At 37.6% G+C, this 68,237-nt stretch overlaps 10 protein-coding genes across 16 annotated transcripts; 8 read left to right on the forward strand and 2 right to left on the reverse strand.

Annotated features, from left to right (window-relative positions):
• Positions 1-3,444: 3,444 nt before the first annotated feature.
• LOC121783609 (stem-specific protein TSJT1-like) lies at positions 3,445-5,978 on the forward strand. Its single transcript, XM_042181738.1, has 5 exons — positions 3,445-3,742; positions 4,845-5,085; positions 5,177-5,297; positions 5,396-5,505; positions 5,691-5,978. Exons 1-5 carry the CDS (start codon positions 3,540-3,542, stop codon positions 5,724-5,726), a joined length of 711 nt encoding a protein of 236 aa, XP_042037672.1. The 5' UTR covers positions 3,445-3,539; the 3' UTR covers positions 5,727-5,978.
• A 3,366-nt stretch (positions 5,979-9,344) lies between these two features.
• LOC121783617 (nuclear transcription factor Y subunit C-9-like) lies at positions 9,345-12,482 on the forward strand. Of its 2 annotated transcripts, none has more exons than XM_042181748.1 (3): positions 9,345-9,505; positions 11,169-11,977; positions 12,260-12,482. In XM_042181748.1, the coding sequence occupies exon 2, from the start codon at positions 11,210-11,212 to the stop codon at positions 11,969-11,971; it is 762 nt and encodes a 253-aa protein (XP_042037682.1). In that variant the 5' UTR covers positions 9,345-9,505; positions 11,169-11,209; the 3' UTR covers positions 11,972-11,977; positions 12,260-12,482. The 2 variants fall into 2 exon arrangements, with proteins under 2 accessions (XP_042037682.1, XP_042037690.1); XM_042181756.1 differs by having other exon boundaries at positions 12,263-12,482.
• Positions 12,483-14,658: 2,176 nt separating this feature from the next.
• Positions 14,659-17,524, forward strand: LOC121762438 (protein trichome birefringence-like 11). Its single transcript, XM_042158320.1, has 4 exons — positions 14,659-15,447; positions 16,175-16,564; positions 16,641-16,799; positions 16,875-17,524. The coding sequence occupies exons 1-4, from the start codon at positions 15,014-15,016 to the stop codon at positions 17,239-17,241; spliced, it is 1,350 nt and encodes a 449-aa protein (XP_042014254.1). The 5' UTR covers positions 14,659-15,013; the 3' UTR covers positions 17,242-17,524.
• A 436-nt stretch (positions 17,525-17,960) lies between these two features.
• On the forward strand, positions 17,961-22,047 carry LOC121783630 (NEDD8-activating enzyme E1 catalytic subunit-like). Of its 2 annotated transcripts, XM_042181767.1 has the most exons (9): positions 17,961-18,141; positions 18,383-18,546; positions 19,700-19,902; positions 20,342-20,574; positions 20,666-20,728; positions 20,823-20,879; positions 21,093-21,214; positions 21,318-21,435; positions 21,531-22,047. In XM_042181767.1, exons 1-9 carry the CDS (start codon positions 18,046-18,048, stop codon positions 21,816-21,818), a joined length of 1,344 nt encoding a protein of 447 aa, XP_042037701.1. In that variant the 5' UTR covers positions 17,961-18,045; the 3' UTR covers positions 21,819-22,047. The 2 variants fall into 2 exon arrangements, with proteins under 2 accessions (XP_042037701.1, XP_042037708.1); XM_042181774.1 differs by lacking the exon at positions 17,961-18,141 and having other exon boundaries at positions 18,424-18,546; positions 19,352-19,902.
• Positions 22,048-22,181: 134 nt separating this feature from the next.
• LOC121783645 lies at positions 22,182-24,168 on the forward strand. The gene is made up of 2 exons (XM_042181787.1): positions 22,182-23,730; positions 23,811-24,168. The coding sequence occupies exons 1-2, from the start codon at positions 23,608-23,610 to the stop codon at positions 24,075-24,077; spliced, it is 390 nt and encodes a 129-aa protein (XP_042037721.1). The 5' UTR covers positions 22,182-23,607; the 3' UTR covers positions 24,078-24,168.
• A 2,065-nt stretch (positions 24,169-26,233) lies between these two features.
• LOC121783668 (3-dehydrosphinganine reductase TSC10A-like) lies at positions 26,234-28,690 on the forward strand. Its single transcript, XM_042181816.1, has 3 exons — positions 26,234-26,857; positions 27,291-27,438; positions 28,047-28,690. Exons 1-3 carry the CDS (start codon positions 26,324-26,326, stop codon positions 28,334-28,336), a joined length of 972 nt encoding a protein of 323 aa, XP_042037750.1. The 5' UTR covers positions 26,234-26,323; the 3' UTR covers positions 28,337-28,690.
• A 200-nt stretch (positions 28,691-28,890) lies between these two features.
• LOC121783653 (glucose-1-phosphate adenylyltransferase large subunit 1, chloroplastic-like) lies at positions 28,891-31,990 on the reverse strand. Of its 2 annotated transcripts, none has more exons than XM_042181799.1 (15): positions 31,713-31,990; positions 31,530-31,643; positions 31,294-31,467; positions 31,122-31,214; positions 30,927-31,010; positions 30,792-30,847; positions 30,454-30,547; positions 30,270-30,382; positions 30,108-30,180; positions 29,952-30,032; positions 29,730-29,816; positions 29,519-29,623; positions 29,337-29,443; positions 29,197-29,257; positions 28,891-29,118 (listed from the first exon to the last, which is right to left on the reverse strand). In XM_042181799.1, exons 1-15 carry the CDS (start codon positions 31,899-31,901, stop codon positions 29,017-29,019), a joined length of 1,533 nt encoding a protein of 510 aa, XP_042037733.1. In that variant the 5' UTR covers positions 31,902-31,990; the 3' UTR covers positions 28,891-29,016. The 2 variants fall into 2 exon arrangements, with proteins under 2 accessions (XP_042037733.1, XP_042037740.1); XM_042181806.1 differs by having other exon boundaries at positions 31,724-31,906.
• Positions 31,991-48,147: 16,157 nt separating this feature from the next.
• Positions 48,148-48,447, forward strand: LOC121758901 (uncharacterized GPI-anchored protein At5g19250-like). The gene has a single exon (XM_042154342.1). It carries the CDS (start codon positions 48,148-48,150, stop codon positions 48,445-48,447), a length of 300 nt encoding a protein of 99 aa, XP_042010276.1.
• Positions 48,448-48,727: 280 nt separating this feature from the next.
• On the reverse strand, positions 48,728-51,874 carry LOC121759454 (peroxisomal adenine nucleotide carrier 1-like). 4 transcript variants are annotated; one of them, XM_042155058.1, is made up of 7 exons: positions 51,761-51,874; positions 51,483-51,647; positions 50,705-50,936; positions 50,265-50,411; positions 50,026-50,186; positions 49,540-49,851; positions 48,728-49,059 (listed from the first exon to the last, which is right to left on the reverse strand). In XM_042155058.1, exons 2-6 carry the CDS (start codon positions 51,617-51,619, stop codon positions 49,575-49,577), a joined length of 954 nt encoding a protein of 317 aa, XP_042010992.1. In that variant the 5' UTR covers positions 51,620-51,647; positions 51,761-51,874; the 3' UTR covers positions 48,728-49,059; positions 49,540-49,574. The 4 variants fall into 4 exon arrangements, with proteins under 4 accessions (XP_042010992.1, XP_042010984.1, XP_042010969.1 ...); XM_042155050.1 differs by having other exon boundaries at positions 48,728-49,043; positions 51,477-51,647; XM_042155035.1 differs by having other exon boundaries at positions 51,477-51,647.
• Positions 51,875-53,877: 2,003 nt separating this feature from the next.
• On the forward strand, positions 53,878-60,255 carry LOC121783677 (mitogen-activated protein kinase kinase kinase NPK1-like). The gene is made up of 17 exons (XM_042181828.1): positions 53,878-54,438; positions 54,543-54,581; positions 55,573-55,638; positions 55,722-55,832; positions 56,114-56,194; positions 56,274-56,351; positions 56,437-56,519; positions 56,816-56,897; positions 56,994-57,094; positions 57,282-57,321; positions 57,506-57,565; positions 57,652-57,701; positions 57,784-58,009; positions 58,128-58,358; positions 58,585-58,898; positions 58,981-59,048; positions 59,753-60,255. Exons 1-17 carry the CDS (start codon positions 54,001-54,003, stop codon positions 59,851-59,853), a joined length of 2,169 nt encoding a protein of 722 aa, XP_042037762.1. The 5' UTR covers positions 53,878-54,000; the 3' UTR covers positions 59,854-60,255.
• The last annotated feature ends 7,982 nt before the right edge of the window (positions 60,256-68,237 follow it).

The following is a 68,237-nucleotide window of genomic DNA, read 5'->3' on the forward strand; positions in this document are numbered from 1 at the left end:
AATCGGATTTTAGTTGTTTTTATTGTTCATTTCTCAATAATGTTGGCTAGCAAGTCAAATCAAATAAAATGATAATGCTTATAATCTTATTAATTGTTGAAAGCTATCAAATTTAGTTTAATATGAAATTTTTCATCAAATCTATTAATTTTAGAAACTTATATCTTGAAAATATGATCGACTCCAATGGTGAGAAAATATTACTACTACCTAGTAGAAGTAGTATTTTTTTTCTTATTGGTAACAAACTAAAAAAGGTTAAATATTGTAAAAGAAAAAAATTATTTCATTTGCAATCAACATTTAAGAATTATTATCGTTAAACTATTTATTGTTGTATACTCCGTAGTTGCATTAGTGAAAGTGATAATTTAGATATAGTAAGAAAACATAGTAGTGGTTTTATAGGTATTAATCAGAATTTTTAGTTGATTATTATTGTTCTATTTTCATCTCAATCTATGTTGCTTTGGTTTGTATATATTTTTTATTTAAAAAAGATGAGTGATGGTTGTCTATTTATATAATGGTGATTCAAATTTTTGATCTATTAACTAGAGAAGAATCTTATCATCTGAGTTGTGTTTCATCATTATTTTGTGTATATGATGTCGTTAAATTGTAATGAATAATTACATTTGTTTTACACATGGCGAATGTAAGCCTCTTTTATTTAAGACTCAATTTCTTAGTAATGCGTCTAGAAAGTCAATAAAACACTTTAGTAAAATAATGTGGTGTTCGGTTTTTTAGATAAAATAATAAAAACATTTGAATTATGAGATTATTTTAGTCATAGGGGGTTAGCTATAACTAATATCTCATGATTATCCATCCAGGAGTGAGTTGCGGGATTGAATCTCATGAACCAAACACACTATATATTTAATTACATGATACAATCTTGCAAACCGAACACCCCCAATAATACGGCATATATATAGTTTAAACTTGAATCTATCGAATTGGAGCTGTCCATCTATGTTATTCATGGATTTTCGATTCATTATTATTATAAATAATTTATAAGTCACATATTTTATTTACTCATTCAACTCACATTTCATTCAAAACTAATGAGAGTCATATTCCACTTTTCTTAACCATTCTTCAAATCTGAACAAAAGTGAAATGAGATTCTTATTTGCAAGACGGAGAGAGTACCAATTGTGATGCAATCTCGTCCCATGCATTGCAGGTTATGGTAAAGTAGCCTGGACCCATCCATTGGTGAGAGACCGGCCCTATGTAACGGTTCAACCTGCCCATGACTGCGTTACTTGATGCTAAATTAAAATGCAAATTGTTTTTAAATAAAAATTAATACTCCATCCGTCACAACTAAATTAAGTCGTATTTCTTTTTAGAATCCTCTTACTAAGCTAAGTCATTTCCTCGTTTTACAAAAAAATAAAACATTCAATCACTTTTATTTTATTTTATCATATAATTTACGCTCTCTTTATATTTTCTACTTTACTCTTCTCTCTTACTTTTCAATACAATTCTTAATCTAGATGTCCGAAAATTTTGATTCAACTTAATTATAACGAAATTTTATACTCCCTCTGTCCCCTAATAGGAGTCGCTCTTTGACCGGGCACGAGTTTTAAGAAATGTAGAGAAAAGTTTGTTGAAAAAGTTAGTGGAATGTGAGACCCACATTTTTATATTGATTTTATAATAAAATGTGAGTGGAGAGTGAGTTAGTGGAATATGGGCTTACTACCATTTATGGTAAAAATGAAGAGTGACTCTTAATGGGGGACGACCCAAAATGAAAATTAGCGACTCTTATTCGGGGACGGAGGGAGTATTTCTTATAAAAAAATTCCTCTATAAATGCCACACGAAACAATTAATAAATAATAGTAGTACAAAAATAAAATGTGATAATGAGATATAGTATCAAATATTAAAGGCAAAATCAAGGAGAAAATCAGGATAGGTGGCGGAATCTGCGTCGTCGTGTAGAATCTAGAATGCACCCGACGCTACACCCGATTAGCTCTCCCCTAGACCTTTTTTCACCTCTAGTGCGTGTCACTTAACACACAAAAATCCAAAACCTCCGTTGCTGGGTCCTACAAAATGCCCCCAACGGGAATCATCGCCAACCCCCTTCTGTGGACCCCACTTCGTACCGATATTTCTCGGTGCTCCAATTCTTACGTCTAATATCAATTCTGCCTCAAAGTTGCTTCTTTTTTTCCTTTTCGTACCACTAAAAGTTGAAATGACTTCATAACCCTTGAATTTTGGCTTTAGAGTATAATTTGCCGTGTCAATCAACTTTTTGAAAAATACTCCTTGTTGTAATTGGTGAGATAAAGTGATCCAGAAGATAATCCTTATGATATAAAGTGATATCTATAATTTTTAATACACTCCTAGGTTCTTAGCTCTTTTTTAGTCCATAACTCTTACATTTTGAAAAATAGTATATACTAAGTGTTAGCTGTACTAAGTATGCACAATATTGATTGAAAAGTTAAAGGAGTAGCTATTTAGCAAGTGTTAGGTATGAGAAAACCGAAAATATTAAATTGAATGAATTAGCTTTTGTTTTTAAAGGGACATTTTAGCTCTTGTTTTAAAATTGATACTTTTAGTTTTACTATTTTTTATAAATTAATAACTCTTCTATTCACTCATTTCATTACATACTATCGCATAACTATAATCTGTATTCCAATAAGATTTTACACTTTTTTTTGTCAAATACTCCCTCCATCCCTGACTACTTGCACTTATTTCCTTTCTGGGCGTCCCAAGTTATTTGCACTCTTTTCATTTTTAGTAAAAATTATCACCTACAGCCGCAATTGTTGACTTTGCTATACACTCATTCCTTAATCTCCGTGCCGAAAAGGAAATGTGCGAGTAGTCCGGGACGGAGGGAGTATAAAATATCATATTTCTATTTTTTTTAAAAGTATATCACCATATATACGTTCTCAACTGCATTGTTCTCTCCATTATTAATTCAGTTGTATTTTTGTCTTTATTAATAAATTCAACTCTATTAACTCTCTATTTAGTAATAGTAGTACTACTAAAAGATATTCCACCGATTAAATGCAACATCTTCTCTAAAACATATGAAATACTAATATAAAAGTAGAATATGCATTCTAATATTTTCAATTACATTCTTATTCGACTCATTATACATTCAATTATTTTATTAAAAATCATGCCAAATCAAATTAAGACTATGGTTATTCTCATCATATATTTGTAACAAACTTTATCCCAATCTTACGCAATTTTCAGTAAAAATAGGGAGTAAAGTGTAAGAAGGCATTATCCGGGGGAGGTAAGATTCAAGTTGTCTAATTCTCCAAATTATTCAAAACACTAAAATAAAGGATTCAGCGATAAATTTACGAAAATACCCTCGCATTTCTCTCTATAAATCCAAATGGTCCCTCGCTATATTTCCTTTCCATTCCATTTTCATCCCCTTTACCCACTGTAATTGAAGCATACATCCGTATTCTGTGTGTATATCCATTTGTAGAGAGAGGAGAGAGAAAATGTTGGGAATATTCAGCAGTTCGATCATGCCGCCGCCGGACGAGCTGGTGGCAGCAGGGAGCCGGACGCCGTCGCCTAAAGTTACGGCGGACAAGCTGCTGGCGCGATTCCTCGACGCCAATTCTTCGGCGATTTCCGTTAAGGTTGGCGATGATGTCCAGCTTGCATACTCTCACCGCAATCAGTCTGCTCTGCTGCCGAGGTAGTGAATCAGTGATCATCTAATTGATTATATTTAAGTTTGATTTGATTGCATCGTATATTATGCCGAGATTATGGTTATTAACAGCACGTTACGATTTTTTATATGTTTTTGGAGGTTCGAGTGTGTTTATTGGCTGCATTATTATGTTGAAATTGATTAGCTATGGTTTAATTTGGATTATGCAAGTTATTTCTAAGATAATTAGATGATATCATGATATAGTAAAATATTTCGTTGTTTAGCAATTTTGTTAACCGTTTAATAATAAATTTGTCAAATACTTATGATTCAACTGAGCTGATGGAGGAGAAGTGGAGAACGAGATGGAAATCATTTTGTGAATTTTCGCTCGCCACTTTTAGTAGCCTTGTTGATCACGATCGCAGTCATCAGACGTTTAAAGGAGCTGATTAGAAAATTAATAATCCTGTTTTTATTTTTTATTTTTTATTTTTTATTTTTTATTTTTATAAATGGAGTAGGTCATAGGTGTTATTGAAATTTACTGTATTATTTATTGTATCGAGGTGTGTAATGTGCCTAACAGAATACGAAGATGATGCCGAATGACTTCTAGGCAAGACTAGAAGATGTGTGCACCAATAGCCATAGGAAAAGTAGATCCATAAAGAAAGATAAGATTAGTTGACTTTTTTTTTATTCCAGAAATTTCTAACAGATTGGAACTCCTTGTGCTACTTATGTTTAGTTATATTTAGGTTATCGTTTTAAGTTTGATTCATCTAACAGAGCCATTGCCATGAGCTGAAGAGTTTAATTCATCCATATCTGACTTTATAGATGAGAAATAAGATTTAGTTTGGTCTACTTTTCTCTCTGCTATGGAGTGATACAAAGCTTCAGGATAAATATTGACAGATAGGTGGTTGGGATATAAATGAAAACTTAAAGTTACCCCATGATGTTTGATGGCCCATGTCTATTTTCTGTGTTAGGTAGATCACTGCTGACTTCTAGAGTGTCTATGATTGTGAAAAATAATTGGCTCCAATCCTTGTCTATCGACTATATTTATGCTTAGTTTATCGATTGACTGTGTGATACTTGAATGAACCTGATTTTAGATGAAAACTTGCAGATCTTTTGCAGTGAAGGATGAAATATTCTGCTTGTTTGAAGGTGCACTGGACAACTTGGGGAGCCTGAAGCAGCAATACGGGCTTGCAAAATCTGCAAATGAGGTTCTTTTGATGATCGAGGCATACAAGACGCTCCGTGACAGGGCACCTTATCCTCCAAATCATGTTGTTGGACATCTTGAAGGGAACTTTGCTTTCATAGTGTTTGACAAGTCCACTTCGACTTTATTTGTGGCCACGGTGAGTGACCGTGACTGAACTTACATTTACCTAACTGGATAGTATTATCGATCTATTGGCTATAAGTCTGAGTTGGTGGGTATTGTGACAGGACCCAAATGCTAAGGTTCCTCTCTACTGGGGAATCACTGCTGATGGATATGTTGCATTTGCTGATGATGCCGACTTGCTCAAGGGTGCTTGTGGGAAGTCACTTGCTTCTTTCCCACAAGGTAAAGATACTTCTTATCTTTCTAGCCTGTGGTATTCATTATGCGATAAACAAACACACACTCATATTTAACCGTGACTCCGTTGCTCCATATGCCAGGGTGCTTCTTCTCCACAGCAATTGGTGAGCTTAGAAGCTACGAGAATCCGAAAAATAAGATTACAGCTGTCCCTGCTCAGGAGGAAGAGATCTGGGGAGCTAAATTCATGGTATGTGATCTAGTGATCTATCTCCCCCCCTACCCCATGAGACAACTCCTTTTGATATATGCAAGAGAATCTATTGGGTGAGATCCGAATAATTGTGATTTGTTGAAATTTGAGGTATGAAAATGTACTAAAAGTAAGCCGTAGCAGCCACATCTTATTGTGTGTGTGGTGATGTGATATTTCAGGTGGAAGGGCCAAGCATTGTTGCAGCCACAAAATAGACAAGGCTTTGAACTCTATGAGTTGGCACTTGAGATGATAAGTGAAGAAAGGGAGAGAGAGAGCAGTGTAAATAAATGGAAGAGTTTGGTGTCAAGAAAGTAGGGGCAATTTAGCTTTTACGTGGTATCTCCAAACAAAAGTTGGTGTTATTTCAAGGTCTTGTTTGTTCTTTCACAGTGCTGTGACCAATCCTGTGTGTATTTTGTACAGCCTTGTCTTAGTTGTGTAATAATATGGTTTGTGAGTGGCAATTCATCTAGTAATCAAAACTGAACTTATATAACATCATCATTGACATGATTACAAGATAAATTGCATAGCATCAACAAACAATTATATTATTGCAAATATCCATAATGTTGAGTTATGGCCTTATGGATGACTACAATGAATCAACTTCAATGGGAAACAATATCATTCCCTTTGTACTTTGTAGAGTGATAATGTTCTATTGGTGAGATGGGGCATGGGACAATCAGTGTGGTGGGTTCCTATTAATTTAATTAACTGTTTGCAGCATGTTATGAAATTTGCTTTCTTTATATGATCTCGTTTCTTTGTGTTTATAACATATCTTACTAATCTAGGTACAGAACTTCACTTGGATCAATTTCAATATAAATTTAGCAATGGACGTTTGTAATTTTTATGTCATTGACTCATTGTTTGGTTATTACCTAAAACGTGAAAATTCAAGATTTTTTTGTTAAATTTATATGAAGTCTTGTGGTCAACAAAATTCCTGAATATAATAAGATTATTATTTAGAGAAGCTTTGTATACCAACTTTATTAAACCCTACATTTTTTGTTAATTGAGACAGTTTCTTTTCGGCATAGAGATTAAGATTAGTGTGTTAAGTGGATGGTGAATAAAGTAGTAAGAGAGATTAAAAGAGAATAAAGTAAGAGACATGATTACTTTTTGTTTAAAATAAAAATGACTCAACTAATTTGAAACTTTCCAAAATAATAAGATGACTCAATTGGGAATACTATTTTATATTCCCCCGTGAGGCCGTAACACTGCCTAGTGATATTTATTTTTTTATTTTATAGTACTCTTATTGGGTCATTTGTATACTTGGTACATAATTGTTCTATCCACGTTGTTGTCCATTTATGGTGATCTAATTGGGCTCAATGGGCTAAGCAGGCCAAATTTAGTTTATTTTTGCGATTCGTGAAATATTAGTGTTATGCCTTGTGCCAAATTTTATTTATCTATGTTATAGCTATATGTTTCTGATTATTTGTATCTTAGCATACCGGCAGACAATTTATAAATGAAAAGAATATAATTAATAACTAAACATATAATTCGATCAAAACATACAAATATTCCAAATGAAAAAAAACACAATTCATTATCCTTAATATTATCAAACATGTAAATTTTGGGAAAAAAAAGGAATACGCATGGAAGTAATTGTTCAATATTCTCTCCTCTATCTTCTCTTCTTCTAGATTTTTTTAGCTTTCTCTCCCGAAAACTAGAATTGACTAACTCTATCTTTTAGTAATTTATAATACATCAATAATATAAATTGTTTAATGGGTACAAAGTATTTTGAAAATCAAGAGCATATAATTAATAGAAAATAGAATGCAGAAAATAAATTACTGGAATAATAAAAAATGTGTATCGTGCTCATGGAGGTGTGATCAATTGTTAACTATTTAAGTTGCCAACTCTCTAACTCATCAATGCAGTGTATTAAAAATGCCAACACGATGACATTAAAATGTCAACATATAATTTTGTTGAACTTCAATATACTGTGTTGATATTATGTGTTGACATTTTAATGTCACCGTGTTGATATTTTTAATACACTGCATTAGTGAGTTAGCAACTTAAAATGTTAGCAATATAACGCACCCATATGCTCATGTTTATCAACTCTCATACATCTAACTCTTTATATATTAACTGAAAGTATATAATCTATTTATGACTTTTAAAATGTCAACACATAGTTTTGTTGAACTTCAATATACTGTGTTGATATTACATTTTTGATACACTGCATTGATGAGTTAGCATAGTTAGCAACTTAAATAGTTAGCAATATAACGCACCCTTATACTCATGTTTATTAACTCTCATACATGTAACTCTTTCTATAGAGTTCAGACTATATATTAATTATGAAAGTATATAATCTATTTATGACTCTATTATCTTTAATAAATCTAAATTAATTTATTCTTTTCTTGACTATACTCTAATTGTAGTTTTGATTATTTCACTCAATCATACATAGAGTATTCTCTTTATTCCAACAACAATGTTTGGGGTTGTACCATGATTCTTGATCGAAGTGTAAAAAACATATTTACTCGACTAAACCAATGTTTTTTGGAAAAGCATATTTAAAATTGATTTGTTGTTGAGTTGTTACATTGAACCGACTTTCGCCTTAAAATAGTAAATTAATTGGCATATTGTGATTTTTGTTTGGTATGTGTGAGTTTTTAAGAGATGTTTGAATCGACTTTAGCCTATTTTGGGTGAGTGATGCATGTGGAAAACATTTGAGATAATGAAATAAACACTTTGCTCGTCCAAAAATTTGGTTTTAATTAGAAATGTCGATCTGTGTATTATTATAGTAACATATAACTAGTATTCATTATTACCAAAAATATGCATTATTGTACATAATAAAACCAAATAATTTGACAAGAAAATTGAGTTATAATTAGCTTTTTCTTCCTTCTGTTTTTATTTCTTGATTGATGAAAACCAGGCTTTTTACCAATATGAACTAAACAATACTATTATTTCATTCGTTTTCTAAAAATAAAAACTCTTTTATTTTTTATCCATTTCCTAAAAATAGAAACACTGAATTTTAGGAAAGTTCTTTCTCTTTATGAGAACCCATTTTCCACTAACACAATTTTTCTTTTTATTTTTTTCTTACTTTATCAATTTTAGCAATTGACTATATTTTTTCATCCCCCATAGAAATAGTCCATATGGATTTATGACAACATTTTTCTCATTCTCTTTTATTTTACTTCCTCCATTTTTTAAAAATAGCAATATTTTCATTTTGAGTCGTTCCTTAAAAATAGAAACTTTAGAATATTTATATGTTAGAACAAGGACCCCACAATCCACTAACTTTACTTTCATTACTTTTTGTCTCTCTCTTACTTTACTCATTTTTTTTTTCATCTATCTTACTTTACCAATTTTTCTCATTAACTTTACCAATTGTGCATTAAAACCCGTGTCTTTTCAAATGTTTCTATTATTTAAAATACAAAGAGAGTATCATTTATAGGCCCCATCAACCACATAGAACAACATTTATAGGCCCCACCAACCACATAGAACAATTTAAACTACTTACTTTTTCACCCTATCTCTTATTTTACCAAAACCCATGACAATTCTCTTTTTTTGGGACAAAGGGAATATAATAAACTCCTATTTGTGTTATTTACTACTCAATCAAAATTATTTTTATTATGACTAAAACTAAAAGGTAAAACGAATAATTGGGTAGGGTCAGTTTGGGTAGAGCAAAATTATGGAGTTTGGCCAACCAATGTTACACCTAGACATATATATATATACATACATCGCATATGTACGTATATATATGTGTGTGACTGTACACATGCCATCATAATTATTCACTGAATTGATCGGTGACGAAATTTGTATGGACTCTACATAAAATTAATTTTCCCCCAATAAACCTAGTTTTGTTGCTTTCACCTTCTGCTCAGATTCCTTCTCCGCTTTCAACTGCATCCCAAAGGTATGCAACTAACTAAACTCGCCGTTTTGTGATTTCATTTGTTAAATTCGCTTTGCTATTTTGCTCTCTTGTTTTTGCTTCAAAGTTGAAGTTGTGCCTCAACTCGTAACGATTTTAGGTACCGTTTTGTAAGAGGTATTGACTCCGTGTATGTGTGCTGCTTTTACTGTTTTATTTTATTTCTTTATTTCTTTGAGGTATATGTGCTGGTACTGGCTAATTGTTTGCCTCTTATGTATGGTTCGTGATTGGTAGGAGATGAATTTTGTATGAGCTTGTGTATGATTTGGTAGATTCATGGTTTAAATCGGTGGATGAAAGGTTAAGGAGCAATTTCAGACATTTTTTTTAGTAATTTGAAGGTAGGAGGAGGCAAAGGTGGAAGTAGGTTTCAGTTGCTGTATTTTTTTTTTACTAATTTTAGGTTTGGGATAAGTAATACATATGCCATGATTAGTTTCTAAAGTTTGATCTTATTTGTGTTGGAGAACATATGGTAAAATAAACACTAGTTATATTTATTAATGATATTTAGCCTATACTTTCATGGGATCTCTTGAGGAACTTAATTTTGAGTCATGTAAGCATAGGTATAACATGAAAAAATTTAGTTAGCATTTTATGACTCAAACCCTAGATTGATTGTGAATCAAAGAGTAGAATGCCTTTTGGGGTTGACGTGGTATTCTTTATGATTTGGCTGTTTTGCGTAGCTCGCTATTTATTGGTTCCGCGAAGTTAGGCTTGTTGGAAAGCGACAAAACGAAGATATGCAGAGTAACCGAACTGCTGACGTTGTTGATGAAAAACACAACAAATCATTATTAAACTAAAAGTGCAATAACATTATAACACTCTGTTATTTACTTTCTTGTTTTCCACATAAGTTATTGCAATGACATGGTGTCTTTTATGAGATCTTTTGAGGAACTTATTTTAAGCCCCCTAAGCGAAGTTATAACATTGAAAGGCTCCTGCAGTCTTAGGTAACATTTGACAATTCAAACTGTAGATTGATGAATCAGCCATGTCTGTATCAAAAGATTGGCGGTACATTTGGATTTATAATGATTCTTTTATTCTCTTTTCATTTATGGCTGTTATTGTACGTGGCGAGCTGTCATTCGTTGATCATAGGTCCGTTGGTTATCAAGTGATACGTGGCTGTGTTAGTGTACGTTGTAGAGCTGCTAATGAAACTTCCCTTTATTCCTCCGCTCTTAGCTGTAATAAACTTTTGAGTAGATTGATAACTGGTGTCGTAAGTCACGTGACATAACCGTGGATCATTGAATTGTGGATTCATCAAGTTCTAGTTGTGAGTTGGATTTGTTCATTTTGTTTATTTTAACATCCAAGTTCATACTAAATATCAATGATCCTTTTTCTATACAAGTAGCAATAGTTGGGTTTAATACTTATATGTCATGTGATTATTTTCTTTCCTTTTCTCCCCCTCTTTTCTTCCTACTTTTTATAGAACAAACTTTCCACATGGATTCACCCTTACTATATCAGTTAAGGCTCATTAAATTTGTAGAAAACGTCTCTAATTAAACTATGCACATATTATCAGACCTGTCTGTGATTTTTGTTGACTCCTTCGTGTCATTTTGTCATCTGGATTTTGATGTTGTTCCTGTTTTCGTTATCTGTCACTCAGTCAGTCCAAAACCTAAACTTTCCTGAAAGAGCTCGTAAGTCATGGACCAGCAAGGAAATGGTCAGGCTCAAGGTATGGGAAGCTCTGCTCAGATGCCGTATCCTGTGAATCCGTATCAAGCTAACCAAATGACGGGAGCCTCTTCTCCTGCTGCTTCGTCTCAATCTCCCCGAGCTGCCGGTCTCTCTGCATCTCCGGCTCAGATGGCGCAACACCAACTTGCATATCAGCACATACAGCAGCAGCAACAGCAGCAACTGCAACAACAACTCCAGAACTTCTGGGCCACCCAGTATGAAGAAATCGATCAGGCGACAGATTTTAAGAACCATAGCCTGCCGTTAGCCAGGATCAAGAAGATAATGAAAGCAGACGAAGACGTTAGGATGATCTCAGCAGAAGCACCCGTTATCTTTGCACGAGCCTGTGAAATGTTCATTCTTGAGCTGACTTTACGTGCGTGGAACCACACTGAAGAGAACAAAAGGAGGACGCTCCAGAAGAATGACATTGCAGCTGCTATAACAAGGACGGACATATTCGATTTCTTGGTCGATATCGTCCCCAGGGAGGATCTGAAAGATGAGGTGCTTGCCTCAATGCCCCGAGGACCCCTTCCGGTCGGAGCTCCTTCTGAGGGGCTTCCATACTATTACATGCCACAACAACCTACTCCTCCTGTTGGAGCTCCTGCAATGTACGTGGGAAAGCCTGTGGATCCAGGCATGTATGGTCAACAGTCGCGCCCATATATGGCTCAGCAGATGTGGCCACAGCAGCCACCACCGCCTTCGGATTCTTAAGCACAGGTTAGGCACCCTAAATTTTACAGCTTACCTATTCGGAAAAAAAACGTGTGCATTTGAACGTTACGAAATGTATGGCGCATCCACCTCAACTGAATACAATTAGGGTTCATTCCCCTCCCCCCCCCCCACACACATTAGAATTTAATTACCGTCCATCGGATGAACCAAAAGGAGCATCTGTGTTGTTTTGGGTATTTGATGATTTTCTCTCTTATGATACGCCAACTTAATGCATATGTTTTGATTAATTGTGAGCAATATTTAATGAAATTGCATTTACAGAAGTTATCAAAGGGATCCTGTGTTGTGGACTTTGTTGTAACAAGGGGAATACATGAAGATCTCAAGTTATATGAAATATCTATCCTAGTGTAATGCAACAACCGTAGATTGAATTGCACTTTTTTTTTGGAAGCTGTTGCTTTTGTTATGCATAACTAAAATCCAGATTATCGACTTTAAACTTTGTGATTTATATTATTATGCTATGTACGTTATAATTTAACATTATAGCCTCTACCTTTTAATCATACAGCTTTAGTTATCACCGCTATTTAGCATAGATGCCACAGGATTGAAAAAGAGGAGACTTAGATTGCTTATTTCATCTAGGATTTTTAAAGGAGGCAAATGAGAGACAGCGTCACAGCGAATTCGAACCTGGACTTTAGCCTTGGACAATTATCATACTAGATCAGGTTAACTTGCACACCACTTGCAAGAACTCTTTATTTCAGATCTTCTTCGTTTCTCAATTTTTTTTAGGTATTTATTTTGAATCGTGTTGTTTCAATTCTCTGGTGCACAATTATATAGTGTGGAGTATTTTATTTAACACAAAGGTATCATCGAGATTTTTACAACAGCTCAATGGACCAAAAATCCCGAACTGTTAACTAATGATATTTAGATACAAACTAAATTTGGAAAGTTTAAAAGCCAAAAAAAGTATACTCCATGATAATAATTGGTTAAAAATAAACATTTGGGTTTAGCTTGTATATTAGAGAGCATTAATCCTGACGGATATTGATAAAATAAAGAATTCATGAACTTACGTAAAGGCGTTATCCGTATCCAACAAAGAATAGTGGCTTTATGCGCAGATGTAAACATATAATTAGAGATTTGGGTAATAAACTCAAAACAATTACCCAGTGTCACCTGTCCTGTCCAAGCATAAAATGCAGACCACATACGTGTTACACAAACATAAATGTGGTTTAATAAAGATACACATAAAATTAAAGACTTTAGGGTTAAGGGCAGGAGGAAGCGCCTTAGAAGTCGTACTAGTGTCCCGTGCAACCTATTTTATCAACTCACGAGCACGAGCGCGAGCACGAGCACGAGCACGGGGCACACCCTTTTTTTACCTGTTTCGCCATTGCTAATGAAATCAGATCCACCCTTCCTCAAAACGGTCACACCTCCTATTCTGGTCGACAAGATTATTTCAGTGATTAGGGTGTTACAACACCATTAATCTCACTGAACCAGAACATTATCATTATTTCAGAAAGCTAGACCACAAATGCAGGCGACCACACTCTTATGATTCTCTTAAATGGCTAATATGTTAGAATACTTTTCCAATATTAAATGAATAGTTTTTAATGAAGTGTAAACTGTAGTAAACAGTGAATGCAAGTAGAGAACCTAAGTGAAATATACAAAGATTTTACCCTTTTGCAAGCGAAAGTAGTTGCTGAGTTCCATCTTGATCATTTACTTCACATTGTGAAACCTTTTGCACGAGTCGCTTATACTCATTGACATTGGGCGTTAGGACAGCCCGGGGATAACCGCTTATCAAATCAAGAGAACGTTGACGTCGTTGTTCTCTCCGGTCTTATTTTATATAATTAATAAAATTATGTTAACAATGAAACATCAACTATAAAACTAAGAAAATAAACCATACTACACATAATTATATATAGTCTTTTATAGTAACTTAACTATAAAAAATAATTTAAAAGTAACGAAGATAAAACATGAATAAATTGTACTTTAAGTTAATATCTTATGTACTGAAGTTATAGAATATGAATAAATATGAAGCTTGTGCATAATTTCCGTATGTATATATGGTTGTATACATAGTACTATTAGGGGGTGTTCGGTTGGCAAGATTAAATCTCATGATTAAATATGTATCATGTTTGGTTCATAAGATTAAACCTTTCAACTTAATCCTAGATGGATAGTCTCATGATAATTAGTCATAGTCTCCCCCTCCAACTAAAGTAATCCCACAACTTGAATAGTCTCATGATATTAGTTATGACAACCGAACGCCACCTTAGTATATGAGAATTATAAAAATTTCCATAAATAATCACACTTTTTCCTTTAAAATCTATTTGGCCATGTATGCTCCAGCTGGAAGTGGGACCTAATACAATTCCATTTGCCAAAGAAACATTGGTGAGACACACCAAGTCAGATTGTCACTTGGTATACTAGGACCACTGAATTTTTTTCTCACTAATGTGGCGTTGGAAATCTTAAACCGCAAATTTAGAGTTGATTGAAACCGTAGTTTCAAACTCTAATAAATTTCCCCTCGGATTAATTAAATATAATTTCATCATATTTTAATTTAGGGGGTTACTCCTGTTTTGTTCCAAAATCAATAATGGCTAATAACTGTAATTAAAATTTGAAATCCACTCCCCTCGCCACCTTCCCCACTTTCACCATCATTACCTTCACCACTCTCTCTCTAAATTCTTCCATTCTTGCTACCTTGCTTTCCAGACAGACACCCCTCTCTCCCTTACTCCCACATTTCTAACTAATCACAATACTTAATTGCCCCCCATTACTCTTCCAACAAGTAAACACACACACGCACACACAGTCCATGAACACTCTCAGACCTAACTTGCTATGATTGCTCAGTTGTTGTTGTTGTTGTTATCTTGCTTGAACCAGACTCTTCACTGATTCCTCTTTCCCTCCTTATTTAAACACTTTGAAAAGAAAATCCACCCACAAAATAAAAATCGAATCTTTATTCACAAATTCAAAATGTGCAACGCCCCATCTGCTGAAGCCTCGGAGGCGATGAAATTTGTCGATTTCTGCAAGAAAATGAAGCGTTTCCGGCCGTTCGAGCCGTCGGTTGGGGTTCTGGGCTTGGCGGTTGGCGTTATTTTCTGCTTCTTTCTGTTGGATTACAGAACCGTGAGTAAAGGGGCGAGATTTGCTTCTCAGAATGAGAGGTTTCTGTGGCTGAGGAACGACGGCGGCGTTGTGGGTCGGAAAAAGATTGATTTTTTGAGTGAGGGTGGTGGTGGGTGCGACGTGTTTGATGGTGATTGGGTGTGGGATGAGAGCTACCCGTTGTATCAGTCGAGGGATTGCAGATTCTTGGATGATGGATTCAGGTGCTCTGAAAATGGACGGCTGGATTTGTTCTACATGAAATGGAGGTGGCAGCCTAAAGATTGCAATTTGCCCAGGTTTCATTTGTTTCTCAGAATTGATTGGATTGGATTGGATTGGATTATGTTATGTTGTCTTGATTCCAAGTTGAATGAATGTGAATTATGTTGAATCAATCTGATTGTGTTTCTGTGGTGCTTTGATTTATTGACTAGATTTGTAGAATAAGTTCATGTTTACCTATGCTATGTTCTTGGATATTGTTTGCTTGTTTAGAATGGATGGGAATTTGGGAAATGGCAATAAATGTCTTTTCCTTTTGTTACTAAGTTACAGTTTTTTAAGTGTTGGAGAATGTAGATGCATCTGTCATAGATTCTTCTTGCATCAGCATTTACCAACTTTTTTTTTTATACTTTTCCCTATTTGAGAAGTTTCATTTTTATCTGCAATTTTCCTAATTCAAATGGTCTTTTTCATCCCTATCCTGGATCCTTATAGTTTGACCTTTTCATCTATCTTTTCCAATTTCAAGTGGTCATTTTCATCGTATGACTAAGTTGTCATTTACTTGTGTTTTGTGGTAAATATAGCATCCGCCATGGATTCATTAATTATGTGTTTATATGCATTTACTACCATGAACCATCACTATGTAACTTATAAAAGAAGTTCAAGCACCTCCATTTTCAACTCTAGTTGATTTACACATTCAATCAATGATGTTTACTGATTAGGGATATAGATTCTGATGAATTTGGCCTTTGAAGAGTTAAGTATTGAATCTTACATATGGTAAAACAGATTTGATGCAAGGATGATGCTAGAGAAACTGCGAAACAAACGAGTTGTGTTTGCAGGAGACTCGATTGGAAGAAACCAGTGGGAGTCTCTGCTATGCATGCTGTCTTCGGTGGTTCTTGACAAGACCGCAGTGTATGAAGTAAACGGAAACCCCATCACGAAACACAAGGGCTTCCTCGTTTTCAAGTTTGCAGACTACAACTGCACGGTGGAGTACTACAGAGCCCCGTTTCTTGTATTGCAAAGCCGGCCTCCTCCCAGAGCCCCACCGGTGGTCAAGACTACTCTCAAACTAGGTGAAATGGATTGGATGTCTTCCAAATGGAGAGACGCGGACGTCCTCATCTTCAACACTGGGCACTGGTGGAACTATGAGAAGACTGTCAGAGGGTAAAAACTCTCTTGCTTGGCGTTTGCTCGTTCGCCATTTTAATTATGTTACTGAACATTTTGCGTGGATGATCAGTGGCTGTTATTTTCAAGAAGGACCGGACGTGAAGATGGATATGGAAGTCGACAGCGCGTACCAGAAAGCCTTGGAGACCGTCACCAGATGGATTCATCGCGAAGTGAATACCACCAAGTCACAAGTCTTCTTCCGCTCGTACGCCCCTGTCCACTTCAGGTTTGCCCTAAACACGCGTTTCTATCACCCTATCCATGAATGCAACGAAGGTGGTAAGCATACGTTTCTTTTCAGGGGCGGTGACTGGAGAACCGGGGGAAACTGCCACCAGGAGACGCTGCCAGAGCTTGGAGCTTCACTCGTGCCATCTCACACATGGACTAAATACACCATTTTCTCCCAAGTCATAGCGAATTCATCCGAGCTCAGAGAAGTTGATGTGCTACATGTGACTCGTATGACGTCGAGGAGGAAAGATGGACACTCTTCTTTGTACTACTTGGGGCCGAAGGGTGGCCCCGCGCCAATTCACAGGCAAGACTGCAGCCATTGGTGTCTGCCGGGGGTGCCTGATACGTGGAACGAGCTGCTGTACGCCCTCCTCATGAAGCGCGAAGTGACTAAAGCATCGAACGTGTCGCGTTTTCACGCACAGGCATGATCAAGCATGGCTTGTGTAAATAGTATATAGAGAGAGAGAGTTGTCTATGGTGCAAGAAGAGGGGATCAGTTTTGGGTTAAAGAAGTGGCAAAGCCATGATCATCTGACATAGGAATAGCTGAATCATAGGTACATGTTTTTTAATGTATTTATTTGGTTTTGATGATTTCATTACTATAGATCTCAAGTTTATTGGTAAGTTAGCAAGATGGAGACAGTAATTATTCCTTACTTTTAAATATTTTTATTTGGGGGTTTTTTGGCCCCTCTTGTTATTGCAAAAGTAGTTGTAGATGGTAAATTCTATGATTATTTTAATATTATTGAAATATTGAGCTTTATGAGATTAGTTTTAGTTACCTATCAATATTTAAGATTTTTGTGTAATTGTAAATGTCTAAAACATAACATAGAATGCTCAAATTTTGTCCCACTGCAAAATAAACCTAAATTATTGATTAATAGAATGCTCAAATTTTGTCCAATTTCAATTATTAAATCACAGTTTCAATTCAATTCGTCATACAGTACATTTTGAATAGATGAATAAAATTTTTGTATATACACATTTTTCATAATTATATAAAGTTAAATCGGATGAAATCGTTTATTCTGAACTAGTAATGCTTCAGCGTAATATTGAAGCTATTTGCCAAAACTAAAGTCGCTTTGGTTGGAATAAAAAGTATAAAATAAACATAATAACTGCACGCAGAGTATAAGAAATCACTGCAGAGGGTATATTTGAAGAACTTTGTTTACAATTTGGCGAAGAGCAGAAATAATTAAGGAAGCTCTGCAACAATGGCGGTGCCTCAGCCCAGCAGATCAAGAGACCTCGATAAGCTTCTCCTCCGCCCCGGTCACCTCGTTGGCCCGAATTTCGAGCCCGGCCAAGAAGTAAACCCTTCTCTCTCTGTATATATATTATATTCATATTCGCGAAACTTGCCACATTGCAATACTTGTTTGGCTGTTGACACTTATCTTCATGTTAAAGGAGGAAAATTGGGCCTAGGCACTGGCGGATTTCTCTTTAATTTTGCTTTGTCTTAGCTTAGCAGTTTCTTCAAACAGGTGGAGTGCGTTATTTTTCAACCTTTTGAAGTATTACTGATGGTCAAATTTCTGACTGTTGCAGCTGAGAGAGGATATAAAAGAGTATGTGAAGGTGTTGGTGGTGGGGGCAGGTGGGCTGGGCTGCGAATTGCTCAAGGACTTGGCTCTAACTGGCTTTCGGAATCTTGATGTAATCGATATGGACCGGATTGAGGTTACCAACCTTAATCGTCAGTTCCTCTTCAGGTGTGTTTGATGCTTCTTGTTTATTGGAACAGTTTTGTGCTTGTATTGTTGTTACACATCAGTGGCCATAATTGATCAAGCGCGGCAGTAAAATCTTGATAATTACCTCCCTTGATGATTTAATTCGTCACTTTCTTTGTAATTGTTAGAATTGTATAGGTAATCTATCGGCTTTCCTAGTTCAGTTAGGACTCTAATGTATGTATAGGTGCTTTGTTCAGTAGATAAATATAGTGAAAAGTTTTGCCAACATGTTTTCACCCTTTGAATTAACAGAGTTTCATGTTGCCTAGTGTGGAACATGTGTTTTGTCTGATTTTTGTATTGCTACAAATGTGGCGACGAAGCCGAACTCCTCATCATGGATTTTGAAACGTAACACTAGGATTTAATCACTGCATCGGGTATCCTTTACTTTTTTAATTGTTGCTTGAACTCATGTAACTCAATGTGAATGCAAAACTTTTACATAATATAGACCTTTTCTTTGATTTATAAATGCTAGTTTTTGACATTTAAATTCTTTCAAATGCATACAAATACTGTTTTACTATGATTTGGAAATCAAAGTGAGGTTTTTTGTACAATGATTTGGAGAATTTTGTTTGTTCTTCAGGTGAGGTTATCTTAACTAGCTTTAGGTGGTTAGAACTGGTTATGTGACATTGAGTGCCTGCTCCTCCTGTTTAGTTCATTTTGCAGCTTAGATTGAATAATCTATTGGCAGATAGAAAGGACTCAACTTTTAGTAGATTGTTATGCTTACCTAGTAATGCATGCACTAGCTGAATCTCTTGGAAAACAGATGTTACAAGCTAAAGAGTTGGTTGGTCTTTGCTCTTCCCAGTTACTAAACTCTAGCTGATTTCAGTTGCTCGAGCTAAGTGATATGCTAGTCATAAAGATCTTCACAGACATAGCGAAGTTTATCTGGATTTTGACCTCCAGATTGGGTATCAACTGTCAGTTGACATGATCTAAAGGGCTCATTTTTATTTTTTTATATGACACAAAGTAAAAAAAAATTCATTTGTTATATATTTTTGCTATTTTCCCATCTGTCTCCATTCACAATATCTTCTATTCACAATTGTTTCTATATACTCCATTTTTTTAATGCTGAAAAGTTATCCTGCCTGCATCCTCTGTGTAGACTTGAAGATGTAGGAAAGCCAAAGGCTGAAGTAGCTGCTAAACGAGTTATGGAAAGAGTTAATGGTGTAAATATTACACCACATTTCTGCCGCATCGAAGACAAACCATTGGACTTTTATAGTGATTTCAGCATAATTGTCCTTGGGCTTGATTCTATTGAGGCTCGGAGCTACATAAATGAAGTAGCTTGTGGCTTTCTAGGTAAGTTTTCCACGCAATATTGAGGACCTGGAATAAGTTGACCCAAAGTTTTCTCTTCATTTCCTTAGTTGGAGGAGGCTATTTTATCCATTTCATCTAATACCTGTACCTACTTATATGTAGCTACCTTATCTATTTCACTGCCGGGTCATCCTTTACAAATTGTATTTTGCAGTCGGTTGTTTGGGTTTTGCTATATTGTTGAATCTTATTCAGAATCAGAAGTGCTAAGTATCACGCATACAAACTGATATAATGAACTTAATTTGCTATATATTAGTTCCCATTCAATATAAGCCAATCTTTTAACCCTGAAATACAGATGCACATTGAAAAACATAATTTTATGTAGTCTTCTGGCATTGAATATGATCAGAGTATCCTCTTGTCTATTTGCAATTCTGATGTACTTAAGTTTGTGTTCTTTCTCTTTAACTAGAGTATGATTCTGACGATAATCCTCGAGAAGAAACTGTCAAACCTATGGTGGATGGTGGAACTGAAGGATTCAAGGGCCATGCCAGGATTATAATTCCAGGAACAACCCCATGTTTTCAGTGTACCATTTGGCTGTTCCCTCCGCAAGTAAAATTCCCTCTTTGTACTTTGGCAGAAACTCCAAGGAATGCTGCTCATTGTATTGAATATGCCCATTTGATTAAATGGAATGAGGTAAGCATATATCTTAATAAGTATTTGTCTATATTTTCCTGCTTGGTGGTGCCTTTGCTTTATGTTTTTCCTCCGGATAATATTTTGTCAGGTCCATGGTCGCAAAAGCTTTGATCCAGATAATCCTGAAGGCATGCAATGGGTTTATTCAGAGGTAATAAACAATATGAATCTATCTTTCAATTGAACAAATTGGAATTACTGTTTTTCTTATTTCTCCTGATTTCGTTTCATCTGTTTCTCAAAAGGCCGTCCAGAGAGCTGAACTTTTTGGAATTCCTGGAGTTACATATTCTTTGACCCAGGTGAGAAAGTTTCTTTCGGTTTTAACCTTTGAGCTGAGTATTTTTGTGTAGCTTGGTACATCTTTTTGGCTAGCAATAGCTTTCGTGTTGTTTAGTGAAAGGTTGCACCGTCAACCCATCAACTGTAATATGACTATCCATGTTTGTGCAAATAGTTTACGTTAGATGCTTATGACCATATTGTTAATGAAATAACACTTTGCTTTCTTTCAGGGTGTGGTAAAAAATATTATCCCCGCTATAGCTTCCACGAATGCTATTATCTCAGCTGCTTGTGCTTTGGAGACCTTGAAAATTGTTTCTGGATGCAGCAAGTCACTGTCTAACTATTTAACGTATATCTCTGACTTCTAGATTTTGTTACGTGCAAATGGTCTCACAGATATTTCTAATTCCTTCCTTCTATCTTTACTAATGTAACCGCAATTCCGTTCACAGGTATAATGGAGTGGAAGGTCTTCATATTAAAGTTACAAAGTTTGTGAAGGATGCAGATTGCCTTGTTTGTGGTCCCGGTGTTCTAATCGAGTTGGAGAAGTTTGTTACTTTAAAAAAGGTGCTTCAACACGTATTCTTATAACCTGGATTGCTTTTGTATCAGTAATTTTAACTGCTGTCAGATACTGATTTTTTAATCTTGCCCTGCAACAGTTTATCAATCAACTGGAAGATCACCCTCGTCTACTCCTGACTAGAGTGAGCGTCTCATACAGGGGGGAAAAGTTATACATGCAGGCACCTCCAGAATTAGAAAAGGAGACTCGATCTAACCTGGATATTCCCTTATTTGATCTAATGAATGGAGTATCGAGGGATATTGTTAATGTTAATGGCATGGCAGGCAAGGGTGACAAGAAGCAGTCTTGTATGAGGAAGTTATGCATTGCATTCAAGGGGGTTGACGGGGTTGCAGATATTGATATGGCCGGTGGGGCATAACCTCACATTTCCACTTTCAGGCATTCCATCAAGAGGTATCGAAATCGTTCATCCAGTTGCATAGTAGTAGCATAAATGTCCCTTTTTCGATCTCATAATTTGTAGTGGTCAATATATGAAGAATTCATGAAAAGCAGGATGCTGATTGCTTAGCATCCTCTCATTTTTCCTATACCGTGAACTTACTTCATCAAATGATACATCAATGAAAATTGAGATTTTGCTTCGATTTGTGCAAGTGATATGAGCACGTAATCTGGCTCCCTTCTTTTGATCTTGTAGTACCTAGCTGTGCTGTGAGCCTGTGATTGTCCTTTTGAGTATAAGTTTGTGGCCAATATAAGTTATGGCCACAAAATTTCCACACATCAGACCAACTCCGGAGATGAAAGTCACTAAGTTGGTCTGGTAATTAGCTGTGGTCTTTGTGGCTAGAAATTATTGCAACTGGAATTTTTGTTGTTATATTTGATATACACAGTTCTTCTGTATAAAACAATGTCTTTATAAATATTTTGGACAGAACCAATGTGACACTGGACCACTGGTTATCTTCATACTATCTATGGAAATGATAAGTTATACAATATTTGTGAATAGAGGAGTTTTATTTGGCTGTTTTTCGGATTAGAAACTTTCGCCCTTAGCCCTCCTTTTCCATCTATCGGAATCAAATCTGTCGATTTTGATCTGGATTGATACTTGTACTTCGTTTGTACGCAATCTTAGCTGGACAAAGGGGGCCATAAATTAGCATATGGCCTAAGATGCATCATTAGTCAATTATGAAGATCTTAGTGGGTTGATGTTAATTGCTCATTTCCTAATCTTAGGTTTGGAGAGTATGATGGAATTACAATCATCAGAAATCAAGAATGTGGGGACTAATTCTAGTAAAAAGTTAGATACATACAATCATAATCTCAGTTGTCAAAAAATAGATGATTCCATTTCTTTTCTTTTTTTAAGTGTGGGGTTTCGATTGATTTTTCTAGTGTCCATGTTGAATCAATGCATATCTAGATTTACTTTGAGTCGATAAGGAAATGGAGTATAAAACAGTTGTTTATGACTTACTAGTGTGATGCAACTTAAAATATTTATTTTGTTCCCAAAGAACAAGATGTGAAATGTAAGAAGTGGATGAGAGGAAAAAGTGTTTGTACAATCACAACCAAGTATATATGGCCCTCATCACATTCAAGCCTATATCTGGATCAGATAATCTGGTTTGTGTGGCTTTATCTATCCCACAACTGGATAATATCATATCACTCACACAGTAGTATTAATAATTATACGATATAGCCTATTGGTAAAATGGTTAATGTCTGAAGTCGAAGGTCGTCTTAGAGTCAGGGTTGAGCGCTATTGGTAAAATGGTTAATGTCTGAAGTCAAAGGTCGTCTTAGAGTCAGGGTTGAGCGCTATTGGTAAAATGGTTAATGTCTGAAGTCGAAGGTCTTAGAGTCAGGGTTGAGCACGATGATCTGATGGTCGAAATTAAAATAATTGGTTTTTTTTACTGGTAGGGTAAAATTGTTTATTTGCCTACCTCTAGAGATATAAATATAGATATTGTGTGGTGAGACCCTACCAATTCACATGCCCCATCTCATAAACCCTCTACTAGGATCCCATCATTCATTTGCCTTTTTTCCAATTTCTCTCCCTATTTAATATCAACTCAGTATCTGATTCAACTGGAGAAAAGGAAAGAAAAAAAGTTCTCAGAATTCAAGAAAATAAAGTGAAAAAAAACACACACACAACACATACTAACTCAGACATGGAAGCAGCTCTTGAGTTGGAGGATGATGTCTTCTACAAAGACTTGAGCAAGCAAGTCTCTCTCCTCATCATGGATGATGATGATCTCTCCCTCTCACACACTCCACCCCTAAATCTTCAGGTATTCAATCTACAATTAACTAACAAATTCAAGTTCAAACTTGTATATACTAAATTCATATTCTTGATTCTTTTTTGAAGGCTTTGAGTACTCAAGCAAACAATCCAGCATCATTTTTCAGCTATGATCATCCACACCAAAGTAGCAAGAGGGAGAGCAAAGGCACCGGGGTTTTCATCCCTCGTTCGACGTCGAATTCGAGACGAAAGAGTGTGAGGCAAGCAAGATTCATGGGGAACAAATTTCAGAGCCCTTCTAATGATCATGGCTCAAGAGGGCTGCAGCCTCATGACACCATGATCATTAATCCTTTGTATGATCATTCATTTAATTTTACAAGATTTTGATCTTGATTTTATATTAATGTGGTGATGTTTCAAGAAATGTGATGCATAATCCAAATAAATAAGAGGTTGTGGAATTTGTTGATAGATGAAAGATGCATAGTATTTTTTGGTTACTGTTTCAGTAAGTCTAGAGGAAAAGTAATTTTTTTTAGTTTCATTGTCTTTTTTAGGATTTTCGAATTGTATGTACTGGCTAAATAACTTTGTCTAGTAGCCTGTGAACTGTATTATACAGTACATAGCTTATATATGTAATAATTAATGAAACTGACCTACAAACTACAATAATTCATTAATACTATACATTCTTAAAAAGGAGTACTGTATATAATATAGTAGAATTGTAAACCAACTTTTATGTACTCTTTTTAAAGAAAAATATGAAGTTGGATAGTATGATTGAGCCCATGAATTTATTTTGGGATATTTTTGAATTGTGGCAGGAATCTAAATTTAGTGAAAAAGTTAATTGAGAATTTCCAGCCAGCATTGGGCTCACTTGGTGGCATATGCTGCTACTTTACCAGTCATTACATAAAGCAATTAGAAAATCATGTTATTAATCGATTTATTCAAAATGCTTTTCGGTTTATTTTACACAAATTTCACCAAACAAGAATTGATAATTAGCGTGTTTGTTGTAATTTATTCTAGTCAATTTTCTTAAATCATATAATTGGATCTATGGCGATGAAGAAATCTACCACATTTTATATATGTAAAATTATTTAAATTCAAAATTGGGAATTGTTTTGGTTAAAGAAAAAGAACAACACTTGAATGACATCTTGATCTAATCCAAAGAAATATGATGTTGATGTAAGTGAGAGCCACTAACTTAAACAAAAACGTAGATCCAAGATTTGAAAATTGGACAATAAAGCATATAATAAATGCAATTCGAATAAAATAATTCATCCCCATAACATGACAACCTCTTTTACATTTCATATTTGGCTGGTTGAGTAAAAGGTCGCAAATAGTTTTAGTGCCAAAAAGATGCTATGGGTTCCACAATTTGAATTTGTAGAAGTGAGTTGAACTCCAACCCCACTATTAAGATTAAACATGTTTAAAGTAATGTCAATTTTGTGGCGCACTATGCCAATAACTAGAACTACGGAATTCGAGAGATCAGATATAGTGAAGAACAGTGGCGTATCTAGGATTTTTGATATTGGAGTGCGAAAAATAGTTATAACGATTTAAAGTTTCAAATTTTAGTAAATCCTTTTAGTTCTATTTGTTTTGTTTTCACAATTTTTCTGTTTTTAAAAATATTCTCTTTATTTTTTCATAAAAAAAAACTCTTTTAAAAAAATGAATTATGTACATAAATACTTTGTTAGTTAAGACTATAGCATTATATAAAAGTTAATTGTATAAATTATTAAGAACAAAGTAAATATCAAATATTAAATATAGATGAATAAAATAAAATTTGACCAGAGTATGTCAAAGTGTATTGAATTAATACAAAATTTTAGGAGAAGTTGTTAGCGAAAATGTAGAGAATATCTATTAACAATGAATAATAAACGAAAACAAAATAAGAATTAAACACATTGAGTTGAAAATTATTCCTTTGAAATAAATAGGAATTAAACAAATTGAGTTGGAAACCATTGCTTTGAATACATACAAAGTCTTGGAAGAAGTTAAAAGGAAAAGAAATTTTGTTTCTCACCACTAGGCTAGTACTGAATGTTGGTTTTATCTCTAAATATAATATTATTAACAATAAATTTTGGGGTACAACTGTACCCCTTGTTCCTAAGTAGATACGCCGCTGATGAAGAAGGTCGTTGCTAGACGGTGTAAAAACAATGGATAATGAAAGCAAACCTCAATTCTGAAGGGTTAATGGAGTTGCGGCACCATACAATCCGCAATAATTCTAAAAATCAAATTTAATAAGTAGAGTTTTTGAACTCACGTGGGGCAAAAACTTACTAGATCCACCATTGTGTATGTAAAGATCATATCCACAAATTCATCATATAACTGAGACATTTTTTTTCCGAGAACAACTTGAGTTGGACAGTTTCACAAACTAACCCAAAACAATATAAAATGGAGTACAAATCAAGAAATACAATATAAAAAATAAAAATTCTTTCTATTTTAATCCCTTACTTAAAAGAAATATAATTTTTCCATTTTAATTTCTCTCAGTGAAACCAAGCACAAATCAAGCAGTCGAAAAAGGAAGTTTGATTTCGAACCATTTTCACCCAAACTCACCAATGGCGGAAGTGTACTTGTCCTTGTTCTCACTCCTCTTCATTCCACTCTTCATCCTCCTCATCCTCTTCCTCATCGTCCGCCCCAAGCCCGTCCGCGTCCCAATCAAGAACCGCCACGTCTTCATCACGGGCGGCTCCAGCGGCATCGGCCTTGCCCTCGCGCGCCTCTGCGCCCAGGGCGGCGCCGACGTCACCATTCTCGCTCGCAACGCCGCCCGCCTCGAGGAGGCGCAGCACTCCATCAGGCTCGCCACCGGCCGCGATGTCAGGGCCTTCAGCGCCGACGTCAGGGACTACGGCGCCGTCAAGCGCGCGGTGGAGGAGGCCGGCCCCATCGACGTGCTCGTGTGCAATCACGGGGTGTACGTGCCGCAGGAGCTGGAGGAGCAGGATGTGGAGGAGATTAAGTTCATGATCGATGTGAATCTCACGGGGACTTTTCATTTGATCAAGGCCGCTTTGCCCGGGATGAAGACCAATCGGGCCGGGAAAGGGCCCGGTTCCATTGCGATTATGTCGTCGCAGGCGGGCCAGGTAAATTTCCTTAATTAGTTATTGAACAAGGTTTCCCCATTTAAAAAAAATGCCATCTTTGATTGAACGGATCTCATGTTTCAGATGTGTCTACTGTTGCTCTATACTGTGTAGTGTATGTAGTTTAAGTGATGAACTGATTTTTCGAAGTTGGGCTCTTTATGAAATGTTTGATACTTGATATGAAGTTAAAAGAGCAGCTGGTGTGTGTGTGTGTGTGTGTGAAACTAAGAATTATTGTAATGTCTGTAGTTCAAGTGATGGGCTGATTTGTGGAAGTTGGGATATTTATAAACTGTTTGATTCTTTGAAGTTTGATATGAAGCTAAACGAGCAAGCTGATATATGCGTTGTTCGCAGTCCATATATTATAATTGGTGACTGATATTTGTAGTATGTTTTTTTCTCACCTTGTCATAGCTCATTATTTCAGGTTGGAATTTATGGCTACACGGCTTATTCAGCGAGTAAGTTTGGCCTCAAGTGTTTGGCTGAAGCGCTGCAACACGAGGTTATAGCAGATGACATTCATCTCAGCCTCATTTTCCCTCCGGACACTGAAACTCCTGGTTTTGCAGAAGGTATAAATTTTTTCCTAATAATCCACTTGGAAATGCTCAGATTGAATAATCTACGGAGTACTTGTTATCTCTTTCTTGCACTTCATGCATCTCGGATTTATATTTTGTATGTGTTATTACTTGCAGATTCTATACCATTTACTAGTTTCTTAGATGAAATTTGATATTGTTAAACAAGCAGGTTTAGTTATGATTTTAGGAACAATATTTGTTTCACTTTGTGAGAAATGTGTGTACAGGGAGAAATCTCTTTAGATTAGTCCGCTAGCTCTCCAAGTTCACCCCCTCTGGAATAATTTTATTGCTTGACAAAGCCTTAGTTTTTTTTATGCTGGGATTGTAATGTTGTTTGACAAAAAAGTAAAGAGCAAAACAAGAAGTTTGCTTCCTCCAGCACAATGTGTAAATTTGGTTAATGAATGAATGTACCAAGGGCATGTAAATTTAGATTCTAAAGATCTGTTGTCATCTTGTTGTAAATTTAGTTAATGAATGAATGCATCACACTATTGCAACACTCAATTCTTCGTTTTTTTAAATAAATTTACCTTTTCATTATTTGGTCATAGTGTATCTCAACATTCCTTGACATTATCTCCTGACGACAGAGAACAAGAGACGCCCACAGCTGACTAGTATAATAGCAGCTTCCTCTGGCGCAATGAAAGCCGAGGAAGTTGCTCTAAAATCTCTGAAAGGGATCCAGTCAGGCACATTTATGGTCCCCTGCAACTTGGAAGGAAAATTACTTACGGTTGCCACGGCTGGTTTATCCCCTCAGAGATCGTATGTGGATGCATTTGTGGAGGTAATGACTGCTGGTATTATGCGATTGGCGGGCTTAGTTTTTCAGTGGAATTGGTTCAGCAGCATCGCAAAATGGCATGCAAAGAAGTAGTTGGTTCAATGGATGTTTGAGTTTTATACCCCGTGCCCACAAAGAAGTGCTTGGCAGCAAAAGACTCAAGTTTTGAGTCCTTGATAGTCATGCATCTTGTTTGAGTGTTTTTGCTTGCTGCAGTCATCTTACTGCGCCTCCGTTCATCATCCGCGGAAGAAGCTAAAACTTGAACAAGTGCATGCTCCCGGTGTTTGTATCACTTAAAAATCTTTCTAACTTGTTATGGTAGGATAAATGATTGTATTGGCCAAAATTGACCATGATATTTTCTGTGTTATTTTTCTGGATTTCTGTCTAATGGTTGTGCTTCATAGTAGCTTTTAATATCCCAGAATTCAATATTTGCCAAAATCTGATTACATTCAGTCTGTTTCTGTCTCATTCATATCTCGATTTCTTAGTAGAACAGATTACAACAAGGATAACAAGAGTCAAGTTCCTGCAGTTATTCAAGAAAAAAACAGCATGCATTCAGTTAAACAGTGATCTATGTTCCTAATCTTGATTGGATATAATTTACGTAATAATCAGGGATGATTGTGACTTTGAAATAGACAAAAGTTGCACAATTTTATTACTTATATGAACAGATACACAAAATGGAAATGTAGCTCTGTTGAAATCTGAATTTTGTTGTTGAATACTTGCTTTGACACTCTTCTTATGTAACAAAATTGTTATATCACTGTGCCATCTTTGATTATAGCGTTTTTCAGTATAATTGTAACGCCCGATCGGATGTAAAATCCGTCTGAAGTTCTGTCAGCCTCTTGTACACCCTGCAAATAATCAAGATGTGGTGAGTGCTTGATCAAGAAAGGCAATAGCTGCTGGTAAGCATTCTGAGAGAAACTTACCTCTGAATTTTCAATGACGACATTTTTACCAATTCTGGCATTCTTGTCAATGATGCATTCTCTGCAAATGGCGAAATGTGAGAACGAAAATAATGTGAAAGAATTTTCGAGGATTTACTCATAAATCAAACTGTCTGTACTTGATTCTTGTATTCTCTCCAATTCCTACAGGGACTTTCCCCTTTGATAAAGCAGAGGCAATCTCTGAATCAGTTTCGTAGAAGTCAGCCCCGAGCATCACTGTATCCTGCAGTAACCACCAAGCTTAGGAAACACTTTATGTGGACAAAATTACCCAACTCTGAAACAGGTAAAATCTAACCTTTAGATGGGCATTGGAGTTTATGCGTGAACGGATACCAACAACAGTGTGCTCGACTAAGCAACTGGTCAAGAAACTACCATGTGAAACTATAGAATCAACAATCTGTAAAACAATAGATGTTAAGACAGAAGAATCTCCATGGGGTGGCTTTTGAAAGTGATGTGATGTGCAATTTTAAGACTCTCAGTCATGCGAAAAGTGTGATAACCTTGCTGTCATCTATCTTTGATGGTGGCAAGTTTCTTCTAGATGTGTAGATTGGCTTTGTAGCATCATAGAAGCTGAATCTTGGTGGCTGAATTGACAAAACATTGCAAGAGAAAAACATCAATATTAAGTTATACATCGTTCATCCATGTCGATCATCTACGAGAACTTAAGTGACGATGACATCTTTATAGAGAAAAACTTTGCACTTTAGGAATCTTACATGTTCTGTAAGGGCTAGGTTTGCTTCAAAAAAGGAACGTATTGTCCCGATATCTTCCCAGTAGTCGTTAAATAGATAAGCCTGCAGACACATGTAGAGGTGAAATTGTATTCTTGAAGTATTAATTGTGTGTTAGTGAAGGAATCTTTAGAGGACCTGAATATGGAACTCTTTAGCTGATGCAGGGATTATTTCTGACCCAAAGTCATTCGCAGTTGGGAAACGCCATCTTAAGAAACGGAACAGCAGACAGCACTAACTAAGCCTTGACATATTTGATAACACAGATATTTGTATTCAAGTGAGTTTTATACTTACCTTAAAAGATTGAGAAGTATGTCCTTCTTAAAGACATAAACTCCCATTGAAGCTATATAAGGCTTCTTCTCCGCCTCTTCTTGCGAGAGTCCAAGAACTGTTGTGTCTACTGCCTGAAATTTACCACTGTAATTGCTTCTATCCATAATTTAGGAAATGATAAGTATATGCAACCAAAAATTACCATTCCTTTCAACTCATTTCCCCTCGGTTTTTCACTGAACGAAAGGACCCTTCCTTTATTGTCAATCTTCATCAAACCAAAATCTGAGGCACGCCTATCATGAAAAGAGATGAATTTCATGAAATACTTGTATTTGTGTACAAGGAAACACCGAAGTCGACAGTTACTGATGTGGACTTATTTCTGTGTAAACAAATGCAAAATGCAAGGATGCTTGGCCATGGAAATCTATTACTTCTGAAACTGAAACTTGCTAACAGGAACATAATGCTTAGCATCTACTTATAGTTAGCTTGAAAACTGTTAGTAAGTGTAATGTTGCAGAAAAAATGTTATACCTTTCATCGATAGGTAAACACGATAAAGTAATATCTGCCCCACTTTGGCGGTGAGACTGCAAAAACCATCATCTGATGTCATGTTAATGCTTGAAATATATAGATGTTGCGCTACATCTGTGTATTGTAGCTTACCTGAACAAAGTCCATGTAGTCCATCCTGTACAAGTGATCACCAGATAGAATGAGAACATCTTCGATATCTTTACTTCTTGGATCCTGCAGTGCATTGAACATGATTCTTCATACAAATACCATACATTTTGCAGGTTGTTTAGAATTTAGATCATCTTTCCACCCGAAAAAACGCTAGATACATAATACTCATACCTCAAAAAGCCAGTGGAATTGCCTCACAGCATCTGCAGTGCCTTGAAACCAACTTTTACCTGCCTGTCCTGGAGTTTGAGTGGCAGCTAAAACCTGGCATAGTAGTAAGTTACTCATCAATAATCATACTCAAGTTAAGACTAAATTCATCTGCATTAATTCTCACATGTACCTCAACATATCCATCTCCGAATGAGACACCACTTCCAAAATTGTAAGCTCTTGCAAGATGCCTGTTGAGTGATGCCGAGTTGAACTGAGTGAGAATGTACACTTTGTTGATCCCACTGTTGATGCAGTTACTCATTGGCACGTCGATTAGCCTATAAGCTCCTCCCATGGGAACCTAAATCACGCATTATCACAATCCATAACCACTGATAAATGCATTGTTGATGTACTACTCACAGCTGGCTTGGCACGGCGCTTGGTGAGTGGGAACAAACGCGTGCCTGCTCCACCTCCGAGGATAATGGCGACAACAGTCCTCGCATCCCTCTTCTCCATCTCTATGTCCCTCAACTGTCAAAACCTCTCACAAATCAGTCCCCATCAATTAACAGTTTCGTCGATTAAAACCAAGAGTCTCACCTTGGCCTCACCTGCCAAGTCAGCTGTGAGTGAGCTGCAGACATGCCTCCTAATAGCATTGCCGTTCCTCCTCTGCTGAATTGGTGCAAAATTGAGCTTCTGCCCCATGAACTCTGACTTCACTAGCCTCCTGCTTCGAGGATAAGATGTGGCGGACAGGGAGAGGCAGCCGTCAGCAGTGACTGCCATAGTAACAGCCTAGTTTCTGCAATGGAGGGGAGGTTTTGATGTATATATGACGAAGAAGAAGAAGAAGAATGTTTTGTTTGTGTGTGTTGCATTTGCATGCCATTGATGCAGTGAGCCACGTTATCCACATTCAATTGCATCCACCAATTTTTCTTTTGTATTCATGTGAACCTTTTAATTAAAACCAATTAATTGGCTGATTACTGGCGTCATTAATCACTGCCGATTCACTCATTAAAATTAAAACCAAATTACTTACCGTAATCACCATCACCCTCACCATGTTTGATTTTTGAGGACTCATGATTCTAAGATATTATATAACCCGAGTTACAACATCTTGCTTTTTGATGATGTGGCGAATTTTTGATGGGAATAAATGCAAGTAATAAATGATCACAACACGGAAAATTACGTGGTTCGATTTACTGAGGTAAATCTACGTCCACGGGAAGAAGAGAGGGCAAATTTGTATTGCTTGGTCTCGCTTACAGATTACAATACTGATTTGCTATAAGATTCAGGATCTAGAGAGCTTAACCCCTGTCTATCTGATCTAGGTTCTATTTATACATTGAACTAAGATCGTGGTTTGCAGCACCACTCACTAGATCGTGGATGGTTGATAACTGCTTAACACCACTAAATAGATCGTGGGTGTAATGGAGGTCGTGGAGATTCTGCATGGGTCCACTATCTCCTTGTTCGGTCGAACACTGAGACCGAACTGCTGAACTTTGCCGATTAGCTTTTGCCGATCTGAGAGTAGAGCTTGATTGGTTCTTTTGCCGATCTGAGAGTAGAGCTTGATTGGTTGGCTTTTACCGAGCTGTAGGCTGCGACCGAACTCTTTGGTTGTGCCGAACCGAACTCTTTGGTCATGCCGAACTGATACTCTTTCTCGGGTTTTGAGAGTAGAGCTTGATTGGTTGGCTTTTACCGAGCTGTAGGCTGCGACCGAACTCTTTGGTTGTGCCGAACCGAACTCTTTGGTCATGCCGAACTGATACTCTTTCTTGGGTTTTGGGCTGATGGGCCGTCACTGTTATTGGGCTCGCAACTAGGGTTTAGTTGTTTAGTTCGTACCCCATCACCCCCCCCCCCCCGAAAAGCGAAGTGAATCACTTCGGCATTTTGGATAAATGTAAGGGGGAGGCTGACGTCAGGGGACGTGCCATGCGCGTGTCCGCATTAAATGTGACAGTAAATCCGGCCGTTGAATCCAGAAAAAGTGGGATTTGAAACGGCGCGACGGATTTGAAATGCCTTTGCGAATCCGATAAATATTTCCTTTCTTCATCATTGGAAACACTTTTGCGATTATTTCTTCTGTATTCTCTCCCTTTTTCGAAAAATTTTCTTCCGCTTCTTCAAGACTTTCTTCAGACTTTCGACCATCAGAGAGTAAGAATCATGTCTTCTTCTTCTGAATCTGTTTCTGAATCAGGTAGCGGTAGGAAGGGGGGTAAGGGGTCTTCTGGTCGGAAGAAGTCCGGGGAGAAGACGGTAGAATATTTTCCGAGCATTTTGAGTAAGGATACTGTGATATCCTTACACGGAAAATATTTTCTACCTGGGGGTTTAGTGGTAATTCCCGACGACCTTCATAGGGCTGATTCGCCGCCGGAGGGTTACGCCACCGTTTACGAAGCCTGCTTGGAATGCGGGCTTCGTTTCCCTCTTCCCCCTGCCTTTATAGAGCTGCTTGATTTTTTTCAACTCCCTTTAGGTCAAGTGACTCCGAATTCTTGGAGGCACTTATCAGCCTTTGCTGCCGAACTGCGTAGATTAGGAAAGGATCTGTCTCTGAGGGCAATCCTTAATTTCTTTCAGTTTAAGAGGAAGGGATCCTGGTTTTACTTGATCCCTTTACAGCCCTTTAGAGCCTTTTGTAAAACCAAATGGCCGAAATGGCAAAATCGTTTCTTTTTTTACAATAGGACAGCGGCTCCGGGCTTTCCCTGGAGAGGGCCGAAGTCCGTAATTCCTCATCCTCGGTTAGAACCGTTGAACGAGCTCGAGGGCGAGCTCAATAAGATTCCTATGATTAGGAAACAGTACTCGGAATCTGAGCTCGTCAAGGGTGACTTCGAGTTCGATATCTCGTCTTCGGACGAAGAGACTGAGGGTGAGGATTTCTTTTTTATGCTTTACTGCTTTAACGACGAAGACTAACCTTGTTTTCTTGCTTTTTGGCAGTGAACATGCTAAACAAGCTCGGTCGCAAATCCTCCGAATCTAATGAGCCGGAGAGACAGAAAGCCACCGGCTCGGCGTCTGATGCCGAGAAGAATCCGAAAAGGCAGAAGACCTCTTCTTCGGATCCAAAAAAGCCGGAGTCGACTTCGGCAAAGGGGAAGGGGAAGATTCAGAAACCCCCAAGAGCGCCGGAGAAAGACATTGTCTTGGCGGCCCCTTCGGAACATGTCTGTGAGCCTTTTGCATGGCCAACGGACTTTGTAGAGGTGAATTCTCTTCTTGATTTTCTGGCATTGCTTTTTTCCTATATTTTTGTGGCCCCTCTGTTGACTTTTTCCTTTTTCCATTTTCAGAGGAACAATATGCTCTCCAAGCTCGTCGCCGTTGAACTCTCCAAAGCGTCCAACGATTATGCTGAGATGCAGAGGAAGTTGAATGCTGCTCGTCACCATGCCGAACAGGCTCGGGCAGACTTTGAGAAGGCAAGGGCCGCTAGGATCTCGGCTCAGGATGAAGCTCAGCGTGCCAAAAACCAGCTCATCATCCAGAGAGAGCAATCTAAACAGAGGGAGGCTGCCGCCGTGGTTGCTCAGGGGGAGGCTCTCCGTGTTTTCGCGGAGAAACTCTTTTTGAGCAATCAATTTTCGGCCTTTATCGGTGATCTGCTGAAATTGATGACCGATAACGCTGAGCAGGGACCCGAAGTCGTCCTGCCGCTGTATGGCCGAGAGATTTCAGCCCGTCTCCAGAGTCTGCCGCTCCTTGAGGAGCTTGCTTCTTCCTCGGTCCTGCTCTCTGCTGAAAGAGTCCGTAACTGCCGCGCTGACCGGGACGAGAACATGGAGGCCATCTTTGCCTCCTTGGGACCTGTTTCACCCGCTCCAATCTTTAACGAAGAGGGTGGGCAGGAAAACGAGGCCGGCAAGGAGACCGAGCAGACGGATCAGCAGGCCGGCGATGGGGGCACCGAGCAGGCTGGAGGGAGTAGGGAGGCCGAGGCTGAAGCCGAAGTAGACAAGGAGAAGGAGGCTGAAACCCACAGAGGAGCCGGAGACGAAACTGGCGGAGTATGATTTCGTCTCCCTTCTCTTAGTTTAGTTTCTCTCTCTCCTTGTAAAATGGCCTTGAAGCCCTCCTTGTGTAAAAAATTTTCTTGTGAATGAAAAAATTCTTCTTTCTACACTCGTGTCTTCTTTATAGCTTTTCGTAATCTCTTTTACTCCTGTTGTGGTTTACTGCCTGCTCGGTAAACTGAAATGCCGAACTGACATAGCTGCTTTGTATTCTTAACTCTAAGGAGCTGGAGGTACTTCACTGGAAGCGGCTATACTCTTCGGCTTTAAACGAAGCTGAGAAAAAAGCCATAGATGACCAGGTGAAGTATGACGAACTCTTGGCTCGGTTAGTGGAGCTGGAGTCCAACAATAAGGACTTAAAGTCCATAAAGAAAGATCTGGATGCCGAGCTGAACACTGTCATCGCTGAGAGGACTGCATATGAGGATTTCATCTGCGGGCGCGGGGGAATGACTATATCTGAAGTTCAGAATCAAGTTGATGAACTGTGGGAGGAGCTTCATGTACTCCGGAAGAACAATGCGCTGGAGAGCTCGGCTTGCCAACAAGTTGTGAAGTCATTGCGGCGCTTGGCTTCTCGGTACGACATCATTCTTTCCCGGCGTCCCTCAATCGAGAGATTCCTTAGGCGTTTCCCGCCAACAGATGCTCACACTCCAACTCAAACCTCTAATCCACTTGCTCAAGATTCTACTCCAAACCAACAACGGACTCAGGATGAACCGGAAACGTCAAGACGAGAACGTACTCCAAGTCAGCAACGGACTCCGGAGCAACCGGAAATGTCAAGACGAGAACGCCCTGAAGTCCGTAGAGGAGTTGTGATTATGAGTGAGCAAGATCAGCGGATGCTTCGTGAAGAGACTCTTCACCGCCGAGGTGCTAGAACTTCCCGGACTCAGGGAAGGGGCGGAAGGTCGATCAGAGCATCTCGTCGACCTACTTATTCTTCAACTGTTCGGAACACCCGAACTCAGCATCATGAGGATTTTTTGGACAGGTGGCTCAACTTTAGCGACCGTGGACAGTAGAATAGTCCTTTGTAATGGTGTAACGCCTTCTCGTAGGGCAGCGAAATTGTATGCCGAACAAGACTTAATAAATGAAATTTTTTCATTTCGCTTCTATCACTGCGTATTTACAGTTCAGCGATTTTTTATTTCATTTATTGTACTCGTCCGCGGTCTTATGAAGAAAACTCTTCTTTGGCCGGACTCGTCCTCAGTCTTATGAAGAAAACTCTTCTTTGACCGGACTCGTCTTCGGTCTTATGAAGAAAACTCTTCTTTGACCGGACTCGTCTTCGGTCTTATGAAGTAAATTCTTCTTTGACCGGACTCGTCCTTGGTCTTATGAAGTAAACTCTTCTTTGACCAGACTCGTCCTCGGTCTTATGAAGAAAACTCTTCTTTGACCGGACTTGTCCTCAGTCTTATGAAGAAAACTCTTCTTTGACCGGACTCGTCTTCGGTCTTATGAAGAAAACTCTTCTTTGACCGGACTTAGTTTGTGTCCTTATTTGGCGAGTTTTATCGCTTGGATTGGACTTTCCCTTTGTGTCCTAATTTGGCGAGTTTTATCGCTTGGATTGGACTTTCCTTTTGTGTCCTAATTTGGCGAGTTTTATCGCTTGGATTGGACTTTCCCTTTGTGTCCTAATTTGGCGAGTTTTATCGCTTGGATTGGACTTTCCTTTTGTGTCCTAATTTGGCGAGTTTTATCGCTTGGATTGGACTTTCCTTTTGTGTCCTAATTTGGCGAGTTTTATCGCTTGGATTGGACTTTCCCTGGTTGACCGAAGTGGTTTTCGGCTTATTGCAGTCCGTTTCAGACGAACTGCTTGTTTCTTAAGCTGAATTGTGGTCTTGTATCTTCCTTAGAAGCTTGGACTCACAATTGTCTTTAATACATGATCTAAAAGGGGGATCAGCCTTTAAAGATCAATATACCTCAGTAATATTTATAAGAGACAAAACGCACATAGAGACTAAACGCACATAAAGACAAATAAAAAAGACGAAAAAGATTTTAAACTTTTATAAAACGACCAGCATAAAGGACAAATAGAAACATGAAAGCACATATCCCTAGGACCGAACTAGATGCAAGACTGACCGGACCTTGTCTCTTACAAATGGAACTTCTTGAGGTTGGAAATATGCCATGTTCGGGGTACTTGTTCTCCTGACATGTGAGTCAATTTATAAGACCCTTTTCCCAGGACTTCTGACACCCGATACGGACCTTCCCATGTGGGTTCAAGTTTGCCCAGCTTTTCTGCTCGGCTTACTTCATTGTTTCTCAATACGAGATCTCCCACTTGAAACTGCAGCTTTTTCACCCTTTGGTTATAATACCGGGTTACTTGCTCCTTGTACTTGGCTGCTTTTATGCAGGCCAGTTCTCTTCTTTCTTCGGCAAGATCTAGTTCGGCTCTCAGTCCGTCATCATTCAGTTCTGTTGAGAAATTGAGTGTTCGGGGGCTGGGTATGCCGATCTCAACCGGAATTACGGCTTCAGTGCCGTACACTAGACTGTACGGAGTTTCACCGTTGGAGGTTTTTGGTGTAGTTCGGTAAGACCATAGGACTTGAGGAAGATTTTCTACCCATTGTCCTTTGACTTGTTCTAACCGAGCTTTTAATCCTTTCACCAAAATACGGTTTGTTACTTCCGTTTGTCCGTTTGCTTGTGGGTGAGAGACCGAAGTGAACCGCTGTTGAATATTCAACTCTTGGCACCAATTCTTGAATGTCTTGTCGGTGAACTGAGTCCCATTATCCGAAATGAGGATATGGGGTATGCCAAATCGGCAAACTATGTTCTTCCAAACAAAATCCAATGCCTTCGAGCTCGTTATCGTAGCTAATGGTTCAGCCTCCACCCACTTTGTGAAGTAGTCCACGGCAACGATCAAGAATTTCATTTGCCGAGGAGCTTGTGGTAGTGGTCCTACTATGTCTATGCCCCATTGCATAAAAGGCCAAGGGCTTTGCATAGCACATAGATCGGTCTGCGGCATCCTTGGGATATTTGCATGGATTTGGCACTTCGTACATTTCTTAACGAGCTGTACTGCTTCTTGTACCATAGTTGGCCAATAATATCCCCATCTCAGAACTTTTTTAGCTAAAGCTCTAGCTCCGATGTGGCTGCCGCACGATCCTTCATGAACTTCTCTAAGGATGTAGTCCGTCTCTTCTGGTCCTACACATCGCAATAACGGTTGAAGGTAGGACTTTCTATATAGGACTCCTTCCTGAAGTTCATACCGAAGTGCTCGGCATGTGATTTTCCGAGCTTCTCTCTTATCCTCGGGCAGTTGTCCTTGATCTAGATACTTTGATATTGGCGTCATCCAGTTCGGCAAGCTGGTTACTGAAAGTACCTCAGCATCATCAATGCTTCTGTGCGGTAATTCCTCCACTTTTGAGCTCGGATATGAGGCCAACTTGCTTAAAGTATCTGCTCGGCCATTTTCCGCTCTGGGAATGCGGATTATCCGAAAATAAGAGAAACTTCGGCTAATGCTTTGCGCTTTGTCCAAGTATTTTTTCATCCTTTCATCTCGGGCTTCACTTGTACCCAACATGTGATTCACTATGACTTGTGAATCACAATGGATTTTGAGAGATTTGATAAATAGACTTTGCGCTAACCGAAGTCCGGCAAGAAGGGCTTCGTATTCGGCTTCGTTATTAGTGGTTGGGAATAAGAACCGAAGTGAATAAGTTACCTCGTGTCCGTCGGGAGCGATAAGTAGAATACCAGCTCCACTCCCCGTCTTATTCGAAGCTCCATCTACGAATCCAATCCAACAGTCCGGCGGCTCTACTTCGGGTTCCTGGGGCTGTGTTGGTTCATCATTGGTAGGGCTTTTCTGTTCGGCAATAATAGGGATTGTTTGATCGAACTTTGCCTCTACCAGAAAATCCGCCAAGGCTTGTCCCTTGATGGCTTTCCGAGGTAGATATTCTATTGAATGTTCTCCCAACTCTATGGCCCACTTGGCAATTCTGCCTGATGCTTCAGGCTTAGTCAAAACTTGCCGAAGTGGAAGATCGGTTAAGACGCATACCTTGTGAGCATAGAAATATGGCCGCAGTCTCCTTGCTGCATTTACTAATGCCAGAGCAATTTTTTCCAGAGGTTGATACCTTGTTTCGGGACCTCTTAATGCTCGGCTTGTAAAGTAGATAGGACGCTGCTTTAGGCCTTCTTCTCGTACAAGTACCGCGCTAATGGTTTGATCTGATGCCGCTAAATATAAGAATATCACTTCGGCATCTGTTGGAGCAGAGAGAATAGGGAGTTCGGCTAAATAACTTTTGAGTTCGTCAAAAGCCTTTTTCTGTTCGGCTCCCCACTCAAACTTTGGTGCCTTCTTCAAAACATTGAAGAACGGCAGTTGCTTTTCGGCTGCTTGGGAAAGGAATCTATTCAGTGCGGCTAGACATCCAGTTAGCCTTTGCACATCATGTATGGACTTCGGCATTGCCATGTTCTGAACAACTTGAACCTTTAGGGGATTTGCCTTGAGTCCGTCCTTTGAAACCCAACAACCCAGAAACTTTCCCGAATCTACCAAAAAGGTACATTTTTGGGGATTGAGTTTGAGGTTGGCTTTTTTTAGCACGTCGAGAGTTGATTTGAGATTGTCTTCGTAATCCGAAGTGCTTCTACTTTTAACAACTATGTCGTCAACATAGACTTCAACCTCTTTTCCGATCAGGTGCCGAAATAGCTTGTCTACCATCCTTTGATATGTGGCTCCGGCATTCTTTAAACCGAATGGCATCTTTTTATAAGCAAAAATGCCGAAGTCAGTAATGAAAGCCGTTTTTGAAGCATCATTCTCATCCATTAAAACTTGGTGGTATCCTTTATACAAATCAAGAAAACAGAAAATTTCGAAGCCTATCAAAGCTTCTACTTTTTTATCTATGTTCGGAAGGGGGTAGCAATCTTTAGGACAGTGCTTATTTAGATCGGTAAAATCTATGCACATCCGCCATCCTCCTTCTTTTTTCTTGATCATCACAGGATTGGCCACCCAAGAAGGATATTTTACTTCGAATAATACATCCGCTTTCAGTAATTGGCGGACTTCGTCATGGATGACTTGATTTCTTTCTGCCGCAAAGAGTCTTTGCTTCTGTTTTATAGGCCGGACTGAAGGATCAATATTTAACCGATGTGTAATTACCTCGGAAGACACTCCGGTCATGTCCAACGGAGACCACGCAAAGACATCTTTGTACTCTTTGAGGAGCTGGATGGTCTTTTCCCGGAGCAGAGGTGTTCCCGCGAAACCGATCTTGACCGTTCTGGATGGATCATCTTCGTATAACTGAACTGTCATCGAGTTCGGCTCCGGTGTGACTTCGGTCATTTCGCCTGCCTCTGACTCCGGCTGCTGTGATTGCTATGCTTGATGGTACCGATCTGATTGCTCGGCACTTTTAAGCGCAATCTGCAAACATTCTTTTGCTCTCTTTTGATCACCTCGGATGACTGCAATCCCTCCTTTAGTGGGGATCTTGATTGTGAGGTGATAAGTAGAGCAAATGGCCCGAACTGTGTTGAGCCAGTCTCTTCCCAGGATGATGTTATACGGGGACCGAGCTTTTACCACAAAAAACTCGATCATCGTACTGGAGCTAGTAGGCGCTCTTCCCACCGTAATCGGAAGGCTGATAGTACCTTCAGGGCGGGTGTCTTCCTGGGCGAAACTTTTCAGAGGAAGTGGGGCCGGACTGAGCCGAGCTGGATCCACTTCCAGTTTATCAAAACATTCTTTAAAAAGAATGCTAACCGACGCTCCTGTATCCACAAACACTCTGTGGATCAGTTTGTTTGCCACTCCGGCTTGAATGACAATCGCGTCTTGATGAGGAGAAATGGCCGGGACGGGATCTGCATCTGAAAACGTGATTACTTCCTCCTTCTTCAGCCTTTTATGCATAGGCTCCTCTCGATTGACGCCTCTGCGTTCTGCTTTTAGAGACGACTTAGTCTTCCCGGCTGGGAGAGCGTCAATAGTCTGGATTACTCCGTCATATTGCGGCTCGTCATCGTCTTCGGGATCCTGTTGCCTTTTAGGATCCTGAGGAGCGCAGTTCGCACCTCTCTGTTTCTTATTCTTCTTCGGCAGCTTGCTTTGGTATTTTTTTAACGTCCCTGCTTTCACAAGAACATCAATACCTGCTGCCAAATTTCGGCACTCCTCGGTATCGTGACCGTGGTCTTGATGGTAGGAGCAGTACGTATCCTGACTTCGGCGCGTGGCTGACTTCGTCATCCGCTTTGGTTTTTCGAACATATCAGAATGCAGTTCGAAAATTTCCGCTCTCGACTTGTTCAATGGTACGAACTGAGCGGGCGGTTTCTCAAGATCGAGACGTGGTCCCAATCTGCCTTGTACCGGTGCCCTTTGAATTCTTTCAAAAGGAGTTCGGCGAGGAAGCCCCTGATCGCTATGATCAGGCTTCTTTTTGTCTCCTCTGGATGAGCTGTCTAAAGACCGTTTTCGACGGTCTGCCTCATCGGCACGAGAAAACTGGTCCGCAATGTCCCACATCTCTTGAGCTGTTTGCGGACTGCACTCAACGAGCTTTCTGTAGAGAGCTCCGGGCAGAATTCCATTTTGGAATGCCGAAATGACAAGTAGATCATTGAGGTCATCTACTTGTAGGCATTCCTTGTGGAATCTCGTCATGAAGTCGCTAATTTTTTCATCGCGACCTTGACGTATAGAAAGCAGCTGAGCCGAAGTGATTCGGGCTTCCGCTTTCTGGAAGAATCTCCTGTGAAAAGCATCCATTAGATCTCTGTAAGATCTAATGCTCCCTTGAGGGAGGCTGTCAAACCACCTTCTTGCGTTCCCGATAAGCAGCTCGGGAAACAGCTTACACATGTGAACCTCATTGAGACCTTGGTTTGCCATATTATACTGATAGCGTCCCAGGAAATCATGAGGATCCACTAACCCGTCATAAGTCATTGACGGAGTTCGGTAATTCTGTGGCAACGGAGTTCTGGTGATATCATCCGAGAATGGAGTCTTCAGCGCTCCATACGTAGCGAATCCGACATCTCTCCGGTATGGTGGAGATGGAGTTCTCCTGTGATTTCGGTACCGAGGAGGAGAAGGAACATGTCGGTGGTGAGGATTCTTTCTCCTGGAAGATACGACACTACTGCGGTAGTGACTTTCATGTCTGGAGGGGGAGGGAGAATCCGCCGTTTGCTTCTCCGGCTTCTGGCTCTTTTGCAGGAATGTTAAGAACTCATCCTGCTTCTCAGCCAAGAACGACTTGACAGCCTCATTCAAAGCGAGCTGCTGGGGAGGCTCGGTGCGATGACTTTTGGAGTGGTTTGTTCTTTCACCGTGAGAACTGGAGGCAGATTTCTCCCGAGGCTGTTTTCCGGGCCTACGGGCTGGACTAGCTTCCTCACGTTCATCACGGACGGAAGTATGGGTATTATGTGATCTGGTATGCATTTTTTTTTTTGGTGGAAAAGGATCAAAAACTCGCTTTTATCACAGTTTTGGTTCTCTGTTTCCCACAAACGGCGCCAGTGATGATGTGGCGAATTTTTTGATGGGAATAAATGCAAGTAATAAATGATCACAACACGGAAAATTACGTGGTTCGATTTACTGAGGTAAATCTACGTCCACGGGAAGAAGAGAGGGCATATTTGTATTGCTTGGTCTCGCTTACAGATTACAATACTGATTTGCTATAAGATTCAGGATCTAGAGAGCTTAACCCCTGTCTATCTGATCTAGGTTCTATTTATACATTGAACTAAGATCGTGGTTTGCAGCACCACTCACTAGATCGTGGATGGTTGATAACTGCTTAACACCACTAAATAGATCGTGGGTGTAATGGAGGTCGTGGAGATTCTGCATGGGTCCACTATCTCCTTGTTCGGTCGAACACTGAGACCGAACTGCTGAACTTTGCCGATTAGCTTTTGCCGATCTGAGAGTAGAGCTTGATTGGTTCTTTTGCCGATCTGAGAGTAGAGCTTGATTGGTTGGCTTTTACCGAGCTGTAGGCTGCGACCGAACTCTTTGGTTGTGCCGAACCGAACTCTTTGGTCATGCCGAACTGATACTCTTTCTCGGGTTTTGAGAGTAGAGCTTGATTGGTTGGCTTTTACCGAGCTGTAGGCTGCGACCGAACTCTTTGGTTGTGCCGAACCGAACTCTTTGGTCATGCCGAACTGATACTCTTTCTTGGGTTTTGGGCTGATGGGCCGTCACTGTTATTGGGCTCGCAACTAGGGTTTAGTTGTTTAGTTCGTACCCCATCACTTTTATAGGTATCATATCACTCACTTGATTCATTTTATCCCTCCAACTTAAGTAACTTATTTGTAATTAAGAAACCAAATTTCACCGAAAACTTTAACCCTTCATTCATAACTAAAAATATAAATTCAATCAAAGTCTTATCAATTTATGTTGCACATTATCACTACATTTTGGTGCGCTTCCAGGGTCACCGGGAATTGGAAAGGCAACAGAGAGAGCACCTACCGTTATGGACGGAACAAAAAATTTAAACTAAGCCAATACGGAAATTTAAAAACACGATAATAACAATAATAATGTAAAAATATTCAATTTTATATACAATTTAATATCATCATATATACCTTTAACAAGACATTATATAATAGTAACATTTTTTTGGTGAGTCATGCCTTGAACTCCTCAAAGAATAGTTTTATTGTCAACACTTAACGTTTATTCCTTCATTCTAATCACTCACAAGTGAAATACTACTACTTCCGTTTGGCTTAATATAGTCATATTCTTTTTTGATACAGTTTCAACATAATACAGTAATTTCTAATTTGACAAAAAATAGTAAACATTTTATATCTCACAATTTTTTCTCTCCATTTAACATGCTAAATATTTGTTTATAATTTCTGAGTAAAAAAGAATTGCCTCTATTAATAAAAAACAAAGGAATTACTATTATTTGAAGTACTTGAAATTGAATTATTCTTTGAACTTTTGAATAAAGATCCGATACATAACTATAATTAAAAAATAAAAATATTACTCCCTCCGTCCGCATATGAGTCCCGTTTTTTCATTTTAGTCCGTCCGCAAATAGGAGCCCCGATTCACTTTTACCATAAATGATAGGGGTCCACCTTCCACTAACTCATTCTACTCACATTTCATTTAAAACTAATATATGATACATTTGTTCCACTAACTTTTATCCACCCACTTTTCTTAAAACCCGTGCCATCGAGAAATGAGACTCTTAATGGCGGACGAAGGGAGTATTATATTATCAATAATCCAAAATAAAGAAATACTAATAAAGAAAATTGAACTTTAAAGTGGTTTTGATTTTAATCAGTGAAAAATATTAGATGTATGAGTAGGGATTGGAACAATTGGCTATTAAATTAAAAGGGCAAATTGCCGGTAAAGTCATGAACTTTGAAGTTAGTTTGGTTTTTCCCGTGAACTTTAAATGTTGCATGAAAAGTCATAAACTTTACCAGACTATGCAAATTTCCCATCCGACCCGACCCAGTAGTTTGGGAAATTTGCACATTCGGATGGGAAATTTACAAAGTCTAGTAAAATTCATGACTTTTTATGCAATAATTAAAGTTCACTGAAAAATCAAACTATCTTGAAAGTGAGGCAATTTGCCCAAATTAAAAAGACTAAGCCCAAATAGCCAACAACTAAAATACTAAGCCCAATAGCCTACCGTGAACGATTTATGGCAAAAAGAGAGAGTTGTAAATTGCATTAATTCATTAAATAATAAAATATAAAGCTGTTTCAACTCAATTCTTTTTATACTTAGTTCCTAATTAACCTCTAAGTCTGTTAGTCAACTAAACCGTCAAACCACATCTTCCAGCTGGTTGTGATCCTCTCCTTCGCATCTTTTGCATGCATTGTCAGATACGCGTGCGTGTAATTCACGTGCCACATTTTTTTCCCGAAAGTAGCTTCATTGATAGTGGTAGTGCAGTTCTTAGGCAAATTGTTGAGCATATCCATTTCCAGAAATCCGCTTCGATCATAGTACCAATCGCCTACTGCATGTGCTATCATCTGAAAAATACAAGTAAAATTAAATTAGTAGTGTGTGACTAAACAAATTGTGTCTAAGAGATTGAAATGTTAGATACTTAAATAGTTTCACTTACTTTGTTAGCAAGTACGTTGCCAATCAACGAAGAGCATGTTGAACCCTGTGTGTCTTCCATGTGGCCATGTCGATAGCAACTATGCACAAAATAGCCTCTCTTTAAAGAGCTATCCGTGATTGTCTTTTTTAGTGTATCTATAAATGTATACCTAAAATCTAAACAAAAAAAAAAGTTAATACGAGAAATCAATTATTATTAAATTGAGTCAAAATTACTGATAATATTACTTGTATACCTCTCATGATTTCTATCTCAGTCCAATTGTAAAAAGTCAACTGCAAGTCTAGGGTGCAATTGGCCAATCTCGGAGTTATAGCTTTAGTAGGGTACACATTATCAGATAGCTGTGACAAGTGGTTGGAAAATTAAGAAAAATATATAAAAAAACAAAGATATTAATAAATAATAACTATTACGTACACTATAAGATTACTCATATACCAGAAGTAGGTCAAATAATGATAATGACGAATACAAACTTATAATATCTGAAAAAAAAGTAATGAGGAGCTATTGTTACCAGAGTTGGGCTGAGTTTGGATGTACATGATGTGGGTAACGTATTTGCCCAACCCTATGCATGCACATAGCCAAAATGAGGAATTAATATATGAATATAAGTCTTAACAATATGTACTAGATTATACAACAAAGTAAAATGAAATATGAAATAAGAAGACTACATACATTTGTTGATACCATACTCTAATAAAATTTATATTGATAATTAGGTAATTAGTTTAGATATTCTTTACCCAAGTATAAAAAACCCCGAATCTGATACGCATTTCACCCTAGTTGTATTCTGAAATAAGGCTTGAAACCTATCACAATGTAAAATTGTGGCTAGTCCATCTGCTGAAGTGCCGGACAATAAAGCCTATAGAGAGGATATAAATTAATACGATCAAATAGCAATTAGAATTTATTTAATCCAAAAGTTACTATAATTCAATAATACATGCATTTTTAGCATTTCCAATTCCGATTCGCAGCAACTCATCTATCATCACATCGAAAATTCCGATTCTGCGAAATGTTTTAGAAATCGACAAAATTAGTGAAGTGATGTAGCTATCAATATGGTACAATTTTAGGGCTAAACTGGACTGGTCAGCCTACTTGTTCCTAGCAGAAGACGTCGAATTGTCCAATCCGGTTTTTAAAATAGTGCAAGTTACATTAGTTAACTAATTGTGCTTATTGGTTATATGGAAGAAATTTAAAAATTTACTAGGTCCACGTCCTCAATATTGGATATGAAGGATGAGTCGTCACAGTAGAAGATCTTGAATACGTGCCAAATGTAGAAATCTAAATACATACATACATACACCATTTAAGATACTATAGACTTGAAATTAGAGAAGCCAAACTGAGATTTGAGACGCAAATAATATAGATTGCCGTAATTAGCCTTTAGTGATTTTTTTTCTTATTTTTGAAAATTTAGTAAATATAACTTTGGATTAACTTTAGGCCATTAGATCACCCAAATCATATGGCTATTAATTTGGTATTAGTTATTTCACTAAACTAGTTAATATTTGATCATACACACCAGTATATAGGGTTGTGATCAATTGAGATTTTTTAGCGTAATTGAGAATTGAGATGCATTATCAGTCACTAATTTTTATTAAATGATTGGTACAGAATTTGCCACATGGAAAATATTTTTAGATTAATTAATTATGAAAGGGCGGAATGGTAATTTCATGGTATATTTTATTCAATATATACTTTTTTTATTTTTAATTTTTAATTTTTTTTGTCAACTACATATACAATTCATGTCAACTACACATATAATGTCAACTACACACATATAATGTCAACTATGTGTACAATCCATGTCAACCATGTGTACAATTCATGTCAACTACACACATATAATGTCAACTACATATACAATGCATGTCAACTATACACATATAATGTCAACTATAAGTTGTTGACATTTGATGTGCATGCTATTGACATTTGATGTGCAGAATATTGATGATAATACCCCCGAGTTGACATAATCTACTTACAATTGACATTTCGAAAATATTATGGATGAGTAACTGAAAATATATCTCAATTAAACCAAAAGCATAATTTATGGCGTCTACTATTCCATGTTTGCTGTTTCTCACTCTTACTTTCTCACTCCTTTCTACTCAGCAAATGTAATGGTTAGTATAATTTTTATTGATTTCAATTCTTGCATGATCATATCATATGAAGTTTGATTAGCTAGTCTTGGGAAATCTATCCATACATGTGGTTTTATATGATTTTATGCTTCAAGGATGGCTATTCTTTATCTAGAATGATTAAAGTCGTGTTTATGCTAATCCCTTGTTAATTTTGAACGATTAAAATTTTAAGATATCTTAGTTTTTGATGACTACTAAATTATTTAAGTTAATTTTATTTGATTCATCTCATTAAAAATTGTTGAGTTGAAGAAATCATAGTGGTGAGTTCCCTTTAATTTATTTTATTTAACGTGAGAATTTACACAAGCATATGAAATGGACATCTCTTACTATTTGATTTTTGCAAGAAAAACGATGTGGTTGTTGAGCTAAAATTTGAGAATAATTAATTCTAATAAAGAGTTGTTTTTACTTACCTATTTTTATCAATTTTATTCTAATCTTTTCGTGTAACGCAGAGGAGGATGATCTTCTAAACAGAACCAGTCTTGCACCAACGCTGCGAATTTCAATGCCACAGCCTTATCGACCACTCCCACCTATACCGCCATTATGGAAAAATGCCGTCTGAATGCTACCAACGCCACCACCACCGGAAACAGCCAGATCTTACCCACCTGCATCCCCAACCAGCAGAACCTCGTGATCTCTGATTTCACGTCAAGATACGCGACTTACCTCAACGACACAGGGTTCTCCGCCATCGGGGTTGGTTCTGAAGATGACTGGTTAGTCGTGCTCCTCACCAACATGACTGGCACTGCCATCAACAGCAACGGGGCTTCTGGCCTTGCCCTCACCGCCATAAGCCCTGTCGTGCTTTCACTCATCTCCCTTTTCATGTTAGTTTAAACTAGAGTGTTTGACGTCTATACAGTGGAAGCAATAAACAATGATGCTACTAATAAGTTTCTGTAGAAGCGATAACTCACATTTATTCGATACAGTCACAGATTATAATAGAGACCTAGAAAAGTGATACATGTAATGCATCTTGATATATAAGTCTATATACAGATTTTATGACAATAATACTCGGTTTTAGTCTCCTGAACTCAGATTACCAGTTTTTCATGACATTATCTGGATAACTTTAAGATTTTATTGCTCAATGAAAAGAAAAATCAATGGCTATATCAAAAAAACTTCAACATTTAATTCATCACAGTGAAAACATTTATCATACAGAACTCATCCTAATAATACATTGCTTTATTTTCCCAACCAAATGCATCCAATACTTTATGCTCTTTCAAAACAACAAACAACAGATCCAGAACACAATCTCCATGACTGAACATGAAGATAAAACCAGGCATAGTGACACCAAACATCATGGGGGCTTGCATTGGTCGGAGCCGCTTACTCAGACTAGGACAATAGAGACCCTATCCTTCATACAGACTCACTGATGAAGAGCAGCAACTCCAAGCACTAAACTTTTTGTGCTGCATAAGGATAATACTGTTGGAAAACATTTCAATATGTTGAAATTGAGAAATCATGAGTAAATCTAAGAGGGAGAGTCAGATGTAGATACAATATGATTTGTGCAAATATGCCATTCAAGTGGTCTATAGCCCAGAAGACTGGTAGTATATTAACTAGTGTTATTGGTAAGAGTATTATTTTTAATGTTGCACGTGCAGTCCATTAATCATCTTAGTACCAGTAAAGCAATGCAAGGCAATCTTGCTCTAAGGTGATTAGATCAAGGGTGAAGGATATTCTCACAAGTCTCATGTCCACGCCATCAGATAAGAAATTCCCTCAATCTTATTCAAATCGGATTCTGTCATGTTGATACAAATCATACAATCTACTAGGATCAGCTTAAAGGTCAAAGTTGAGAATTTGGTCATTTTCAATCTATTACACTCGGACAATATTTTGCTATATTATAGACCCTAAACGTCTGATTTGTTTCATATTTATTGTACTTACCGAGATGAACATCTCACTGACTCAATGAGATTTCTTCAGGAACTCTTTAAGTTGGGCATCGTCAACATAAACCTCCTTAGTGCGATCATTAGGACCCATGTGGTCTTCGTAACTTTCTCCTTTATCATCAAAAGCAGTGCTGAGGTCAGGACTGTTTTCAGCATTTGTGCCTGCAGCCCTTTGAAGAAGCCAAGCATCCCTTCTCTTTCCCAGATAGAACAGAGTGTTCCAGATATGGATTTACGGCGTCGTGCTTGGGGCTTACCATCTTCACTCTCATCTGATTTTGCTGACTGAATCACCACTTTACACCTGTGCATTATTCAGATGAGATCTATGTCTGTACAGAAGCAGTAGCATCACAAACTAAAACGGATAATAATCTATGCAATAGGAAGTCCTTGCATTAACGCTGATGATGGAAAGCCTCAAGTAGGAGGCTGAAAAGTGTTTTTTTATGAGAAGGGACAAAGACAGACATTTTACCTTATAGCTGGATAAGTTAAACAGGTAGCAATACACTTCGAGACTGCACCGTAAACAAAAGCAGAAAAGGCAGAGATAGCTTCTGGAGATGACACCTCATCAGTTTGTTTCTTCATATTACTCTTTAGAAGCCTATTTTTTAATTGATCAAATACTGTATACTGCATAGCATTGCAATTAGCATAAGAATCTGTTGGACCTGTCTAACAACGTACAATTCAAAGAGAAAGTAGATATACCTGTATAGATGGATTTGCAGTAAGTAGAAGGGAAATTCCTAGACCATCAAATGCATCACTGAAAGAGCCTTCTGAGAGAGATTGCCACAAGCCTTTTGATTTTCCAAAATCACTTGTTTGCATTCTTGAAGATGCTGTATCAAGAGGCTGTTAAAATAAAATTAGGTCGTTGTGATAGAATGCATAATTCAGGCAGGTGCTGTGACCATAAAGAACATATTGATCCACAACAAGCAGCGTCTTACAAAGTATTTGAACACGCGACACCCATTGAAGCAAGCTTCTAAGCCTTGGATTCCTATTAAACTTCAGTGTAAACTTAATAAACTAGCAATTTGTAGTTACATTTATAATCTATACCTATTGTTAATGTAACAGCAATATCATTATAAAACACAGTTAGCTCCAGCATTCAATGCAAAATCTGAAGTGTGACTTGCCTGTGTTGCTATGGCTGTGCATGCACCAGCAGCAGCAGCAATTAATAAGTTAGCAGCGGTTCCTATGGATTTAGATTTGCTTTCTCTTAAGTACAGCCTCTTGAAAAAGCTATACCCATAGAAGTAAATAAACTGAGAAATGAAGGACTGCAGATTCTTTGTGCCCAGGCCCTGATACAACGACAGGACTTGACCTTTGGATATTGCTTCCAACAGAACATCTGAAATATTCCTGTTATTGCATGAAAAACGAATCATATTTGCCTTTTAAGAACTGACATTATATGCATCATGCAAGTAGTTACCACACCATGCTGCTCAGCCAGACATTGGACAAGACAAAGATAACAAAATATTTGTGAAACAACTAAAGTTCATATTTTTATCATCAAATTTGTAACATAGTTTTTGTACCTATTTATTCCTCAAAACACTACATTGAGAATAAATTAAGTACTAATATGCACACACCATTTTCTTTATCGAGCTAACAACCCTGGCGGACACAACAAGAATCAAGATTTATTTCTGAGATTTCAATACTACACCAATAAGTTCTTGCATCTATTTTCCTTTCAATCATCCAAATCTCTGGATACATTATTGTTATTACGATAGAGCATATAGGATATAAACGAATTCAATACTGCTAGACTGGTATCAAATGATTGAGAGCATGATCCGAAACAAGTTCAAAATGAAAACAAACTAGATATTCAGAAACACCACGTCCAATTACGAAAAGAAAATGATAAAAAAAAATAATACCTACCTATACCTTTGGTGATGATGAGCTCGATTCTCAGCTTGATACCTAGTTTTACAGGTGTCGAGAGGATACAAGATGGTGGTGCTGACTAGTGCACCTACCGAACCCGACGTCGCCTCCACTAACGACTCCATGTCAAGCGCCATCGATTAATCCCAAACCTTTTGAGTTTTCCTACAGAGGAAACAATTGAAGGAATTAAATGAGTAGAGAAATTGTGAGTTGGGGAAATTCAGATCAGTTGTTCCTCCTACCAAACAAAATCAATATTGAGGTGAAAAACAAACCTGCAGACTTGTGATAAATTCGCCGGCGGTGGGAAGAGTTGGTGTTCGTATTGTGATCGCGGTCAGAGCTGAGCTGTCTGTTAATCTTTTTGGGATTCGGAAACGTGTTTCTTATTTTAATTTGCTGATAAATTTATATCATGTCATTTAGGTCATTACAAATACAAGTGCCTCTACTTTGATAATTTTAATTCTTTTTTAAATAAAAACCTTGGCACTATAAATAACAAATTTATTTTACTAAAAAAATTCAAATTAAAAATTACAAATCCTATTGTATAACATTAAAATTAAAATTCCTAAAAAGAAAAAAATTACTAGTACTACATTTTACTGGGTTTTGCTGACTTTATGTTAGCGTAAAGTTTTGCAATCATGTTGTTGTATACCTCTAGACTCTCTAACGCCAGAGCTGGAGAGGTTTGCTGAGGTCTATCTATATCTAGAGTTGAGGCAGGTGCGGTTTGGGACGTTCAATGCTTGAATTTATCATACCATTCTCATTCACTTTTCTCTTTGCCGTTTAGTAACTTATCATGGGACGACTCTGAGTGTTGGGAGATGAGACGTAGTCGGTGGGTTCCTCCATTGAGCCTTGTCATGTTTAGCTCTATGGACGCACCTCCCACACTCGTCGAGTAGTCGCTACTAGCTGAGACTTTGGTCCTCTTCGGTGCATTATCTCTCTAGCTTTTGATTCACCGTTGGATTTGGGACTTGTCTTGAGAAGTGCGCAGATAGATGTCTTAGAATTTGAAAACCTTATTTTCCTTCTCGCTTAAGAGAGATCCTTCGATTTGCTGGACAATGTCGACGAAATTGTAGCCTCTAGGCCACATTGTTTGGCGACAAAGAGAGGCGCGTCATTATGCAACCATAACATGTCATAATCACGCACCTTCCAGTTTATTCACATTGCACTTGTCGACAACTTGGCCCTAAAACATCCTGAATTTTTAGTTGTTGTCAAGGATAGGGTCTTCCGAGTAGATATGCCAAATGCAATGATGCTCCCGGGATGTACCTATTCAATTTCAACCCATTGCAGAAGTCAAACTTCTTGCCCTTGCTTCCCTTCCTCCCATATGGTCATCGGCTCCATATCACTCACTCTCCTCTTACTTGTTGGTATTCACCATTGATAGTTGAAACAGACCGTTGTTCGACTTCGTCAACAGATAAGAGGAGCACCACGCCGCTAATATTTTCCTCACCTATTCCCCATGCCCTTATATTTTCCATTAAATTTTACAGACATACAAACTTTATTCTTCAAATACACTACTACTATTTATTTGCATCAATAAATCTCGATTGAATGAATGGATGATGTGATGTGGATCCATTTTTATTATATTTTGCATTTACGACTATAATGTGAAATATAAATGTGTCAAAATATAAACAAAGATTCACATGCACATTTTTATATTTTCCCATACACAACAAAGCAAAATAATTTCATGAAAACTCTAGTATTTTATCTTATGTTTCCAAGCAAATTAACAAGGCCTTATCGATTAAATTACACTGTTTCCCTCATTTCAGTAATTGTTATTACTGTTTTAGTTAAGTCAAATAAATACATAAATTAACAATGGAATCAGATTACTTTCTAACGTCAAAATCCTAATAAATATAGATCCTTATTGAAAATTTTCTGTCTCGAATTTGAAAAATGGGCAGAAAGAAAAGGAGATGGAGATTATTTTCTTTATATTCTTTTTTCAACTTTACTCACTAAATTTACAGTCGTTATGACATGTACTCTCAACATCAATAATTTCATAAATTTTTTGGATAATTTATCCTATATAAATCTATTACTACATATTAGCACTGCACTTAAAAATAAAAGAAATTTTAAAATACGTGGCCTTGGGTTGGGCCTAAAAGCCCAAATCTAATCATAGTTTTTTTTTTTTGTTTTTTTTTTTCTAATCTAATCATAGTTTACTAAATTACGTTGACGAATTGCTGACGATATCACAACGGCTCCATCGTCAAATATTTTCAAAAGTACAGGGTCAAAACGAAAATAACTAAAATTATCGGGGTCAAACTAGTATTTAGCGCACTCTATTCTTCCATTATTCTAGTTTTCAAACCTTCTTTTCCCTCTCTGTCTTCACTATCTTCACTGAAATGAATTGGAAGTCATAAATAAGCCCTAATTTTTCTCCTCTCACTACACTACTATCCTTGGTTTCTCCCTCTCTATAATCCGTATCTCTCCGGCGATGCAGGACTTCATCGGCTCTGTTCGCCGATCTCTGGTTTTCAAACCTTCCGGTGAAGAATCGGCCGGGTTTGGGGGAATTGTCGAGAAATTAGGGTCAAGCATCCGGAAATCTCGAATAGGTATTTTCGCTAAGCCTCCGGTTCCCGCGCTGCCGTCAATTGCGCGGAGAAACGCCAGCGCAGAGCCGTCGGTGGAGGAGGAACAATTGCCGCCGATGGAAGGATCGACGGAGGATGAACCGCCGGTAACTCGGGGAAGAGACAACAGAATGCTGACGCCAAAATCTAAGAAAGAGGAAGAATCGAAGAAGAGGAAAGAGGTCGGTGTGCCCCCACTGATCCGGTGGAGGAAAGGGGAGTTGATTGGCTGCGGTGCGTTTGGGAGAGTTCACATGGGAATGAACCTCGATTCTGGGGAGCTGCTCGCTGTGAAAGAGGTTGATGCCTTCGACTCCTTTACATTTCGTGATTGTTTGTTTATTGCTGGGATTTAATGTGTTGATTGGGGTTTCTCATGGTTGTTGTAAATTCACGAGTGCAGGTTTCAATTGCGGCAAATAGCGCTTCAAAAAAAACGCAAGTATGCATCTGTTATGAGCTGACTTTAGCCTTGACGATTCCACCCTTTTTTGGGTTTTTTCTTTTTTTGTTATAAACTAGAACTTAGATTCCGTGTTTGTTCTAGACTTTTTTTTTGTTCCGGGTTTGGGAGAGACGCATGACCCTCATGCGTCTCCTTTTAATGAGACGCATGAGGATTATGCGTCTTTCATAGAGACGCATGATCCTCATGCGTCTCTTATTTTTTTTAATTTTTTTTGAACGACGCATGACCGTCATGCGTCTTAGGGAGAGACGCATGAGGGTCATGCGTCTCTAATACATACACTGCAGTAGCATTATTATTCATGCTAGTGTGAATAGTGGAGCTAGTGTGAAAAGTGGAGCTAGTGTGAAAAGTGGAGCGTGAAAAGTGGGAAAGGTGGCGTGAAAAGTGGGAAAGTGAGAAAGTGGAAAAGTAGGCTAGTAGCATTATTAATACATAGATGAAGCTGTTTTCCTTGGTCTGACTCCCATCGTTCAGCACTGCCATCACAAAATCGTGCGTAATGAGTATATGTAATATCTCAACCAACAACACAGACATCACATCATCATTTTACTAGGCTTGTAGACCTTGCGTATTACAATATTCATACAATATCTCTCTCCAAAAAATAGCAATCATTACTCAGTGTATGTATCAGAGACGCATGACCCTCATGCGTCTCTCCCTAAGACGCATGACGGTCATGCGTCGTTCAAAAAAAATTAAAAAAAATAAGAGACGCATGAGGCTCATGCGTCTCTATGAAAGACGCATAATCCTCATGCGTCTCATTAAAAGGAGACGCATGAGGGTCATGCGTCTCTCCCAAACCCGGAACAAAAAAAAAGTCTAGAACAAACACGGAATCTAAGTTCTAGTTTAGAACAAAAACAGAAAAACCCCACCCTTTTTTGTATTTTAATTGATCTAACTCGGTTGGAAGATTAAATTTAATTGATCACTGGCCTACTGTTATTTTCAGGAATACATAGGGGAACTTGAGAAAGAAGTCAATCTATTGAAAAATCTTTCACATCCAAACATTGTGGTGAGGCGACACATCTTCTGCATTTTGATTGATCACTAGACAGCTTAACCTTTGATCTTACTGCATTTTGTTTTGTTGCTCAGAGATATTTGGGAACTGCTAGAGAGGATGATTCACTTAACATATTACTGGAATTTGTGCCTGGTGGATCCATTTCATCTCTCTTGGGAAAATTTGGGTCTTTCCCAGAATCTGTAAGTGATTATATATCTCTGTGTTTGAAAGGACTGAGATTGTAGTTGATTTGCTTTCAGGATTACCTGCATCAGAGTTCTTGTATTAGTCATATTGGTTTTTGTCTAGCTTTAGGCTGTCAACTTCTTGAATTTAATTCATCAAAGCTATAATATGTTGAACTCCTATTATCCTCTTTGTTGCTAGCTAATGATGATAACTAGCTAGGAACTTAATACAGTCGTGGAGCCTCTTAATTATTTACTCAGTATGCTAATCTACACTTTCATTTTGCATTCAGGTTATAAGAATGTACACAAAACAATTGTTGTTAGGACTAGAGTACCTGCACAACAATAAGATTATGCACAGGGATATCAAGGTAATTTTCCCCCTTGCAATGTGAGCTTGTCAATCTGAAAGTCATAGACTCCTAATTCTAGCAATTCTGCACTCATTAGGGAGCAAATATTCTTGTTGACAACAAGGGATGCATTAAACTTGCCGATTTTGGAGCATCCAAGAAAGTTGAAGCATTAGTATGATTTCTATCTTTAAAAAAAAAAGAATCTCTAATATTTTATGTCGCTGGAAGCTGTATCTGAACTATTATTATGACTGCAGGCCACAATCACTGGTGCCAAATCAATGAAGGGTACTCCATATTGGATGGCTCCTGAAGTTATTGTTCAAAGTGGTCACAGCTAGTGAGTAGAAAATATACTGTTTCTCTTAGTTAGCATGTAAATTTTATCCATTGTTGAACTATAATTTGAATTGAACACTGGAGTGAAGTTATCAGTGGGGGAAACATTGTTTCAATTCCTATTTCTCCTTAGCTGATATTGTGTCAAAAGCGCCTCTTGTACAACGTGTGTTGCTTGTTCTTAGAGAACCTTCTCTACCCAAAAAACATGATTGTTCTCTTTTTTGACCATGTAGATTTTGTATTTTTACCACTTGAAGTCAAGCTAAGCTCTTCTCTCTGGGTAAAACCTTGCAGCTCGGCTGATATATGGAGTGTTGGATGCACAGTTATTGAAATGGCCACAGGGAAGGCTCCTTGGAGCCAGCAGTATCAGGAGGTGTTTTTTGTTTAATACTACTATAGAACATGAAACTATTAAATTAAAGCTCAACTAAGTTGCTTGTTAAGGGTGCTAATGTTGCGATCATTTCAGGTTGCTGCTCTCTTTCATGTAGGGACTACTAAATCTCATCCACCAATACCAGATCATCTTTCTCCCGAGGCAAATGATTTCTTGTTAAAATGTTTACAAAAGTATGTCTGGTGCATATTAGTTTACTATTGCCTATTTCATTTCCTGGTAGTAGTTAACTGAGCATCGAAGAAAATCAAAATGATTGTGGAGTTATTTTATTCTCTTTCGTTAAAATGTTTACGGAAGTATGTCTGGTGCATATTAGTTTACTTGACTATTCATATTTGGTTTCATAACTACTTGTAGGGAGCCAGAACTGAGGGCGACTGCATCAGAGTTGTTAAAGGTAGGATAAATTTTTTGAATCATGATGTAATATGTATTCATCGATGCCTTTCCACAAGAGTCAGCACCTGGAAAATACACGAAAACTCTTTTCATGCTTTAGTGCAAAGCCATATTTTCCATTCCATAGTTGAATTGATCTCGTGATTGTTAATACGACACTGTCCTTTGCTTGTAATATTCAGCATCCATTCGTAACTGGAGAAAGTCAGGACTCCTATGTTGCTCTTCGTTCTTCACATCTGGTTAGAAAATTTGCTTGTCTCTCGCTATATATGTTTTCCAATGTTTTGGTAATTTGATATAATAAGTTGGGTATCTGGATCAACAGGAAAGAACTGGAAAACGGACGGCAGCACATGGGGCTGAAATTAAGAAATCGTAAGTATCCTTTTGGGAGAATTCCTGATGTATCTTGTTAAATTACTTAATTATAAAACTTGAGGCTGTATTCATGCTGCAGAATGAACCTAGAGGCAAGGAGGTCATGCAATGGTCTGAAGGACATTGGTGATTTGGGTGGTGCCTCTTGCTCAACCGTAAACTTTAAGCAGTACTCAGAAGGATCAATGTGGCAACCTGTCAATTTTGACGATGATGATATGTGTCGAATTGATGACAATGATGATCTTGTATTCGGCACATCCACGAAATTCAGACATAGTCTACTTCCTAGTGATTGTAATCAGGTTAATAAGTAATCTTTATGATTATCTTGAATTCCATATATACTCCTAAATATGGTAGTTGATATTTTTGTCCATGAACGGTGCACAATTGACATTGTGTCGGGTCTTCTTCATACAGAGTTTTAATCCAATGTGTGAACCCAATGATGATTGGGGCTGCAAGTTTGATGAAAATCCTGATTTGACCAAAAGTGGAATGGAGATTCTTCCTAGTCAAACTGTTGAGTCTGGAAACAGGTCTTTAGGTTCTGTTGAGGTGGACTGTGGCTTTACATTTCCGAGGCAGTCTGAGTCTGAAGATGACAACATTTTAACTGAAGCAAAGATCAAAGCTTTCCTGGATGAAAAGGTATTTACTGATGAAACTGTGCTATTACATCCCAGCCCGTCTATGGAAATATGAATCTGAGTTTCACATATAGTCCAATTTGCCTAGTTTGAATTTGGAATCTTCCTGTATAATTCCTGTACACCAAACTCGAGCTCCTCATTTTTATCCCCCTCTCCTCCCCCAACACCCTCTTATTTTATCGGAACAGATCAGATTCTTATTTGAATTTCTACTGTATCTGTAGGCTGTGGAACTAAATAAGCTGAAAACACCTCTTTTTGCGTTCTACAATTCCTTGAATGTTGCTGGACCTCCAAGTCCTGTTGGTGGTATAGGCAACAAGGAAAATGTTTCAAGTATCTGCAATCTACCTCCTAAAAGTAGGTCACCTAACAAAATGGCTAGTAGGAGATTTTCTACTGCCCTTGATGCTGATTACTGCTCGAGTCCACGGAGTTTCTCCAGACGTGCGTCGAATATTGGTGGTGAAAACTTTCGAACTTCTCAGGGCGCCAAAGAGCTTCCCTACGATTATCAACCGGAGCCACTTACTCCAAAGTATGTTATATTCTTTAGCATATTATTTGCAACTTTCTTTATCCTTTAACAATTTTGAAACTAAGAAACAATGTCTTTGTAGCTCTAGGTTCGGTGATATACAAAGGAAATGGAAAGAAGAACTTGTTGAAGAGCTTGAAAGAACCAGAGGCAAGTTGCATTTCGTTTCCTGTGTGTATTAGAACTGCAAGTACATCTCTTTTAATGAGTTAGTCAATATCTTTTAGTTGGTTGGGAAGCAACCTAAAGAATGAGAAATGCATTTACTTAGTGTAGTTGCTCTTCCTCAGCACAGTTTTCATGTTGAAAAATTGGTGTGCTAAGAAGAGCTACTTTAGGTGCTGCCAGATGGCAACTGAAGTCAAATGAGAAAAGTTTGTTCTCAGTGTCTAAATAAATTGTTTACAGTCGATAGTGGTCGCGGTCACTTCATTCTGTGCCTAGTGTGTATATATTTAGGACGTAGAACTCAACTATGAATCTAGATTACCAGTCACACTATTATTAAGTAGCTCAGGTCCCAACCTCTCTTTGTAATCTGTACTAGTTGGTGTCAATGAACTGTTTATTTTCTATGGAAATCTGTATACTGGTGGAGTAACTCGGACAAAACAAGTTGCTTAAGACTTTATTGATGCAGGAAATATGTTCCGCAGTCATATATGCTACTCTTATGAACGCACACATAGAAAAACTTTAGTGGTACAGAAATTCTCGTCTAGCTTGATACTGTACAAAACGACAACCAGTGCTAAGCATTTTGTTGGTGTTTTATATGCCATTGCTTGTATTCTACTTCATTTCTACTTCCTCGATATTATGTCACTGAACCGGGTCCTATCACATTTTCCCAGAACTAATGCGTCAAGCAGGCACGTCCAAGACATCATCGCCCAAGGATCGAATTATGAACTGGCAAAAAGATCGGTTAAAGTATGCATCTCCTGGAAAATAAATGTATGCAGTTGCTACAATCTCTCCTCTCAAGAGAGCATGTTTGAGTTGGTACCATCTCTCCTCTCAAGCAAAGTATGCCATTGGTGAGACGTTGAGAAAAATGGCTTGTCATCCTGATGATACATAGATTTCTTTTGGCATGCGTTTGAAAATGTCCAAAAGAGATAACTAAAGCCTCTGAGTAAAAAAGAAATCAAAAGTTTAGGCACACTACTCTGTGGTGTGTAAAACTCTATATCATCTCCTTGTTTTATTGCCATATTTGTGCATAGAGAGTTGGCATCTTTGGAAGAATTTTACACTGTCATCATACTACTATCATGTACGAACCAGATCGACCACTTGTAGTTCATCTGTCTTAACATATAATATGAAATAACAAGTCATATATGATTCTCTCTTTCTCTCTCTTAGAAGGTTGGGGTTGGTTTATTTATCATGTTGCAGACAACAAGAATTACAGAGGAAAGAATTGAACGATGCAGGTGTGAGTTTGTTCTTTATTATTGATTGAGCTGTGATGTTTCTACCAAATCAACCAACTTTATAGATTGAGTTTCTAGGTATTTTTTATTTGCCATTTTTATTAAAAATATCTTAAAGCTCAACTCATGTTTGTGCTTTGGAAAATGCCATCATTTTTATTTGATTTTCCTCTGATTTTGATTTAGTGGGTTTTGTTGATGTTATAAAATTAGGAAATCAATGGCTGTAAATTTGCAATGGTCCTTTTCTTCCATTTGGATAAAATATTATTGCAATTTGCATTCAAGCCCAGTTACTATACCCACGTTAGCCCAAATGATATTTCATGAGCAAGGGATTGAAAGAATGGAAACAGAGTCTTCATTTCTTTTCTGGCCACTGTTATAAAAAGCTCGTGGATTTCTTGATATAATTCCACCCTTAATTGCACCAGCTTGTAAAATTGAAGCTAAAACAAAAGCCCTGCATTAGTTCTTTCATTTCTGTTTCAAAGATATTACTCCATCATAGACTATTGAGGGGGAAAACACAAAACAAACAAACAATGAGAAAATGATGAGATATATCCCACTTGGGATTGCCAAAATATTCGTAGTTTGAATTCAAAGAAACTCATCATGTTGGCAGAGGGGAACATGGTTTGTGAGTGAGAATGCCTCCCCCTCTCTCTCTCTTTCTCTCTCATGTTTCCAACAAATGTACATCATAAAACCATATATTTAGACATGAATGATGGCTAAGATTCTTTGAGATTTGTGGTTAGTTGGCTGCTGTAAAGTCAATGTATGTGTGTGTTGGGAAATTGATTGATCCCTTGAATGTGGTGGGATAGAGAGGCCATTAAGGAAGAAAGTTTTCTTTAATAGTGTGCTACAGAATTTGAATGTGGATTGGTAATGGTGGTTTAGGTTTTCTTCATGGATGTTCAATAAAGTGCAATTCTTTTACTTCCTTTTCAACCCTTTTCTTGATGTGGAATGACATGATGAATTTTAAGCCCAAAATAATTAATAGACAACCAAGTACTATTTACAATTTAATGTTTAATTGTATGTATGAAATGACAACTATTGGTTAGAATAGAAAAAGGTAAAAAGGTCTCGAATTCGAGCCCGGAGCGACTTTTAAATTTATATTCATTTGCCTATCCGAAAAAGGGGTAAAAAGGATCAAATAAATCTATTGTTAAAGTAACTTTGTGCATGTATCATACATGCATTGACGTATAAAAAGATTTATTGATTTCAAGAAAGATTGTGTTCCAACACATGGATCTTGATCTTGTTTTACCCGAGCCATGAATGTGATTCTAGGGCCTATTTGATTACTAGCATTGCATATTACCTTTAAAGACAATTTCCACTCTGTCATCTTGAAGAGTGCTAATTAAATTCCTCTCATAAAAGCAAATCTCTAAAAATCCAACATATAGTGAGCAATCCCTTTCCTTTGGTTATTTTTCACTCACAAAAAAAAAGGTTTATTCCTTAGAGAACAAGTGAATGAGCCTTTGCCCCATCTACATTATAGACCCAAATGGATAAGCATTAACATTTCTAGTGGACATAAGTGAAAACCACCTAATTCATAAAAATACCCACATGCATATACATCAACTAATTCCTCAATTGTATAAATATCAATAGGGAGAGAAGTAGAAACTATATAAAATAAATACATATGAAGAATGAAAACCTTTTGTACATCTTCAATGAATAAACAAAGACAAGTTAAAACTTACTACGGTAGATGTATGTAATAAAGTAACTTCTTAAAAATGGAGATGTGAAACAAGGTTCACTAATTTCACCAGAAAAGATGAGGTTTTGAGAGATGTAAGAAATTGAGAAAATTGTGAGACCACTCATTTTCTTCTACCGGCAATAGAGATTTTGTTGAGACAGAGAATTTTCTGCAAGGAATATTCACAAAAAAAGCACAAATAATCTTTCTTGTTTTGTCTGCCAATGGCATTGCCTATGTCAATTCATAATATCCTGCAATTTCACAAGAAATGATTTTTTCTTGGAAGTCAAAATTGAAATCAACAATACAATTTCTGTCCCTTGGGTTACTCTAGAGATGGTATGGATATTTAGGGCACTGATTCCGAATTCGAATTCCGCCAATACTTTTCACGCGCTCTAAAAGTTACTCTAGAGATGGTATGGATATTTAGGGCACTGATTCCGTATTAGAATTCCGCCAATACTTTTCACGCGCTCTAAAAAGTCGTAGATGGGGTGATCAAGCCAACGAAAGGAGATCCACACTTGGTGAAAAAATAAATACTTGATACCAACAATATTCACACCAATTATACTTAGCGAGAAAAATGTTATGATTATAATCTTATACTATTGGAACATCTATTTATTACTAGTTTTTTTTTTATCCAATTAGTTTGATTCTAATGCCTTCAAAATCATTATTGATATCATTAATTTTTAAATTAAAAAATAAAATTGGATATATTATGTTAATAATTTATTTTAATAACAGAAAAAACTAAATTAATAATAACGTGATTAAACGAGAAAAATATTTGCAGATGATGCACACAACATATCATACATATACACACACCACACTAGAAGGAAATATGTCTTCTTGCCTGTGCCTCTTTTATTTGAATTAATACAGCAAGCTGTAACCACTTTTGCTTTTTTTTGTTTTGTATGCTCAACTTGCAATTTATTACCTTATAGTATTTGTGTTATTTAGGTAGAGTTAGATATATGTTACTTTAGATATACGTGAGTAATAAAATGAAATGGTCCAAGCCCAAATTTTTTAAGTATTTTTTAATTTGAGAAGTGAAGCTCAACTTGTTTCTGCATACGAAATTGGGTTTTCCAATTTCCGTGAAAGTACTACCTATCATATCACCCTCAAGAGAATTATCAGGGCATCCACTACAATGTCCCTCACCGTCCTTTAACCGTCCATTAAACTACTATTTGAGGACTCCATTGTCCTTTTTTACTTCATCCCTTAACTAACGGACGGAACTTGCAACGCTCCGTCCCTTAAATTACTATTCATTCAATTTCATTTTTTATTTTTATTTCCAACCCAATTCAATTAAAACAAACACACTTCATTAAAAAACACACAACATAAAAAAAGTACAACTTAAAATTAAAAAAAATACACACACAAAATTAAAATCCTAAAAAATTAAACGGTTGCATAATTTAAAATACAGATTTAAAGAAAATAAAAAAACTACTCCGTCGGCAAATCATACCCCGAAGGCGGTCGAGGTGGAGGGGGAGTCGGAAGGCCAAGTTGTGCTGCCATATGCACAATTCCGATCCACCAGGCCGCGTATTGAGAGGGCGAGTAGCGGGAAACGTCCGCCATTGTGGCGGTCATGTACACCGCCATAAGTGTGTCCAAGCCTCCCCGCGAGCCCGCCTAGCTTGATTCGCCTTGGCCCTTCCTCGCTCTAGCCGCTTTCGCCGCCTTCGTCCCTTGCGGCCCACGACGCCCACAGCTGGATCCCCCGGCATCGCCGGCCGTACCCGCAAACTCTTGCGAGGCAGCCTCTAGTGCGTCACTGCCCTCACCGGTGTCACCAGACAAGTATTGGCCACTCGCCGTGTGCTTCGTGCGCTTCGAGGTTGAGCCCGAGCTAGAGCGGACACCGCCGGCCCACCGTTCCTCGTTCTTGACAGCCTGCCAAACATCAACAAATTTGAATTGTTTGCCGGTGTCCTGGTTGTAGGCGCGCAAAGCCCCCTCAGAATGTCGGCTCCTGAAGCGCCGCTTTGGTAGTGCGCCGCTTCGGTCGAGTAGATGCCGCAGAATTTTTTGACCTGTCTGTCGACTCGGTCAAAATGAGAGCGGAGCATTTTAAATGTGCGCTTGAGGAAGCCTTTCGGCTTCATCTGGTGGTAGAGCTCGCAGACCTTTTCCCAGAAACACTTCCGCGGTTGTTGATTCCCGACGATGGGATCGTACGAGACGGTAACTCAGGCGTTGTACACCGCCAGCGTTTCGAGGTTGCTGTACGGATGCCGGCCTAGATCCTCTTCCTCTTCCCCTTCCTCCTCCTCCTCGCCCGCCTGGGGTTGTACACCGCCTCGGCCTACTCCCGGCGTGGGATGAACGGGAAAATCCTCCCAAATCTGGGATAATCCCTGCGAATACCGCGGGGCGGAGGGACGGGCATAAGCATCAACGTCAAAATTGGGTGGTTGGTACCCCCAGGCGTTGCCGAACCCTGGGTCCCCGGCGTCAACGAACCGGAACCTCCCAGTGTGTTGATCATGGTCTCCCAATCGCCGAACGCGTTGAGATCCCACCCGCCGGAACCGCCGTAGTTGCCGTCGCCGGACATCTTGGAGAAGAGTTGTTAGATGAAAATTGGAGAGGAAATTGAGATGATTTAGGAAGAATAGATGAGTAGTTGTGTGTGAAATGAGGATGAGTTAGGAGTATTCATAGAGTAAAAAAAATTTTAAAAAATAAAAAAAACAATTAAAAAAAAAACCAAAAAACGGTATTATTACCGTTAGAAAATTTTTTTCTTTTATTTTTATTTTTTTATTAAAAAATCAATTTTTTTTAAAAAAAAATATTTATTGCGTCAGCACGTGACGCCGAGGCGCGTGGCGAGACGGCCCGTCGCTTGTCTCGGAGACACTAGTCGGCGCGCTGCAACGCGTCGCGCGACGGACCCGTCTCTCTGGGACGGGTCGCGGGACACCAGCGCGCCGCGTAGTGGATTCTCTCACAAAAAAAATCTTCCTTCAATTTTTTTAGTCACATCACAATATTACAATGCGTCCATAGATGTAGATGAAGGAGGCCATATTATTGTAGTAATGTTTTGCATTATCCACCTAATATATATCCAAAGCTTATTTTACACGTGTTCAACCGTACAACAAAGACTAGAAAAGGGGGCCTTCTACTCCAATAAATTTCGAAATCACTTGTCTATAATTTTAATAATATTATACTAGTATATAATAAAAATATATAGGTGTGTGCATTTTCAATGTTGTTTTCAAAGCTCATCTATTTGTGCCTTTTAGTGGGGTCCAAGGAAATTGATAATTTGTATAGACAAATTGCTAACACCTTTTTTAAGTGTCAACTGTCATCTAGGCAAATGTTCGGAAGTTCGATAAACAAAATGAAAATTGTTTACATAGTTTTAAATATTTTAATCCATATTTATCTTAATTTTGACTTAATGACTCGTATAATTTTTTTTTGCATGTTTCCTATCTTGGTTGGACGCTCTATTTCACAAATTTGACAGGAAGTTATGAATTTCTCAATTTATGATATTGCATAGTCGATTTGAAATATTTCAAGGATTCGAACCAAATTGTGACTCAAAAAAGAAATAATTAATTATTAATTTTTGCTCGTGGATTAGAAATCGGTGCTCCAGATTTCCACTCCCAATTATCTCACCAATAGAAGAATTGAGTGATATCAGATCAGACTGAACTGAGAACTAAGAATAAGTTCTTCTCTCGATCTGTTATCTATTTTTTTAGTTTTATCCTCTCATCTCTACTGTTTGGATAGCCCCAATTGCTGCTTTGGAGTATTGTCCTTCTTTAGAAATAGGCTTTTTGTATTGTCTTTCGTTTGTTTGCCCGTTAAATCATTGTTTATGCTTGATTTGGTCTCTTATCTTCATGATTAGGAGATCGTCTTATTTGAGCTTCAGCTTATGAATCACATTGTCCCTAATGACGTGTCTATGCGAAAATCACTAACTGTGTCCTTAAAACAGAACAAATATATCGAAATACTGCTTAAATAAATTAATGAAACATATCAACTAGTACCTACTAGTATTATTTTAAGCCATATGTCTTTGAAAAATAACTTAAATTGATGTTGCTTACCTAAATGACACCAAAGCTGCTAACTGTCATTTCAGATTCTTAATTTTGTATGTTGTACTTATATGTCGTGTAATTTTATTTTATACTGCTACTATATTCCATATAGTAATATAATGAAATATATAAGATATGAGTATAAATTATTTATATAATAACAAAAATTTTGCACTGATTAAATCACGTTTTATAATCGATCGACTTAACGTTGAATAATCAAAGCCTTAATGCTGAAGAAGAGCTGTGGATAAAGACAATTTGTATTGCAGCATGGGCACTAGCTAGTGATGTTCCTTTAATCTAGAAAGAATTAATATAAACCTTTTTATATTTTTTGGTAAAAATGAAAGAAAAAAAAAAAGAGTGTGATTCAAATTAAATGGAGAAAAATGCCTATCAAACAAGTGCTTTCTAGTGAGTGGTTTCAACATTTGTTTGCTCAACTTTTTATTGCTACTTTTTTTTTTCTTTTTCTTGCTTAGTTAGTAAGTATATATACACACTAATATCCAATCAATGAGCCCTTTTTCAGTGGATTAGTGGATTTAATCAGCAATTGCCTTATTTTGTCAAATGTATAAGTTTTTTTTAATATTAATTCAAATCATTATTTGTATATATCAGCCGGAAGATTCATTAGGCTTAAATTTGTTTATAAGTATCCAACGAAAAAGAATTATGTTGATGTGATATAACATCAAGAAACCTTAAGTGAACATCATTGTTGGTGAGTTAAACAATATTGTCTATTTATGACGTAGTTTGGTTAAACAATATCAACAAAATATTACACATAAGCGATTAAATTTTTAACTATTGATAATTAATTGCGAACGAATCCACATTTCATGGTTTCTTTTTAACTATGGGACAACGAAATTTAAGCAAATTTTATGAATTTTTAATTGCTGACAGTTTCTTTTCATACAAAGGAATATCCATACTGAAAAAATTAGGTAGTACTAATAGAATAGCAATAAATAATTTACATCTATAGAAGTAATGCAAATATTTGCCTTAACCCCTTTTTAACTTTCTTATAAAGTTTGATGATCGAAAATAATTGGGAAATTTCGTTGAGCTATTTCGAAAAGAAGGCTTGAAAAGTATATCTTTCTACCAATTTTTTACAACTTTAATACAATAATGTCATATTCGATTTATTACTTGCTTGTTAATTAATTAATTATGTATCCCTACCCGACCAAACCATGATGTATCTATTTTACATGATTTCCACGTGCGCAAATGCTTCTGGATAATTAAACATAAAGTTTAAAGATGTTCACACAAAAGCTACTGATATAATTTAATATTTTCGAAATAAAAATCGCGTCGAATTTGATTTTGAGTAACTTATTTGCTTGTTAGCCTTCACTAGGTGTTCATAAAACATGGAGTGTTTAAATATACTAAATTTATTTTTGTAGAGAACAACTATTTCTAAAATAAACGACTACTTAAATTCATTTTTCTAATTAAAAATAGATGGAAAAATTACCGCATTATATTATTAATTTATTTTTTAATCGTCAAGTAGCACATATTCTGACTATATATCATCAGAACCAAAGCTGGAGGAAATAACTTCGAATTTGCTGGATTATTTATTTTCATACTATAAATTAATAACCACTTTGGAAATACAAGTGTTACAGATCATAGAGTGGGCTTGCCAGGAAATACAACTATGATAATGGATACATATGCTCCACCATCCAACTAAAATTGGATAATTCATAATTATTTGTTGGATTTTTTTTATAATAGAAAAATGTTCCAACCATTGAAATGGCTAGACTGAATTTATTCTTTGTCCTAATTGTATTTCCGATAAAATTCATCAAAATCATAATTTTGCATTTTGCGTGTGAGTTAATTCAATTAATAATTTTCAATTTATTAGAGTGACATTAATACTATAGTTTTAAGTATATAGACGAGAATGAAAAATAATAGGAGAGAAATATCTAAGGTAATATAATTAGAAAAAAGAAGAAGAAATATATGGGATGGGCATTGG

This window comes from Salvia splendens, chromosome 2, assembly GCF_004379255.2.
Source record: "Salvia splendens isolate huo1 chromosome 2, SspV2, whole genome shotgun sequence".
Classification (NCBI taxonomy): domain Eukaryota; kingdom Viridiplantae; phylum Streptophyta; class Magnoliopsida; order Lamiales; family Lamiaceae; genus Salvia; species Salvia splendens.

Bases quoted from the DNA above. Each gene is read 5' to 3' on its own strand.
- LOC121783609 (XM_042181738.1), top strand. From the start codon at position 3,540: ATGTTGGGAATATTCAGCAGTTCGATCATGCCGCCGCCGGACGAGCTG. The intron at 5,086-5,176 runs GTGAGTGACCGT...GTATTGTGACAG, and splicing joins CGACTTTATTTGTGGCCACG to GACCCAAATGCTAAGGTTCC. The intron at 5,298-5,395 runs GTAAAGATACTT...TCCATATGCCAG, and splicing joins ACTTGCTTCTTTCCCACAAG to GGTGCTTCTTCTCCACAGCA.
- LOC121783617 (XM_042181748.1), top strand. From the start codon at position 11,210: ATGGACCAGCAAGGAAATGGTCAGGCTCAAGGTATGGGAAGCTCTGCT.
- LOC121762438 (XM_042158320.1), top strand. From the start codon at position 15,014: ATGTGCAACGCCCCATCTGCTGAAGCCTCGGAGGCGATGAAATTTGTC. The intron at 16,565-16,640 runs GTAAAAACTCTC...GTGGATGATCAG, and splicing joins TATGAGAAGACTGTCAGAGG to TGGCTGTTATTTTCAAGAAG. The intron at 16,800-16,874 runs GTTTGCCCTAAA...GTTTCTTTTCAG, and splicing joins TACGCCCCTGTCCACTTCAG to GGGCGGTGACTGGAGAACCG.
- LOC121783630 (XM_042181767.1), top strand. From the start codon at position 18,046: ATGGCGGTGCCTCAGCCCAGCAGATCAAGAGACCTCGATAAGCTTCTC. The intron at 19,903-20,341 runs GTAAGTTTTCCA...CTCTTTAACTAG, and splicing joins AGTAGCTTGTGGCTTTCTAG to AGTATGATTCTGACGATAAT. The intron at 20,729-20,822 runs GTAATAAACAAT...GTTTCTCAAAAG, and splicing joins TGCAATGGGTTTATTCAGAG to GCCGTCCAGAGAGCTGAACT.
- LOC121783645 (XM_042181787.1), top strand. From the start codon at position 23,608: ATGGAAGCAGCTCTTGAGTTGGAGGATGATGTCTTCTACAAAGACTTG. The intron at 23,731-23,810 runs GTATTCAATCTA...TCTTTTTTGAAG, and splicing joins CTCCACCCCTAAATCTTCAG to GCTTTGAGTACTCAAGCAAA.
- LOC121783668 (XM_042181816.1), top strand. From the start codon at position 26,324: ATGGCGGAAGTGTACTTGTCCTTGTTCTCACTCCTCTTCATTCCACTC. The intron at 26,858-27,290 runs GTAAATTTCCTT...TCATTATTTCAG, and splicing joins TGTCGTCGCAGGCGGGCCAG to GTTGGAATTTATGGCTACAC. The intron at 27,439-28,046 runs GTATAAATTTTT...TCCTGACGACAG, and splicing joins AACTCCTGGTTTTGCAGAAG to AGAACAAGAGACGCCCACAG.
- LOC121783653 (XM_042181799.1), bottom strand. From the start codon at position 31,901: ATGGCAGTCACTGCTGACGGCTGCCTCTCCCTGTCCGCCACATCTTAT. The intron at 30,548-30,791 runs GTATAACATTTT...TTTTCATGATAG, and splicing joins TGTTTACCTATCGATGAAAG to GCGTGCCTCAGATTTTGGTT. The intron at 30,181-30,269 runs GTAAGTATAAAA...CCGTTTCTTAAG, and splicing joins ATACTTCTCAATCTTTTAAG to ATGGCGTTTCCCAACTGCGA.
- LOC121758901 (XM_042154342.1), top strand. From the start codon at position 48,148: ATGGAAAAATGCCGTCTGAATGCTACCAACGCCACCACCACCGGAAAC.
- LOC121759454 (XM_042155050.1), bottom strand. From the start codon at position 51,619: ATGGCGCTTGACATGGAGTCGTTAGTGGAGGCGACGTCGGGTTCGGTA. The intron at 50,187-50,264 runs GTATATCTACTT...AATGCTATGCAG, and splicing joins CTGCAAATCCATCTATACAG to TATACAGTATTTGATCAATT. The intron at 49,852-50,025 runs GTAAAATGTCTG...AATAATGCACAG, and splicing joins TTAACTTATCCAGCTATAAG to GTGTAAAGTGGTGATTCAGT.
- LOC121783677 (XM_042181828.1), top strand. From the start codon at position 54,001: ATGCAGGACTTCATCGGCTCTGTTCGCCGATCTCTGGTTTTCAAACCT. The intron at 54,439-54,542 runs GTTGATGCCTTC...TCACGAGTGCAG, and splicing joins AGCTGCTCGCTGTGAAAGAG to GTTTCAATTGCGGCAAATAG. The intron at 54,582-55,572 runs GTATGCATCTGT...TGTTATTTTCAG, and splicing joins GCGCTTCAAAAAAAACGCAA to GAATACATAGGGGAACTTGA.